Source organism: Maylandia zebra, linkage group LG1 (genome assembly GCF_041146795.1).
Source record: "Maylandia zebra isolate NMK-2024a linkage group LG1, Mzebra_GT3a, whole genome shotgun sequence".
NCBI classification, from domain to species: Eukaryota; Metazoa; Chordata; class Actinopteri; order Cichliformes; family Cichlidae; genus Maylandia; species Maylandia zebra.
Window position 1 is genome coordinate 7,625,195 of NC_135167.1, and position 64,375 is coordinate 7,689,569.

Here is a 64,375-nt window from a genome sequence, read left to right on the forward strand (position 1 = left end):
GTCTCTGAAGCTAATATTTAAATTTAATCTCGTACTGACTTTTGCGCAATTTGACCTATTTCTGCAGCCTGACAGCGTCTTCCTGCTTGGAGAAGAAGTTACCTGAGTCGTGTTGGCCAGCTGGATTCTTTGATGTTCTGTGAACGTCACTTTCTAACAACTAGATGAAATTTACTGTGCACCTCTGGCTGACCCCTCCGGTTCCAGCACTGTTTCACACCTAGGGTGTAAAATGTGCTCCGCTCACATGCCACCTCACCCACTGACACACACACACACACACACACACACACACACACACACACACACACACACACACACACACACACACACACACACACACACACACACACACACAGAATCTAACAAAATAGCTGTTATTGCCGCATGAATTTGGGACACATAGGACTAAAGTGATACTGCTTTTCACAACTTTGTTTTTTGCTATGTTTAACTGCCTCTGTCAACTCCATCAATGCCATTTGGATAATAATGAGACCTCTGAGTTAACCTGTGAGCTCTCTAAACCTATTATAACTAAAGCAGCTGTGGCTCTTGAAGAAAAAAACAGACTGACATTTTTTCGGCACATTAGAGTTCTTCATCCTCAGTCATCATCATCATTTTCTAGTCTCTTTGTAGGACTCATTTACTCCTTTGGCGCCCTTGCATTGCAGCTACATGGGTGTCCACACAGAACCATGAGTGCACCCTATAATGACAAAATGTACAGTATGTCATTCAGACCCAAGCAAACCCCCACATGCCCACAGTAGCAAAAAGTGTAAATCTAGGTTTATAATGCCTTGTGGATGTCCACATGGATAGTTGTAGACACCACAGATAAGTAGTTACTCTTATAATATTAATTTATAGTCCACTTGGGAGGACTGACTTGCAGTGTAGTGTAGACCATGATTGTGAAACATGCGGCCTGACACCCAGAACCTTCGCAATTGATCTGCAATTTAGCTAATGCAGTGATTCTTGGAATTTTTAAAAAAGGCTTTTAGCCTTGACCAAATTTAGCAAAATGTTTTTGTTCTGTCACCCAAGTGAATTGTGTGCACTGCCATTGCGATAGCTGATACTCATGTTTCTGCTTATAGAGCAACATCCATTGCATATTCTTGCAGACTGTTTCGAGGAAACCTATTTTAAACTGGAAACTGTAGCAGGCCCTGGGATTTGTTTTTAGGTTTGAACATGTCTAACATCTCTACAAACAAGAACGACAACAACAAAATTCCCCCCAAAACCAAACCTATCCTCTATCAGTCCAATGATATTGTGCAATTTAATCTTTCTTGAAGATATTTGGTGTTTCACAGTGAAGGAGAAATCACAGTAAGACTAACCTAACCCTGAAATTGTGTATCTGAGTATCAAGAGAACCTGAATTATCTAAAACCCTTGAGAGCCATAATAGTCGTGAACTACAGAGTTGTGCACAGTGATATATTTGCTATAAAGTTTTCTTTTACTGTTGCTCCTGAAATGAGTTTCACATCAATGAGATAAAAGTCAAAATAACGTAGTTATGCAAACTATTTTGCTATGCATGCATGTATAATATGTTTGATTTCTACTGTGTTCTACAGTGATTCATCAAATTTCATATCTCTTATCTTTTTTTAAAAAAATTTATTTGCTATGTCACTACCAGAATATCCAAAGAATGATGTTATAAATGATGTCAAACTAGCTTTTAGTCCAAGCAGAGGGAACACCCTGGAGGTCGTGGTGGGGTTGAGGGAGGCACAGACAGGTGGCAGGCAGCCCAGCCTCTGAGCCTTCTGTGGGTGGGCATCCACCCAGAGGTGCCAAACTCTCAGCCAGGCTCCCACAGCCTCACCTTGCTCAGAGTGACTGGCAGGGTCGATCAGCGGGTTCAAACCCAGTTCACTCTGCCCGCAGCCTGACATAGCACATACCTATCCATCACTTTCAGAGCTCAGGCCACAACAGTATCATATTATACACTTATGTCCTTTTATCTGTCATATTTAAGCCTTCTGGAGCTTCCAGCTCGTCAGTTTTCTAGTCAGAACAACTGAATGTGCTCCCAACTGGAGGACACTGTCTACAAACATGTATTTATTTAATTACCTGCTTTACAGCATGCCAGTTCTCCATCAAGGAGAATACACCATTGACACAAAGCCAACTGGAAAGAACAGAATTAACTGCTGTGTTGAACAGGGTTTGGATTTATGACAGCTTTGATGTTTAATAGATGATTTAATAAAGAGCAGACAGTCCAAAACAGACAGGAAAGACAAATTGCCTCCTAGCTCAGAAAAGGGGATGCATCCAACTGGAAAATGCTGTGAAAAAGCATAAATGCACAGACTCAGCATTCACAGACAATCAGTAAACATGTCATGTTGTTTTTTTTAGTGAAGTTGTACACTCGAATAAAGCCTGAATGTTTTATTATTTGGAATAGGTTTCAGATTTAAGATGCCATATTTTTTTAAGACACGAATGCAAAATTTAAAACTTTAGTTTTTCACTAAAATGGGAAATTTATCATCTCTGTTATGTTCTAAATCTACCCCATAAAAAGCCCTCAGTAGGGCAATCGTTTTTATTTAAGGGGACAGAAGGCACACCGGTCTCCCCTTTGGGAGATATGAACTGGGGAAATGTTTGCCTTCTCTTTGAATATATTGGAACTAAACTGTGCTCACCTGGCCTTGCTTAAAGTGTACAAACACATAAAAATAAATGTCTCTTTCCAAAAATCTTCCTTTAGTTAAACATCCACAAACTTACTGTGAGCCATTTAATGCAGGAATTATTTCTACCAGCCTTATCCTTGAAGAAAAAGCCATGTATCTGTATGTGTAGAGAGTTTGTGGGTCTCACCCATCTCTTGGTTGGTGATGTGTAGTGGAAAGACAATAGTTCGTACGAGAAACTGTTCACAGTATGTGTGTATTATTCTAAGTACATTAGCCAAAATTTACGGAAAGATAAATTCTGTTTAGTTTTTCAAATGTCTTAATTTGGTACTTTTAGCACCATAAATCAAGTATAATCTCTCAAAAACTTGACAACTCACATCAAAAATAATGGAAATTACAGACCAGAGGAAAAAATAGAACACTTAAAGGGAATTTTGGGGTGAACTGTTCCTTTAATACCGAGCCTTTTCCAGGGAAAACACAGAAAGACTGGGGACACAGAGAGGTTACCAGCGACTATATTTTCCAGCATTCCTGGTTCTCACTGCTGAGGTGTGAAGTGACGCCTTCAGACTCATCAGTTCCCATGAGTGTGAAATAATCACACCTCAGCTTTAACTGGATAACAGAGGTTCATTAGGCTCCATTAAACCTCATTATATTTGCATTTTAGCCATTCAGGACATAACTTTTCTTCCTTGAAGCACATAAAAACAAGAGCAGCGGTTTCAGTTCACCGATTGAGGTAAAGACAGAAGAGGATTGGCGCTCACGCCTGATTTGCTGTGACAATAAAATGATCACACAGGTGAGAAATGGTGGGATGTAAAATGAAGGAGATGAAGTGAAGAATAGAGGACGCTGTCAGGTTCAAGGCTAGAGAGAGGTGAGGAGAGGCAAAGACCTGTTGAAGCAGCACATCCACTGTTCAAATACATGCCACACATGATTAAAACAACACACAATCCCAGACTCTCGATTTAGCGTTTTCATTCTGCATGCCAGCTTTTAATATTTTACTTAATGTCATTCATTAGTGTTGTGTTTTAAGACATAAACAATATTTATACCCAATTCAAACCCTGCACAGACCAACCTGCTACATCTGACGTCAAAATGAATCAGATAAAATAATTTCCCCCAGGGATCAATAAAGTATTCTGATTCTGATTCTGATTCTGATAATAGGAGCAGTCTAATATCTGGGCTTGCCTCAATTGGTTTAAATCCATAAAACATGCATTTAGGCATAAACTGCACTTCATAGAAGAATTTAAGAGCTGATCGCACAGGGTGTCGGGGTTTACAGCCTCATGCAACATATTGCTTGGTTGCTGAAATACATGTTTAAGTGTTTGCATTATAAAAACCTGTTCTGAATGTAAATCTTGCATGTTACTGCCAAACTGTAACTAAAGAAGAACCCAACTTTGGAAACCCTAACCGAGAATTGAAAATGGAAATGGAAAGCTAAGTGGAAACTATAATATCAGTACTATAATAACTCTGATGTTGAATCAGATTTAGAAAATGTTATTGTTTTAATACTATCTATCTTTAGTACTATCTGTCATGCAGCTGTTGAAATTTAGCTCGTTGATAGATATTTGCTGATAATGGATCAGAATCCTGATTAAGTTCCACATACTTCTAATTTATAGTAAACGTTGACTTTTCTTGGTACTTTTGCAGATTAGTGTGAAGTACATATGCACATAACATCCATCTTCAGGAGCCAATGTAAAAAACTGTGGTTAAGTCAGCATACAGGCAGGTTTTTCTGTATCGTATATCATTGCTTTATTTCTGCAGTGTATGTCTTCTTCACACTCTTCTGTCATATTGTTGAGTGCGCTGACCTTTTCGCATGTTTGCTTGTGCGTGTGTGTGTTTGTTAGCAAGTGAATGTAAGAAAGAGAAATGAGATTATTCCAAACAAATCCCTTAAACATGTGCAAAATGCATCAGGCCTGCTGCAGGGACAAAAAGCCAAAAAACCAAAATCTGTTTATTGTTTTCAGAAGGAGTCAAAATTCACACGTCGACTGCTGTAGCTCTGGGCTTTCCCAGATTCAGAGAAGAGGGAGAACCAGAGGGAGAGGTACAGAGACAGGGTCCCACTCATGATGTGTGTGTGTGTGTGTGTTCAGGGGCAGTAGCCTCTGCTTAGACAGTGATTGTGAGAATCTGTGAAGGTGTCACTTCGCACCTCTGTGGCCTGGCCTGGGCTTATAAAGCACTGGAGCAGAGCTGAGGAGCACTTAAAGCTTTCCAGTCTCTCCGGTCACACTGTTGAGACCCTTAAACACAACATGGATACCTCCTCAGTTCCTCACCTTGACTACAGTCTGCAGTACCAGTGGTTCTCCGACTCGGACCTCTCCAGCATCTCCTCCCCAGAGACACTTTCTCCTGTCCACTCCATGGACTCCAGCCTCTCTCCTGGCTACCAGCAGCTCCCACAGTGTACTCCCAAGGGAGCCAAAACCGGTTATTCCCAAAGCCTCAAGTCCTCACCGTGCTCCTTGTCCAGACGTGGGCGCAGGACTGGGAGGCCCACTCGGATCCGGAGCAAGCAGAGGGAGAGCGCCAGCGAAAAGGAGAAATTAAGGATGAGGGATCTGACTAAGGCTCTACATCACCTCAGGTCCTACCTCCCACCTTCAGTGGCACCTGCCGGACAAAATCTGACGAAGATAGAAACCCTCCGACTCACCATCCGCTACATCTCCTACCTCTCATCCCAGCTGGGCCTCAGCGAAGAGGTGCTGTTTCAGAGGAGGGAACGAGCAGACACCTCAGTCAGTGACACGTCATCCACTGACATCCTCAGCTACTTCCAGAGTGCTTCCACAGGAGGACAAGTGACTCAGATGCAGAGCCAGAATCTGATCCAGAGCAGCCTGTACCCAAAACCATGTCATAGCCAGAATACTGTGCTGCATTCTGGGAATTGTAGTATTGGAGTGGATCAGCACCACAGACCATACAATGAAGCTCCCCAGAGAGATATGAGCATGGACGGTATCCTACAGTCGCCTCCAGTGCCACAGCCTTCCTGTCAGGTTTGTGAATATTAAATCAGTCACATAATTCACTGTTTGTACAACAATTTTTTTTGCATGTTTCTAATACTAATATATCTTCCACTTTCTTCAAAACAGATGTGTGGCAAAGACTTCTGCACCCCGCTGGTTCCAAGGGAGTATTGGGGTTGAACGCTCCAATCTCTGTGTGATCCTCAGCAGAAAAAGACAACAAACTTTACTGTGTTTACTGCCTCACTGTGAATCAAGTTATTTATTTGAAATAATCATTCTAATTCTATCTTTTATTTATTTTCTCCTCTGAAAAATTCCATGTAAATATTGATATGACTAACAGTTATTTTTCTATTTCTGTATACCACTATTTATAATAAACCATTTAAATATAAAATATCTTGTCCGGATTCGAAGCTTCTCTTGCACAATACGCCAGTCAGTTTCTTTCATTCACATTTCATGTGCATGGATGAGGTGTGCACATGTGAAAAAGGAAAGACTGCAATAACACACAGCTAAATAAAATATAAGTGAGTGCACTTTTGACAATAAAAAACAAACATGTATGTTTGTGGTTATATTTTGTGTTCATTCTTGTATAATTTAGTACTGAGAAACTATATTAAACATGTAAAGCAGCATGGAGCTCTGGGGATTTACCAGAGGGCGCCCTCTGCTGGTAACAAATACAGAGGAGAAGAGCCCATCTCCCACACTCATTTGTAGCTGTAATACTTTGAAAGGAACATATATATATATATATATATATATATATATATATATATATATATTGTATGTAACAAGAGCACTGGACCAGCTGGTAATAAAATATATAATATTTCACAGACCTTAAAAAATAATTTTAGATGGGAATTTTTATATTATATTATATTATCCATCCATCCATTTGCTTCCGCTTATCCTTTTGAGGGTCGCGGGGGGCGCTGGAGCCTATCCCAGCTGTCATAGGGCGAAAGGCGGGGTACATTATATTATATTATATTATATTATATTATATTATATTATATTATATTATATTATATTATATTATATTATATTATATTATAGCACTGGTTGAGCTTACATTCATTTGGGTTCAGGATTTGTTTGTTTCATTTCAGTTTTGTTTTGTTTTTTAATATTTAACAAGTTTTTATTATGGTTATGGTTAAGTTTTTATTACTTTTATTAAATGTTATCTGTAGGCTTTTTAGGTATTATAACATAGTAGATATTTGCCATTAGCAAATATAACTCATATATAGCATTATAGAAACATAGAAAGTCATGTACAGGTACTCCAGCTTCCCCCCATAGTCTAAAAACATGCATGTTTGTCTGTCTGTCTGCGTTGCCCCTGTGACAGACTGGCAACCTGCCCAGGTTTACCCTAAGCCACCTGGGAAGGCTCCAGCTGGCTGCAAAAATTAATTTAACTTATATTTTTATAGGGATAAGTATGTTACGTGAACTGTGCCACATTGAATGGCATTTATAGCCTTAACTAGTTTGCAAACACATACAGAAAAATATCAATAACATAAAAAGAAAATGATTTCCATAACAGCCCCTCACATCTTCCAGTAGATGACAATCCATAAATAATCATTACTTTTCATATGGATTTATTTCTCTTTTATTATTTTAGCCGTCATCTTCAAATTGAATCATGTTATCTTCATATCTTATTTACTTTTGCTCTTGTATCACTCTGTCATCATTTTTTAGGTTATGAACACCAGACTGTAGTGGTGTAAGTTTGAATTGTGCTGTTTTGATTTCATTTTTTAAACTTTGCTTTAATTTCCCCGCACAACGTCTGTGTGTACAAAAGTTCTTTCTATATGAAACTGCCTGGCCTTATATTTGAATAACAGTTGTTTTTGTTTATTTCACATAAATGAGAAAAATAAAAATTTCATTTGAATATTACAAGTTCAGTCATCTTTCTTTAGTGCAAACACACACATATACCCTGGAAACTAGCCTTTCCAGAAGCCTCTTAAAAATATCTCTGTTGGGAGGCTAAAGTACTTGAAGAATCTCCACAACATGTCAGAGATCAGTCTCTGTGACTGGTTATCTAGTTTTCTTTTAGTGTATCTTTGTTAATGGGGCACTGCAAACACAGAGAGGTTCCTGGCACCACTGAGTCTAGACTAGGATCCCTCCCTGCTCTTTCCCTTTTCTTTCACCTCATGCCCTAATTACCTGCTAAGCCCACCGAGAACACTTTAATATTCATAGAGAATAGTGGATCTGCATATCAGGCTGGAGAATTAGGCCCCAGTGTTTCATTTGCCACCTACATGTGCTTCATTTGATATGCGAGCAGTAAGCCTAACACAAAGCCTAATATTCTCACTGAGGTCTTTCATCGTGGTAGAGTTAATAAACTCTGGGCTAAAAGGGTTTGGGATGAAAGGGTTAGCACCGCTGTGCTGATTATTCACTCATTACATGTGAGTAAACAACATCAGAGCTAATGTGGATTAAGAGAAGGAAGATCCTCTTTATCACCGGCCTGGGAGGGAAGAAGACAGTTGACAGCCGGGGAAAATCTGCAGAAGTTCAAAATGAAAAAGAAATTAATGAATAAAATGTGAATACAGAGTTGAAGCAAGTTCTGTCAAAAGAAAAATTATATATATATATATATATATATATATATATATATATATAGCACCTTTGTGTGCTTGTGCTAAAAAAGTAATTTGTATGTAACAAGAGCACTGGACCAGCTGGTAGTTCATTCGATATGTAACAGAAACACATGAATGAATAATAAAACATATATAAATCCAAACATATATAAATGCAACGTTTCTCCCACTGAAAATGCTACGTCCAGATGAACAGAATCAACTTTTGGAGATTTACTTAACTGGATGACTGAGCATGCATCAAGACATAAATGCAATGTTGTTTTTAACGGTGACTCGTGGCACAGGGTCAAAGGTCACTGTAGTCTTTAGTTGCTTACACTATGTCCCTTGTCTTTTCCTCAATAACAAATAAAAATTCATGAGGACTTAGAGAAAAAAAGGTCAGCCCCAATCAACAGAAATTTAAAATGCTTAATGTAACGTGCTGTAATGAAATTGCACTGTTCTGAGGGTGAACTGTAAAAAGTACATCTAAAATTTAAGGTTGCAACTGTGCCAACATTATCTTCACATGTGCATTTGCCGGTATGTGTGTGTTTTTACAGACTCTGTATGCAATTTTACTTGTGCCAACCTGTAGTGCTTCCCCTCTTTTGAATGTTGTCATTATGAACGTTGTCCTGAAGTGTTTTTGTCTTGTCTTTGTTATTTGATTACTGAGTCACTGATTTCATCACCACCATGGCCACCACGTAGATTTTGTTTCAATGGAACTTTTCAAAAATTCAATGAAATCTTCTACACGAAATCCCAAGTATTGTGCTATATTCCACAACAATAAGGACAGGATAGGATTCATAACACAAAACTACAAACTGAAATTTAAAGATCATTGTTTTATCATGTTAATAACTGAACTGAACTGAACTGAACGGTCTGTCAGTATAGTTTTGCTACAACTAAAGTACAGTTGTACAATTGTTCTACAAAGAAAAGAAAACAGAAGGCATGTAAACATAATTTTGGCACTAATTTATTATGCACCTGTCTGTACTTATTGTGTTGGTGAATGAGGAAAAATATTATCCAGAGAAATCATAAATATATAACAGTGGTATAACCAGTTGTTACAGCGTCACGGAAGTCCTCTCCCGGACTTATTCCTTCTTCCAGCTGTGGACTTTAATGTCTCTCATTTCAGTATAGCTCAGAAACTTTATTTCTAAGCAGATATGATCACATTAATATAGCATTCATAGTTTACCCAGTTTTTGGGAGTTCGAAATATATCCACACTTCAGCGAATGATAAAATAAGATGGAAAACACAACAGTAATTTATGTGAAACACTACAACTCCTGCCAGTGATGTTGTGATGGTGTCTTGCTTTGGATTGTGGGATGGCATTATTCGCTTTCTTCTGGAATGAATAAATACCGACACTCTGTTCATCTAGATCAGATGTCCAACTCATATTGTGGCTGTCACTTTGATACTTTATTGTTCCCTCGTTAGGAACCTTCTTAAGCACAAAAGACTGCAATGTTTAAGTGAGCTGACTAGCTTAGTGTCTCCTAAAACCCTTTGAAGCTTAATTAATTTTAAAAAATCAAATCAAGTTTCAAAATAACCAAAGTTGACCAAGTTCTCAAACACATTATTCAATAGGCAACATCAGAAATATGTACAAAACAAAAAACATTCAAATGTAAATATAAAAAAAAGTGTTTTCTTTGAATTAAGGTGGCTGTTTTTCTTGGGGAAGTTTGTTGGTGGGTGCTGTGCGAAACGGGTTCGCACTTCCTAGACATAGGTTTCACCTCTGCTGCAGAAAAGGAGACAAATGTGACGCGCTGGTTTGTGGGAACACTGCTCAGGACTCAGATCCATGGTTCATGAGTGAAAACAAACCCACCAATGGGCAATTAGTGAAGGGATGTGATTGCGTGAATATTATATGTTTGTAGTTATAGGTGTTATTGAGCATAATTAAGATGAATTTCAGATATATACTGCACAGCAACATGAAAAAAAATATCCACAATAATATCATACCTGTTTTTATTGTCTTGGCATTACTTCTTGACGATCCACAGTTTTACCTTCCAGAAGCACTGAGTACTGCTGCTGTCCAAACAGCTCAAGGTGCAAAATCCTCACACCTCACAGCTGCCCAGACACACTTCTTCCAGCCTGACCTCTGTTACCACATGCCAGAACTAAAAACAGTTAGTAATACACACAACAGCTACATCATCAGCATTTTTTTAAAGTAGGATCATATTTTGAATGGTCATTCAGTGAGCATCCATGAAGCAGAAATGCTGCAAGTGAACATTTTTCTTTTGTGGAGAAATTGAGATGCGCTTTTGGTAACATACACATTTGCTGCTTCCAATCGGTGCCTTTGGGTTTTTTAATAAAATTCTAAGATTCAAAGAAGAACTTGTGACCCAGGTACAACCCCAGTCGTGCCAGGGTCATGTTCCCAGGCTGTGGGAGCATATAGTGTGAACCTGTAGAGTTTATAATGACCACGCAAGTTGCCAGGTTACACCTTGTGCTGAAGCATGCCAGATTCCCATGGGACCCCCTAGCCTAGGTGTCATCTGTGGTCCCAGAGTTTCTCAGGACCAGAGGTGGCTGTCAGAGGTGCAACCTCACACCTCCCACCACATATATGGAGCAGCCTCCATGTACCTCCTCAGTATCCTCTGCCTGCCTTACCAGCAACATACTAACAGCTGACTTCTCAAAGAAGAGCCTACAGCAGCCACAATGGAGGTATCCTACTTTTCTCCTCTCCCACTCCAGGAGAACTCTTTCCTCTTTGACTGCGAATCTCTGTTAGAAAAATCTCTGGCTTCTGATCCTGCCTCAGACGCTGGTTACAGCAGCACTGGCAACAGCCTGTCTCCTACTTCCTCTGTGGACTCCTTCTGCTTCTCCCCTACTTCCCTCCTAACATTTGGAAGTGAACAAGATCCCTTGGACTGCTTAATCTTTAATACCCCTGCAGCACCTCATCTCACTCACCAGACTCCACTCTGCTCCAAATCCTCTTCTGCAACAAAGAAGTCCAGATCCAGGTACCCGGGTAAAAAGCGCCAGACTGCCAGCGAGAGGGAGAAGCTGAGGATGAGGGATTTGACCAAGGCTCTGCATCACCTCAGATCATACCTCCCACATTCAGTGGCACCAGCCAGCCAGACTCTGACCAAGATTGAGATTCTGCGCCTCACCATTCGCTACATCTCTTTCCTGTCAGCCCAACTGGGCCTCAGCGAGGAAGTGCTGGAGCAGAAGAAATCCTCAAACTCAGTGGAGCATACCCAAACCTTCAACAATTTCCTGGGTCAGCCAGCAGCCAGTTACAGTCCCGAAGAGCCAAGCTGTAACACCATGAGCAAAGCCCAGCAGCCCTTTCTGCAGAATTCATATCAGGTATGTTAATATAATAAACATAACATATATTATTGAAAAAATATTTTCTATAAAGATTTGCAGCACAATTTTTGATTACATTCCAAAATGTTAAAGCTAAATGAGTTTCTAATAAAAAAAAAACTGTCTTCTGTTGTCAGGTTCCAGGTGGAGTTTGCTTGAATAGCGAGCAGTACTGGATGCTACAGCAACAAAACCAAAATGTCACCTTCTCTGGACTGTGTTGAGAGATGTGGTGATCAATCCACTGAACCCTTTTCATTGCAACAATGACAAGATTTATGCACAAAACCTCTGTTTTTCTTTTGTTAATTTTAACAAAATATGTATTCTAACGTTTTATTTTTGTATATAGATCTTTGTATTTATTGAACTTTCATATTGTGAGCAGAATAAACATTATTTATCAAATTAATCCTTGCTTCTTGGCTTATTGGTGCATTTACTTTTGGCATCATGAATGATGTAGACTTGTAGCTTGCCTGCCACTTCCTTCCTAAACAAACACTGCAGCTGCAGGACAATGAGGTGCTAAACAAGGAGCACATCCCCTCTAAAGTCTTTAAGGAAAGACCCCCACTGAGAGAAATGACAGCTGAACTAGAACCAGTCAGTCAGCACCCTTTAACATCCTGTGTAAACATTACTTGATGGCTGAGATCCTTTTTTAAAAAATTAATTAATTAATCAATGTTTGGGTCTGATATAATTTCAGACTTGACTGTTAAACAGACTGAGCGTGTCTCATTGGGATGCTTTATTTATACAATTTTGCCCCATCACACTTGTAAGTTGATGCTTCACAGTGTGATCTATGATGCTGAACAGATGTCTGGAGCAAAGAACAACCAAAACTTTTCAAACATTCATTTCCAGTGTGGCATTTTGCAGACAAACTGACTCTTTTATCTACCCTCAGAATTACAAAAAGTAACAAATTAAGACTTCAAAACATTTTTTCTATGTACTTACATCTGCCTAATATTTAAAAATGGGGACGACAAGCTAACCCTATAACATATTAAAAGTTAACGTGCCAACACACACAAAAACCAAGAGAATTAATCAAATCCTTTTTTATTCTTAAAAAGCCTTTTTTAATCAAAAATTTACAATTAAAAAAATCTCCAATACATTTAAAATATATATATTTCAAAAATACATTTGCTTTCAGCAAAGTTAAAGATTTGAACATTTTCGACATTTAAAAAGTGAAAACTGTGTTTCAGTTATCAAACTGTCCCTGAGATTTCATTGGTGAACCAGTCAAACACTAGTTTCTTATTCAGAGCCAACCAGTCCATGTTGGCCTTGGTTCTCTCAAGCGCCTGCTCAAGAGATGAGGCAGCTGAGCCAAGTTGGTTTATGTTGTCTTCTTTAAACTGCAGCAGCTATAGAGGAAGAATGTGAAAAAACGGACATTTAAAACTGACACTAATTTGCTGTAATTGTAGCAATGTTAGCAAGTATTTAATTTTATCTGAAAATATGGAGGTGAAAAGAAAATGTACCTGCTTATACTCAAACTCAGAGGAGAAACGTTTGGTCACTCCATTAATAAGTCTTCCAAAGGACATTGATCCTCCACCATAGCTGAAGAAAAGGCAAACATTAGAGGGCTTTTATCAGTATGCAAACAGCTACGTATGACAACAGCTCTTTGGCTGTGCACGTTCATCCCAATATGCCTCCAGAATCAAGGAAATATCCATTTTTAATTTGTATTGCCAAATATTGTGCGTATCACATGAAATGTCATATGCATTTGCACTACTAGAAACTAGTGCAACTACAATTAAAGCGCTTTAACATGGTCCTTTGTCAGGTAAGTCCTGGAAAAGTTCAGGGATGCAATGCATGTGGGAAACTGGCTATGCTATGTAAAGCAGGGATAGCTCAGTAGGCAAAGTGGTCGCCCCATTAATGGAAGGATGGGGGGTCAAATCTACAGAATGGCTACCCTGAGGTACCCCTGAGCAAGGTACCGTCCCTACACACTGCTCCCACTGCTTCACTGAGTGAATGGGTTAAATGCAGAGAGTAATTTCCTTACAGAGGATTACTAAAATATGCATAGTATTGTACATATTATTATTAAATAAGGAGAAAACTCACTTATTGAAAATGTGATCCCAGTTGGCTCTAATAAAGTCCCAAGCCAGGGGCTGTCCAATTGGATTACCGGCAATGTAATTGATGGTGAAGGTGGCATCCTGCTTACGGATCATCTCTGGGACCAGACAGTATTCCAGATACCTAAAAGATCATTTACATAATAATATGGATTAATAAAATATTCTGACTCTGATTCTGATTCTGATAAAACACAATTACAGTGAGGCTGAAAGACAAAATGCATCATCAAAGGTGTTGTAAAAGTCACTCAGACCAGTCTGTAAAATGTTATATTACCTAAGAAGTACCAAATGAAAGGGCAGAGCGTTACCCAGCTGCTATTGCAACTGACCTGTTCAGCAGCCAGGGCTGTTTGGTGCAGGACAGAGCATACAAAAGTTTTTCAGCCTCCGAGGCAATGGTAGCATTCCTATACATTCCCCAGGCAAAGTCCCACTCCACCACTCCTCCTTCAGCAATTGCACTGCAGTACACTGTGGTCCTCAAGTTGGGGCTAATCCTGGATGGTTTGAACAAGACAGGAAAAAAGGTGATGACAATCACTGCCCAAAACAGAATCATACATGTCAGATCAGAGCTAAAATGTTTGGGAAATGTATATCTAATAAAAGTTAAAGTATGGTAGTGAATACCTATAGTGTAGGCAAACATATGAAGTAAGAATATATGATTATACAAGAAGCAAAGGGGATGAATATAAGTAATAATTGTTGTTTAACGTACTTGTTATTATCAGGGTTGTCCATCCACTCTTTGAACCACGCTGTTGTCAGTTCCTTACAACCCTCCACTCCTGTGCTGCAGCCCCAGGAGAGTGCGTTCACCTGATTGTACCTGGATGTAAGCGAGTCAGGAGAATGCAAACATTAATGACGCTATCCATTAAGACGAGGCATAGCCAAAGACACATGGCTCAAAATGTATTTCACATTTCTGAATGCTAGAAGTGTGGAGCATGCAAAGTGTTTAACTGACTGCATTCAGGGCTCTGCGAGTACCCAAAAGTACTGTAGTACTCATAATGGAGTGTGGAGTGCTGCACATTTCACACTCTCAGTGGATGTTAACCTTGCTATGTGGCAAAAGAGAATTCAGGGACCACCAACCAGTGTCTAGACACCAGGAGGAGTAAAAGTTGTCAAGGTCATGCTAACCAGGTAGCTTTCAGCAGCAGAGACAATGTGAGTTTGTAGCCACACTAGCAGATATACTCTGCAGAAAAGCAGATAAGCTCTTTCTTCAGTCTCCTTTTTTCACTCACTATAAGTTTATACACCTCTCTGTATTTAATCATTTGTTATTATTAATCTCTTGCTCTCTTCCACAGCATGTCTTTTGTCCTGTCTTCCTTCCCTCACCCGGCCTGAGCCTTGTTCTATGGCAGGTTTCTTCCTTCCCACAGTTGCCAAAGCATTTCATCATGGTGGGGGGTTTACATGATTGCTGGGGTTTTTTCTGTTGTATTACTGTTGGGTCTACCTTACAATATAAAGTGCCTTGAGGAGACCGTTATTGTTGTGATTCGACGCTGTTTAAATAAAACTGAATCGAATTGAACTGAAGCTAAATGCTATCTGGCAGTGCTAATACGCAGAATGTCTTTAACACATTCACATCACATGGTTTATTATATCATCATGCTAATATGTGCTAATTAACAATATAAGTTCAGTATAGCTGATTTGATTTCCTTTTGGGTCACCAAGAAAAATGATCTGATAATGCTAAAAAGATCATTGCAGCACTAATAGCTCAAGTTAATGGAAATCATTGAGGACACACAAAGCGAACTTGATGATAACTGACCAGATTAGGTTAGCTTATAGAAATGCAGTGGTGGGAGAGAAAGGGAAGAATTATGTGCAGACTTGATCAATGATTGTTGTGAACACTTTCAAGAGATATGTGAAATACTGTGTCTTACATGACATTGACGGCACATTCTTTGCAAACTGCAGGCTTTTGCAACTGGGATAATAAGGTTTATCTAGCCTACAATGTAATTGTCATTCATGGCATTTATAACATGTTCAAAAGAGTAAAAAAGACAGGCAGCAGGTTAACATCCTTACTGGTCGGTGTGCTTTTCAGGGATCTTTGTCCAGTTGGCAGTGAGATCTTTGAAGTGTTTAAATAGAGGGGTGACCTTTTTATTTATGTAACCCTGAGGAATGAAGATGAAACAGTTTGTTTACTGTGCAGAAAAAATGATCTACGTTTGATTGCCACTGACTCTTCTACTTCTATGATTAACTTACACGATTAATCTCAAATCATCATTGTTCCAAAAACTTGTTTGGATTAATTTATTGATGATGTACTGATGGTGATGAGCCTTAAAGTTTTCCTACAAACCTGCATGGGTCCGTACACTTCGCTGCGGTCAAACATGAGGACAAAGTAGTCCAAGTTGCGAGTGGCCGTCTGCCAGGGCATGTACTCCAATTCCGCGTTGAGGAACCTCGTAGTGCTCAGAGCCAGAGTTGTGCTGACTATCTTCGCCCTAAAAATAACCCATACAGCTGTTCAGTTGTTTATTTCAGTATTTAGCAGTACTGCTAAAAATAAAATAAAATCAAAAAGCATGGCCTCACCTTGCCAGGTTAAATGCATCGTCAATAATCTGAGCGCGGTTGATCACTGGAATAGCCTAAAAGGCACATTAAAAAATTAGTTTGGAGGCAATCGTAGCTATTACGAGATGACGCAGAGGTATTCTAGGTGTTATACCTGATGTTGGGTGCTCAGCTTGGTGAGGATACGGTCCCAGTTTTCAGAATCATAATTTACTCTATAAAAGCCCTTCATGTCTATGTTGGCTATCAACCATTCACTAGCACCAATCGTCATGTCTGGGTTTGTTGCTGTTTGGGTGAAGATTAAAAACGAATTAATCGTTTTAATTTATCTTTGCCAAACTACAGTGACCCGAAACACAGTAAATCTTACCTTCTTTGGTAAGAAGCCAGTACTGATCTTTAGCTGCACCAGTCTTAATCCAGGTAATAGGGACAAACCACTCATAACTGGAGCCACATCAGCCAGACACACATGTAAGTAAATAAGGTGAGAGAAGAGAGCGGGTGATTTTAACATGACATGATCAGAACATGTTAAAAAATGTGCTCATGAAACATGAAAAAAAGGATCATACTTGAACTCTGAAGGTACGTCCACCACAGAATCTGGGTTCAACAGGAAGTGCTTCTGAGAGATTTTTCCAGTACTGGTGTCGATGGTGACCACTGGGAATCCCATCTGTAGGATCCACCGGTTCATAATCACTTCCACAGAGTGGGGCAGCTGTATGCCAGCATTATCCACTGCCTGATAACAAGAACAACCGAATTAATATAATAGTATAACAATCTGTGTGTCAGCTCCTTTTCACATTTCAGTATGGTCAGTAACAAAGAATATTTTTGATATTTTTTTCAAGTATAAGTCATCATCGTTTATTTATTTATTATCGTAAATGATGAAGTCATCGCACTTTTAAATTGCTCATCTCATACTCTGCAGTGATCTTTGTGTTGCAGTCACTAGTTCAGCATTATTTTAAGTACATTTAAACTGGGTGGAAAGCTATAATATAGTAGAAACATTAATGTTATTTATACAGAAATGGAAGGAGGCCATTCACGTTCTGAAACACGGTCTGAAACAATTTGTTTTCTCTCTCTTTTGGACCCATTATACTCGCAACGCACAAGCCTCATTTTGGAGTTTTTTTGGCTGTGCACCTCTCAGTTTTTGTAATCTGACTTCTTCTTCACTACCATCAGCTCCACACGAAACCTGTTATTCAGGCAAATACTGCAGCAGTACAGCCAGTTTGGCAGATTTTTGCCTTTCCCTCAAAACACTCCAAAGACATTTGTATCTTGTCCTCTTTTCAAACAAGGAACCTTTCCATAGGCAGATGTATAAACCACCACAGAGATGTGGCACCCTCAATGTTCATGCACAGCACGACTGATATGGTGGGTTAATGGACCCTTAAGGATACCCTGCCTTTGAACTCACTCTGTTCTGATGGGTTACCCCACACAATCCAAAGTTTTGATTAAGACATTGTTGGGTTGTCTGTACTCTGAGTGTGCCTGAAATAACCTCATTAACATTCAGAAGTAAGACAAGAAAAAACGGACTGAAGTGGAGCGTTTAAAGCAATCTGAAGCCAGAGCTTTCAGCTTAGTTGGATTAGTTGTTCATACATGGACCTCTTTCTTTAAAACGTGGCCATGTTTAAAATCAACATCCTCCTGTTTTAACAGAAATGTAAAAGAAAAAGCAGTATGCATGTTTGTTGCTGGAATAAAAAACCCTGCAAGAACCTACAAACTCTAGACAGAAGGTTTCTGACTGGGTTAGAACCGAGGACCCACTTGTGATGAGGCCACAGTGCTAACACTGAGCCATGCTCCCTATAGTCCCACTCACTACAATACCCATAGTTCTTGGCTCCATCACACAATTTGCTTCAGAGGATAATTGATCCAGTTATATTAGGACATATGAGGAAACATCTTGCTGTTGTTATTCTTTTAATAGTCTTAATATAAATTAATAATAAAATAAATATAATAAGACATTTTCCTTTTTAAATCATATTTTCATATTTAAATAATATTAATAATAAATAAATAAATAAATAAACCAACAAATGAATGAATACATTTTAAAAAATAAATTTTTTTAAGTGTTACAAACTTACCGTTTGCAGGTTCTTCCACAGGTCTTGGTAGACTGTGTTTTTATATTTGAACTCTTCTAAATACATCTGTAGACAAATTATGAATGACTTAGATTGATGCATGTCAATAAAATGCTGATATGAGCGCATTAACATTTATCCTGATTTGTGGACAGAACCTTATAAGTTGAATTAACAGTACTCACACTGAGTCCATTTGAAAAGACCTCCTCGGTGATGAAGCTGGAGAGCATCCTGAGAACTGCAGCTCCCTGTGAAGAAACATATCAGCTGTTAAAAGAACTACCAAAAAAGTCCAGTTATGCTCATTTTTAAACTCTTGGGAAAGAATCTGCCATTATACCCTTGATTGGAGTACTTTTTTGTACATTAACAATTTAAGTTGTGATCCTCTAGTGATAGCTATGTAGCTATTGATTATATGTCGATGCACATGGAAGTAGATTTGTATATGTAAGTAACAGTCAAATCAAATCAAATACGACTATAGTAGTCATCTTCAGGTCCAGTAATTGAACCCATATTTCTGAAAGTGAAGTTCCTAATGAAGTTGTCCTAACAACACACTGGGTCAGTAACTTGATTAGCGGAGCTTGAAGAATACAACACACTGGGTTACTGTAGTTTAGTTCTGTTGTAAATTACACTGCACCTTGCTGTATGTGATGGAGTCAAACAGTGCATTTATGTCCTCTGGTCTCATGACGTCCGCCTCTTTGGATGAGAGGGGATGGGAAGAGGCCAAAGCGTCCACAGCCATCACACCAATGATCTCGTTCAAAACTATTAAATCGCTCTGGAAAAGACATGGAGAAATATTTGTACTGTGTTCCAACCAGACGCATTATTCAATTTTAAATTGACCTCTGCGTAAAACTACAACAACAACAACAAAAAACTCACCATATTCCAGTCTGGCTCTGTGTAGTTGGCTCCAAGATAAGAAACGTAGGTGGCAAATCCCTCATTAAGCCACAAGTCATTCCACCACCTCGTGGTCACTAAGTTTCCAAACCACTGTGAGGACAAAGCTTCATGTCACTGTATTGGTTTGTAAACATATTTTAGTCTTACCATATTTACAGTTAAGGTTTGTTAGGTACCATATGAGCCAGCTCGTGGGAGATGACTGTTGCCACCCACTCTTTATCTCCGTTAGATGACACTGCAGGATTGTATAAGAGCGCAGTCTCTCTGTAGGTGATCAGACCCCAGTTCTCCATGGCTCCAGCACTGAAGTCAGGCAGAGCGATCTGGTCTGAAATTTATCAAAGATGTCATTTTTGGATTATATATGGTCCTTTTTGTTGTTGTTTTTCTAGGTATTTGTTGTTCTCACCTGACTTTTTAAGGGGGTAGGGAATTTTGTAGTACTTCTCAAAGAAAGACAGTATGGGTCCAGTCTTCTCCAGAGCATATGCACCCTGGCCCTCATCTATAGCCTTCCTGCGAGCCCAGATCCTGATCTGAAAAAGGGAAAACAGCTGTATTAACCAGACAGAAGGAAATGCATGTGGACCTGAGAGCTGAAGTGAGCTCTGAGTCCAGCAGAGGGCAGCAAACAATCACTGTGACCAGCAGAGAGGGCAAACAGCCGCTCTCGTGATGTAAAAAAAAAATCCATTACATTAAAGGCCAGGTTTAGGTGAAAATAACTGAGTATTGCTGTGATTATTTTCAGTTTAATACATTTCTTCCAAGAACTAATGCAGCAATTATTCTCTCTGAAAATAGCACCTATTATCTCTGATAGTTTACTTCAACATCCATGATTTATCCATTTCAGCCTATGCACCAGAATCCAGAGCAGAAATGAGCATTGCATATATTTTAAAATCTTTTAGATGAGGCCTCACTGCTCTAATTTTAATTCAAACTATCATGAGCACAGATCAACTTGAATTATCGGGCCTAACATAGACCAGAGTAGTTTATTTATTTATTTTAATCTATTTAAAAGGAACCAAAAATATTAAATAATATGTTGCCATTAGTTTCTGTGATTCTAACTGAAAGCTTTAGTAAATACTCACCAAAACCTCTGCACCTAGATCTGACTGAATGAATCCAAAGTCACACACAACAAAAGCCAGCAGGTAGGTTGACATAATCTCTGTGGGTCCAAAGCTTGTCTGGATTAAATTCAAACCATCCGGAGTGGTGATGTTTATAGGTTCTGTTTTGGGGTCAGAGACAGCTCCGTATTAATGATAAATGAGGAAAACAGAGGAAAATAGACAAAATGTAATTGAGATTAATTTAAAGTCGTCACACGGGGGCAGTTGATACGTTAAATGTTGCTCTGAACACTAAACAAGAATAGAACTTGCCATAGTTCATGGAGTTAGACAGAGCCACAGTCCCGTGAGGGTGAATGAGAGTCATGTGGAAGACGGCTTTCATAGCTGGTTCATCGAAGCAGGGGAAGGCTTTCCTCGCGTCCGTCGGCTGCATTTGAGTCGTGGCCAAAATTCTGATAATGGAAGAAGAGAGAACGTAATAATTACATCCACATAATCGAGTCAGGTGTTGAATTCTTTTTGACGTACTTGATTTTCTTTAAATGGAAAGTTTAAAACAAACTTGACCGTGACTTTCATTAAATCCTTATCAAGATGAGTGTTTTGTATTTTAAATCCTACACATATCAGCTTTAATTACAGAGGTCCAAAAGCAAAACTTGGTTTTGTATTGAATTCTTATTTGACTTCATTTCATAATATTAGTGGTTTTGTTAAAACTACATTGGTTGATGTCCATGAATCATAGCCTGGCTGTGAAGGTGCTTGCATTTAGGCTCCAAGTGATCATATACAATACATACGGTTTTGTTTTTTGTTTTTTTTTGTTTTTCACTTTAATAAATATATATTTAAATTACCATAAAGTGATTGTGATTACACAATTAAATCTTTACATTTTTAAAATGATTAAAAATGAAAACATACAGTGGTTTGATTTAAAGTAAAGTTATTCTAAATTTATTAATTCATGCATTTACTTTTAAACTAGTGCACATCTGATATTTCATTAATGGTGGGAGAACAGTTAAAATTAAGGAGTGGCTATTAGGTAATACTTAGATGCAACAGTCTTAAATTTGGGAATGAGGCAACTTGTTAGACATTACAAATTAATTTGTGAGCTTTTAGCTGTTTCCCCATGTTTACAATCTTAGTTTAACATTCTGTCATTTAAATTTTAGAAAGAGCAGAGGACTTGTCCAACTTGCAACACTTTGCTCATTTGAATCATGTCATGAACTTAAGCTTAATAAAAAAAGAAGTTCATACTTTCGCACGCCGTCTTCATAATATTCACTCCTGTAGAATCCTCCCAGGTCATCAGCCAGCTCTCCGACAAACTCTGTGAAGAGCTCATAAGTGCTGCCGGCCTGCATAGGGCTGCTAAGCTGGATCACCAGATACTGAGTAGGAACCTCCAGCCAACTCTTTTTCAGCTGGGGTGCAGAGGCTCCATCCATAGCTTTCAGCTGTGCGTGGTATCCGTCAAACATTGTGAAGTTCAGCTTGTTGGAGTGGATGAGAATGAGGTCAGTCTCGTTCACGCATGTGAACAGCACCGTGGAGTATCCGCTGAAGATGTAGAGGCCATCAGGGTTGGGAGTCAGCCGGGGCCACAGGGTCACATTGTATGAGATAGGAGACAATGAATCTGGAAGTCTGTAGTGCTGCCAGGGCTCTTTTGGGGTGGAGGGTGTGGTGGTCTGGGTGCCAGGTCCAGCAGTCGTTCCAGTCGTTGCAGTCGCCGGAGTCTCTTGATTCTTTGATTTCTCCTGAGCATAAACAACTGAGAGGGCTATGATGGTGGCCACAGCACTGATGGCTACAACCACGCAGACCACTGCCACCACTTTGCTGATGAAGAAGCCTTTACCCATGTCTTCACCAGAGAAGAAGAGAAAGACAGAAATTAGGGAATGATTGTAATTTATATCCTACCTTGCTGGATTCAAAGTTAATGATTCATTTCCTGGGCGGAGAAAATGTCCTGAAGTCAGAAATGTTGAGTTGTAAAAAGTTCCAGCGATAAGAGTAAGCTCTACTAATCTTTAAACTTTTTATCTGCATAAAGGCTCTGAACAAAGGCCCTCTGTAGAAACTGGCCTGTTTCGTCTCTGTGTGTTGTAAACTATGTGGTGGGAGATCTGCGGCAGAGCCTCCTATGTGTCTGTCTGCATATGCGTCTGTGCATAATTTTCAAACGTCAAGTCAAGAAGCCAAAATTACATAATGAAATAGGCTAAGTATGGGTTTACACAAGGCCATAAACTTTTATTTTTTCCCAAGATGCTGTGAAAAATCTAAATTTACTCCAGCTAAGTGACTGGAGATGTTAAAAAAGAGAGAAATTGTAGGGTTAGAAATGAAAACACATGCCTTTTAGATTAGTTCAACAGTATATTGTTGAATTTCTGGATTTAGGTCAACAAGGAGAAGGAGAAAAGCAAAAATGAGTGTCACTTAAACAGAAAGCATAGGTATACTGTTGGCAACGTCACTTCAGCGTAAGTGAGTCATGTATCTTTAAAAGTTTACTGTAATAATGAGATGTGGTTTATGAGTCAGTCAGTGCTGAGAAGCAGCTCAGCACCACCGTAGTTACTACATCACCCACGCCACACCCAGGATGCATTCATTCAGGTTGTTTTGCCACCAGCACAGGGTGATGCATTGCAAAGCAAAATAGTACTGTGATCACATTACATTTCTCTGTAATACATTAGCTATTATGATATCATATTACATCTACAAAAATCTTAGTAGTCACATCTGAGCTGCTTCAGATCCATGTGACTAATGTGTCACATGGGTCTGTTTCTAATGGCCTAACAACGCAGGAGTCAGAATAAAGGCTTACAGAAACGGTATTGGGGTAGCTGGTCCCCATCTGAAAATATTCACTATTCATTGAGGCACAACTTTATTTTTATTCCATGTTATTTGGCGGCTGTAGAGCAGGCATATGCCACACAGTTCTTTTCATAACTGCTGCATATTATACAGCATTTGTGTTTATTCCACAACGGTTTTGTAATGTTTTCCCGTATGTCCTCAAAAAGGCAAAACTCTGCATTCAAGGCTCCAGTAGCACTGCATGAGAAGTCCAGCTGCATGTTTATTTAACTTGAGCGATTTTCAATTTTTTCTTACTTATTATCACCAAATCCCATAAGTTTCACAACCAGAAAGTTGTTTCTGGAAAGTGAGAGTGTAATCATTTTTCTTCTCTGTCACTGTTTTTTAATAAACTGGTTCCCATATGTTCAAATATTATCCATTGTAACTGTGAATCAAGGGAGCTTAACATATTTATTGCAATTCATTGTTGGTTTTGGCCTTTTAGTGATATTTGTCAGCTGCAAAATGTTGTGGTTTTATCTGCAAAGGATGGCAACGTGCTGTCACCATCCAATGAGGCAGATCAAATTCACACAGTGGCCTCTGTTTAGGGTAGATTCATAATCATATTGTGGACATAATATACATTTATATTATCCAGCCCCCTCTGCACTGAGCAACACGAAGCAAAATAATCTTTTTTTCTTAAAAGATTCACTATTTTTAATCTGAAACACATAACAGGACCAAAATCTTACATGTATACAGGATTATATTTAGCAGCTACCCATGCATTCAAAACAATTCATGAGTTTTTCAGGCTATTTTCCCTAAATTAGTGTTTTTCTCACACCAGTCAAGGATCTCCAGTTTACATGCATGAACCTAAAGTTCCATCTTGTCTAAAATATGAAAGTTGTACATACAGTGGCTTGCAAAAGTATTCGGCCCCCTTGAACTTTTCCACATTTTGTCACATTACAGCCACAAACATGAATCAGTTTTATTGGAATTCCACGTGAAAGACCAACACAAACTGGTGTACACGTGAGAAGAGGAACGAAAATCATACATGATTCCAAACATTTTTTACAAATAAATAACTGAAAAGTGGGGTGTGCGTAATTATTCAGCCCCCTTGAGTCAATACTTTGTAGAACCACCTTTTGGTGCAATTACAGCTGCCAGACTTTTAGGGTATGTCTCTACCAGCTTTGCACATCTAGAGACTGAAATCCTTGCCCATTCTTCTTTGCAAAACAGCTCCAGCTCAGTCAGATTAGATGGACAGCGTTTGTGAACAGCAGTTTTCAGATCCTCGGACCTCTATTGGTCTTTCACGTGGAATTCCAATACAATTGATTTATCTTTGTGACTGTGACAAAATGTGGGAAAGTTCAAGGGGGCCGAATACTTTTGCAAGCCACTGTATCATTTAGAGCTGGATTTATATGAAATATGTTTCACTCACAAAAATATTTTCTGATTTATGTAGGAACAGAAAAAATGCTTTGACTCCAATATAACAGTAAACTGAAATGAGAGTTTTGTGCTTGTCTCTATACATTGCTTAAATAATTTTTCTGGAAAAGTATGCAAATCGTTGCAGTTAATGAGATAACTGTCCAATGTTTCTATGATGCAAAATAAATTGTTTAAATGTACATTTTATCTTTGATCTTTCTCCCTACCAAGTAGCAGACATATGTGGACATTGTTTTCCAGCCTCAGGCAGTGATAGACTTTAAAAAGAGGCCCTTTAACATTTAAAGTTTATTAAAAGTTGTCTTTTTGGGATTTTACAAAGACTTTAATTCAGTCCAGTTCAACTGATTATCAATCCTTTGGGCCTTGTTTACTCAGAGCGCAATTTTTTGTTGACTAGATGTGTGAAAAAAAATGTCAAGATAGTACAAACCCATCAAGACTAAAATGGGGTTAAATTTGGTTCAAAAACGTTCTGGTGGTCATCTAATGTGAAGTGTCCTTAAACTTTTAATATTTTAGACATGTTCTTCAAAGGTTTTTCATCTTTCACGTTTAAATATTTGGCAGCGTTCTCTTGATCATCTTATGAATGAGTTTTGCTGTGTGGGTGGTCTTAAGTGTGAGATCTAAAGTGATAACCCAAACACTACTCTCAACCCTCTCTTATGAAGAAAAGCGAAAAAGATCTTCTTTCTCTATCCTTCTTTTTCTATTTTAAAGTAGTTTTTGCACTAAAACAAAAACATTTTTTGATGCATATCACTTCGGATAGTCTTGCTTTTTTCATACTTCACGGTTGAAATGGTTAAACAAAGTGCACGCGCACACACACACACACACACACACACACACACACACACACACACACACACACATAAAAATGACTAAAAATACATTGTAACTCTAAACCTTCAGCTAGAAACACAAACAGTAGAACATTTTTCTTACCTTGAATTTACTTAGCATCAAGTCACTGGTTTCAGTTTCCTTTTCACCTGTGGATCCAACTATCTTGTTGTCCTCCAAACTTTGAGCAAAGCGGCTGCTTAACCAGAATAAATATGTCCTGTTATTTTGATGATAAAGGAAAATACTTACTGAATCAGCTGGGACTTTCTCAGATTTGAGCCGACAGTGACTGCGTACAAATAACATTGGAAGCTATTACACAAGCACTGATGTCATAAAGCCAGAACTGCAGATACTTCTGGACTTGTTGTGTCTTGTCTTGATAAGGTCAATGTTATGTTTACTGGCATTTCTCCAGCACACCTGTGTTCCAGGTATTTCATGATAGAGGTATTATTACTATTACAATTACGTTAATACTATAATGTTCTATCATATCGATTTTCCATCTGTATTCTTTATTGTGTGGATATTGTAGATATTGTGTAATGCACTACATTACAGATGCAGGAATACACCGCATAGGCCATGACGACCATGACTATGAGAAGAAGATAATGATTATCATCATTATAATTATTATCATTGTTGTTGTCATTATTTGCATACATTGTTTGTTCCGCTCTTATCCTAAATTGTCCTGTTCTTTTGTTTGTTTAGTAATTAAAATTAAGCCAAGTAAGAAATTTAATTAATTTAATTAAATTGAATATAAGCAGCTTCACCGTCATTACAGACAGACTCTATATGAGTTTAAAAAAATCAATAGAGTGTAAGAGGAAAGTGAATAATGTTTTATTAACCTTAGTGTTAATGTTAAACATATTGGTAAAAACTTTCATCAGCTCATCGTTTCACCTTAAAGTGTAACATCTGTTTCAAACGAGTAGAAACAAGAATGACTAATTTGACATCTTTATCCCGTATATCTTTTTTTTGACAGATGCTGAGGCTTCCAATAAGACTGTAATTACACAGACTGTAACTACCGGCAGATGATTCCTTTTAAAAATATATTGGAAAAGACTCCGTTTTCCATCTGATTACATTCCTGCGGCTAAAAGTACAAGCTTGTATTGTCAGGATTAGACCTGCAGTGAGATGCTCCTGACAGGGAAAGTTCATCCAAGCGCTCAGCTTAGAAAAACAACCCTTCTTATGACCTATTATGTTTCTAATGAGATATTTTATGGGAAAGTTTTTAACCTGTCACTGCTCAATGGGGAAAAACGACTCCATTCATCTATGTTAACTCTTTAGGGTTTGCAGGTCTTTTATTTTGATTTGGCAGGTGATTAAAAATGTAATAATTAAGTTTAAAAAAGCCAAAATGCGTAATGAAACATGTACTATTATTCTAAATGTAAACTCATCCACTTCAATTAAAAACTCAAAAGCTGCAGAAATTGTCAGTAAACAACGATGGGAAGAAAAGAGGAATCTATAGTTACTGCCCGTTTGCAATAAACACACCAAGAACAGGTACAAATGCAAGTTTATTCATGGGAAATCAGTTTGAAATGTGACATGAAGTTTGGATTAAAGGCAAGCTGTTTTCACACATGAACTTTGGAAAATATATACATATGTAAGCTCAGTGTGCTTAACACAGAAGATAAAAAAAAACATAAAAACACGCTTAGTTATTGAGTGCAGGCCTGTGTGAACAAAGAGATTTGGAGTTTGTTTTTGAACGTCAGCGCAGATATAACTGATCTTAGGTGAGCAGCCAGCTTGTTCCAAAGAACAGGAGCACAGTAATTGAGTGCGCCCTCATCATACACCTTTGTGAATCAAATCCAGGTAAGAGATCTTTGCCTGATTGCTAGACAGGTGTGACTGGCTTATGAATCAGGACAAATGATTCTTATTGATAAACACAAGTGTGGGGAATCATCTGGAGAATCAGAATGATTTTAAATGGAAGGGTTTGTGCTTGTTATCTGTATGTTGCCACCTCTCTTTGTAAGGAAGAAAATTGTTTATCTCAATGCCAGTCATGGAGGAGCCATGAAGGTGTTGTAAGGAAAGCAAAAAAAGCTGATGAATTTGACAACTAAGGAAAATAAAACAACAGTATGTGAGGAGGAAATCAGAAAACCCACACCTTTCCAAAATGTCTACTTGAGAATGATGATGGTTTAAAAAAAATTAAACTTTATTAGTAAAATGTTTATCCCTGAAACAGTTTGTAGCTGCCGGCATTTACTTTTGTGGTACTATCCGCCAGCCTAGAGCTATAAATAAAATACTGGGACTTTTTCCCCTCACTCTTTGTTTCTGGGGCAAACATAACCACTTCTTTGGACCTTCCTTCACATCCATTCAGATAGTTTTAGCAATCTCCCTGCAACAATTTGCTGAAGTTTGGGAGCCCTTACATTGGTGCTATCATCATTATTTCTTGTATTGACACAATGTTATTCTTTCGCTGATAAATTCAAAAAATTTCGTAAAAAAGTAGCCAGAAAGGCATGGGAGGAATCGCACTGAACTGGACAATCTCAATAGTTGTGAGCTGCATCAGCCTGATGTGTAGTTACATTTCTGGGAAGATGCACATCCAGTTATGACACAGGTTAGGCTATAGATTTTGATGGGTCTGTGGTTACAGTGTAGCTGCTGAAGCATAAACCCCCAGTCCCCTCCTCCAGCTCTTCAGGAGGGCTACCAAGGTGTTCGCAAGTCTCCTCCCTGAAACCCTTCACCTAAAAGGTCTCCATGGGTACTATTCTTTCTACGACCATTTCTTTTTGGTTGGTGTTGTAAAGTTAGAGAAGGAAGGCTGAGATGGTTTGGGCATGTACAGAGGAGAGACAGTGGATATATTGGACAAAGGATGTTAAATATGTAGAGCTGCCAAGCAGCAGGAGAAGAAGAAAAGCATAGAGGAGGTTTATGGATGCAGGGAAGGAGAAGGACAGTGTTGGTGTGACACATGATGTCACATGATGGAAGCAAACGATCACATGATGATGAGCAACATAAAATTAAAATTTTGTGAATGAGGTCATTTGTCTAAAGCTGTCCTTTTTCACAGGTGACAGGAAGTACACAACTTTAGATGTGCTCTTAATTCTGGAAATACTTTGTGTTTAGTGGTCACCACTTGCTGTAATTCAGTGACTTATTTTAAGTATAATTCTACCATGGCTTCAACTGCACATCATATGCACTTTGTACTAGGAAGTTGGCAGGATAGAGACTGTTTAATGTCTGATCCCACCACATCAGACATTTCTCCCATGCATCTCTGTCTGTCTAGGAAAGTTCAAGCACATGCATGAAAACAGCTGTCGTCAACAGATTTTAACCACTTGTAGAATTGCTGCCATTAATCTCTGCCTCTACTGCTCTACATTAAATTTACTGCCTTGGGTAATAGTATAAATCATGATAAGGATCAACTTATAATGTAAAATATGTAGAAAACAAACACGCTGTCTTGGTCTCTTCCCTTCCCTTGCACTAAAGCTGATGTTAAGTGGGCTATTGTGTGACAACAGTTAAACAGTCCTCCTGCATTTGTCAAGAGAAAAGGCTTTTGTTGTTTCCGTTGATTATAGTGATTTTCATTAATTACATATCACTGTCAGTACTGAAAAAAGGACTGTGGTGGCTTTTGGTGTTCTCACGTGGACTCCTGAGCAAACCACCGCTGCACTTCAGCTTTGTTTTCTGTCACCCACTTCATGTTAGCCGTTGTTTTCTCTATGGCCTGCTCTAGGGCCATGGTGGCAGAACCAAAGCCAACACTGAGGTTTTCTTCTTTGAATCTTTTAAGCTGGAGAGAAGAGCAAATACAAACAGACAAAATCAGAAATTTAGCAATCGTTGTATTTATTTTCTCCCAAATGCCCAAAGGGAAATTCTGTGTTTTTCTGTGTGGTTGAGGTTTTGTTGGCTCCATACCTCCTGTAACTCATACTCTGTAGAGAACCTCTGTGTGATTCCACTGACAAGATTAGAGAAGGAAAATGATCCTTTTCCATATCTAAAAAAAGAAAAGGGAAAAAAAAAAGCTGTAGTTCAGCAGAAGGAATTAGTAATAGGTAGGTAGTCATGCTTGAAAACTCAAACTGGGCAAGTAAGTGAAAAAAAAAGAAAAAACCCAGCAGGATCTGCACCTAAAGAAATGTGATTACTTCTTAAATCCTGCTGTTAAATTCAGCTTTTAAAATTCTTTTCTGTCTTTAACAATTAGCTTGTGAGTACTGACTATTTAGAAACAAAAGGATAGAGCTCTCACTGTTGGAAGATGTAACTCCATCTAGCATTGATGAAGTTCCATGCTAGCGGCATCCCCACAACATTTCGGGCAATATTCTGGATGGTAGAGGTGGCGTCTTGCTTACGGATCTTAGTTGGGTCTAGTGTGTACTCCAGATACCTGAGTCAACGATATACCCACATACAACGATTATTTCCGAGGGAAAATGGAAAATATCTGATATCATTCAAAGTTGTGACTGCACAATGCCTGCTATAGATATTGCTCAGTTTAGTGCTGCATAAATAAAACTGAATTAAACTATAAGGGAGGGAATCAACAACCAGAGACCAGGAGATAAAGTAGCATTAATGGTATATGGGAACTATTTTCTATTGTGACCACATTAATATTTAACAAAATTATAGCACATTTATAGGCAATAACACACAGCTTAATATCTTGGAGGTGTGGGGGGGCTGCTAAAGGCTTTCTTTAATTTGCATGGCCACCCTCATTATTTGGAAAGGGGTCCTTAGGGAGTGTAACCCACTCGCTTACTGATCGAACTGACAAACTGATTAAAAATGAATTACCGTGCATTTGTTGATGAGTTTATGGGACTGCATAAAAACAAACTCATCCCAGACAAGATAAAAACACCCTTGGTGGCCAGCATCCACAAGCAGGATTTATTTGTTTGTGAGGATATAATTAAAATAGTACTGTTTAGATAGCACCATGATGGGTGGTAAATAGAGTACAAGCCAATTGGGAAAGCTCAGTTCGACACACTTGTTTTTCTGCTATGATGTGAATCTCTTCACCACCAGTTCACAGTGTTACATTTACTGTTTTTAATGGTTCTATCATTAAGATGTAATTGCTATAATTGCTCTTATGCTGCAAAGCAGGTTCTCTTTCTCTGTGTTCAGTTGTGAGTTTTATTCTGAATAAACAATCAGTTTAGCTTCTTTGAAAAGCATTTACATTGCTAATACATTACTATACTTCCACAACACACCTGTTCAAAAGCCAAGGTATTTTGCTGCAGGCCAGTGCAGACCTGAGCCTGGACGCTTCAGATGCCAGAGTAGCATTCTTGAACATGTTCCAGGCAAAGTCCCACTCTGCCACACCACCAAAGGCTATGGCGTAGCAATAAACTGTGCTTTTCAAGTTGGGATGGATCCTGGTGAACATAAAGATTATGCAATGAATTTCAAATGAATCCTAGAACACTGGCTCTCTCCTCTCCCTCTCTCTGAATGCACACACACAGACATACTTGGCATATAGGTCACTAGCTGTTTAACAGTTTTGTAAACAGTTCAGCAGTCAAATTTAAGAGGTCTGAATTATGGCAGATTATAAGAAATATTCATTCTCACACTGTTCTAAATTCCTTACTGCTCTTGCAGTGGCCAGGGCAAGAGTCTTTGGACAATTGCAAATTGTCAGTGTCTGACAAAGTGTGGCATGTCTGAGGTCAGCATGGGAATGACATATCTACTTGCATGTCATGATCTGCTGGATTTGTAACTATGAAGATGCATTCATTTAAATTTATTTATTTATTTTATTTAGAAAGAGGGGCAATACATATTAATGAACATTTTAACAAATGTAAATATGCCAGATTATAGCCTTGGGCTAATTTCCATCTGCAGAACCTCTGGCAGGTTGGTGTTAAACACAAGTTAGTAAAAAACATACAGAGACAGTATTTACAGGTCATGTGACAAGGACAAAAACAGTGATCACATTATACTAGAACAAACAATGACAAGAAGAGTGGACACAGAGGACAATATAGATAATAATAACGGAAGCATAAATTTTATTGCACAAGACCCAGTATTGCACAGGCCCTTACTGTCCTGATATTGAACTGACCCATTACACTAATGGGTCAGTGCATTGACCCATTACACTAATTACAGGTCTTGTTTCTAAAATCTGTGGTGTCAATCTCAATTTCATGTTGCTGGTTATGAGCTGCATCATAACCGCCTAACCCTAAAAACACCTGCTACTGCCAAGATTTGCCAAGACTGAGTAGTAAAAGACAGATATAAAAGCCTTAAACGTGTATGAGAACTTTCATGGGCTCAAAAGAACAGATTGAAACTATTTTGTACTCACGGGTTGCGACTTGGATTTTTCATCCACTCTCTGTACCAGCTTTTTATAAGCTCCCTACAGCCTTCCACTCCCGCACTGCAGGCTATCCCAATAGCATTTATCTGATTATACCTGAGAAGATTTTTTTTACAGAGACAAACAATATATACAAAATCTTAGCTTTTTGATTTCATATCAAAAATCTGTGTTTAAAAGAGCCCTTACTGGTCGGTGTGTCCTGTAGGTACTCTTGTCCAGTTAGATGTAATTGTCTTGAAATGCTCAAATAGAGGTTGTATTTGTTTCTTAAGGTATGCCTAAAATAAGAGTTAGAGTTAGTTTTTTTTCCTGTCAGTTGACTCTTTTATTTTAAACACTCACAATAGGCAAGAATAATAATTAGCATGTAAACTAAAGTAGGGCTAACCTGCAAAACTCCGTAGACTTCATTGCGGTCAAACATGAGAATATAGTAGTTGAGGTTTCTCAAAGCTGACTCCCAGGGGATGTAGTCTCGCTCTTTTGACAGGTATTTGGTAGTCCTCAGAGCCAGTGTGGTGCTGATTATTTTGGCTCTGGGGGAAAAAGAAAAGGATGCTTTTTCACACATAACTGTTTAATACTTTAACTTAAGATTTTTCTTTTTCCTTTACCTTGCTAAATTGAATGCATCATCGATAATTTGTGCCCTGTTGATGATTGATACAGCCTGAAAGAAAGAAAAAAGTCACATGCAAAGTGTATAAGACAAAACAATTTAACATTTAAAATTATGAAATGTAATACACTGAAAATGCAATATGAAAAATGACATTGAACAAAGCCAACATATTTCTGTCTGTTAAAGCTCTGAAACCTTGGGCTTTATCAGATCAGCTGGAAGGACTCTCTGTTCTCATGTGTTTGTTTGTTTTGCACTCCAGCAGTTGAAAAGGCATTCACAAAGGTTGCCTGGTAGCCAAAAGTGAGATTGTTGACTTGACTGCTTGGTTTTTTAAATTCCTTTGCCACTGAAGGGTAGCCTGGATGACTTAGATTGTGACTGATTGTGATTTTACACGCTTGGGTACCGACCTAAAAAGTACTATGAACTCATTGTCATGTTAAAGAAATCAATTTCAGATGATCTCAGCTTTGTAAATTGGCGTCTTATACTGCTGAAAGCAGCCATGAGGAGATGGATGGACATTGTCAGCAGCAATACTCAGGTAAGCTGTGGCATTTAAATAACACTTGGTTGCTTCTAATGGGCCCAAAATGTGCCAAGAAAATATCCCTCACACCACCACCAGCTTATACCACCAGCACCAGTCTGAACTGTTAATCCAAAGCAGCATGATCCATGCTTTCATGCTGTTCATCACAAATTCTGACCCTACCATTTGAATACTGTAGCAGAAATTAAGACTCAGATCAAGAAACATTTTTGTCCAATTTTGGTGCAAATAGTAGCCTTGGTTTCCTGTTCATAATTGATGGTAGAGGTACCAAGTTTGGCCTTCTGCTTCTTTAGCCCATCTGCTTCAAGGTTCAATGTGTTTTGTGTGTATTCAGAAATGCTCTTCTGTTACTTTTCAATCTCAAAGCAGCCTGGACATCACCCTCTAGCATCAGCAAGGCATTTTCACCCAGAGAACTACTGCTCACTGAATGTTTTCTCTTTCTGACCATTCTCTGTAAATCATAGAGACAGATGTGTGGGAAAATCCCAGTAGATCACCAGTTTCTGAAACACTTAGACCAGCCCATCTGACACTAACAAGCATGCCTGTGGCGGGGGCGTGGTCTTTGGCCTGCTGCAGAGGAGGGGAGCTCACGGGACGGCGCTGAGGCGGGAAGGAGCAGGTGCCCGGAACTGACTTGATGAGGAGAGACTTTTCTTATGTCTTGCAGTGAGAAGGAGTGAGAGGGACAACGGGAGTGACGGAGTGGCTGCGTCCGGGGCAAGAGCCAGAAACCGCAGGGAAAATCACAACTGTAAATAAAGCACTGTTGAACTCTCAAACGCGGAAGTGCCCATCTGTGGGTCGTGTGTCACAATGACCTTCTCAAAATCCCTTAAATCACTGAGATTTAGATGCTCAGTTCTATTTCCACCATGCCTAAATGCAAAGAGTTGCTCCCATGTGGCTGTGGATCTGATAGTTGCATTAATGTGCAGAACGTGTGTACTCAACAAAGTGGTCAGTGAGTGTAGTCTCAGAGCTCAAATAACTGACAGAAAAAGCAGCAAATATCAACATTTGACAGCTAATACGTTTCTGAAATGTAACAAATTCAGCTCTTGTCTCGTCTTCCACAACAAACTTTGATCGGTGCACTCAAAGAAAAAAATTTAGTCAAAACCCAAGAGTTACACATACTGAAAGCAGTTCAAATTGTCTACAGCTCAGTGTGTAAATTTGGCAAAAATGCATAGATTGCACCAAATATCTTTTTTCTGCTAAGACTTTTAACTTTGAGTTTTTGTGCAGTTATTGTGTTTTTAAGATTCTTTGCCTAGTCTGGTGTTGTCTGCCTTAAGCCATTTAAACACATGAACCTCAGTCAAATTCATGAGACATGGTTTTAGATATTTTCCAAATTATCCTTTACATTCATACTACTGATAATACTGTGTTTGCTTCAGGCAAAGGAGTCTGGAGAGCCTTAACAGGAGGCAGCACACATGATTCTCACTTGATACTGTTAAATACACAATTGTTGTGCTATTTTCATATCAGTGCAATAAGATGGCACACAGAACAGAACAACAGGGGCAGGTTGAAGACCGGCTAATACTGGTTCAAGAGTACCCAGACCTTTATCAGGTGGTATCTGTAAAAGTTCAGGGCTGCAGTGCTATTGTCAGGAAAGTGTAAGATACAGCTAAAAGTATAATAACCAGTCACAGCACAAAGTCTTTGTCGCTGACCCAATCCAGCACAAACCGACCTTAAACATAGGCAACAGAAACTAGGGGAAATTCATAGATATAGTTGGAGTAAATTTAACTTTTTATCTTATTTTGTTTTATTATTTTAGTTTAGTTTTATTTTTATGCATCTATTCCATCCAGTTTTGGTTATTTGAATAGCCGTTGTACAGTCTTTAGTTGTCATACCATATAAATGTGGACATAAAGCACAAACAGGAAAACACTTGTGACTCACCTGGTGGTTGGTGTTGAGCACGGAAAGGAGACGGTCCCAGTTATCAGGATCGTAGTTCACCCTGAAGTATCCAGATACATTTGTGTTTGCGAGTACCCAGTCCTGTCCTGACACTCTCATCGGAATATGAGTGTCTAGTTAAACAAAAGAAAAGAATGACACACAGCAGATTTGATTAATTTAATGAGCTGTGGTTAAACCAACTAATCTAGTAGGAAATGTCTTGTTTTTTAGTCTGTGTGCAGAACTAATACAGCACCATGATATGAGTGTACCTGTTTTTTGAAGGAGCCAGTATTGTGGCTGCTGCACACCCATCTTCATCCATTTGATAGGGACATACCAGGTGTAACTAGACAGAAAAGACATAATGGGAAAAGAAGATAGATAATTTATTGTTTGTCATTTCCATATTACGATTTCACTGCTAGTGGGTACACTGGATTAATACAACAGATTCTTATTGGCTGCTGTCTGAAAAAAAAATCAGCTTAGGTAGAAGCAACACAAACAAATCAGAGTCACATCTCATGTCAGCAACACACGACATCAGCCCCTTCAATGTGAATGAGAACCAGGAGCCTAAAGCACATATGTGTAAGTGCAGCCCCTTCATTTCTCATCTGAGTGAAACTTGCAGCACAAGGTTAAACAGTTTCCTACTTGAACTGAGAGGGTCTGTCCACTGTAGAGTCTGGATCCAACAGGAAGTGTTTCTGTGTGACACTTCCTGTCCGGGTGTCAACACTGACGACTGGGTAGCCCATCTGGAGAGTCCAGCGGTTCATGATATTTTCCACAGAGTGTGGAATATGTATTCCTGGTGCATTTTCAACTGCCTGACAACACACACACACACACACACACACACACACACACACACACACACACACACACACACACACACACACACACACAGAAATTTAAGATAATTGCACACACACACACACACACACACCCAAAAAACACAATACCAGTGAAGTCATGCAGGTTAACCAACCTGTTGGAGATGATCCCACAGGTCTGTATATACAGTGTTACCAAAAGCGAATGTGTTCAGGTAAGACTGAAGACACAAAACGGAGATGAGGATCATATGATGCAATCACGAGGAAAGGAAAATAGTGTGAATTTACCAGGAAACATTTTTTGGCATAAATAACCACAGACACAGCATCATTAATTCCTAGTCTGCTGACAGTCGCACACACATTACGGCAGCAGAGATGAAGTGATAATATACTCACACTGAGTCCTCTAGCAAACACAGGCTCGGTGAGAAACTCTGACAGCATCCTTAGCACTGCTGCACCCTTGGAAAAACAAACCGCCAGAATTTGGTGAGCTTGAATTTCTCATAACGGAAAGGGATTTTCCACAAATCCCAAAGCAAACATTAAAACGAGTTGCCGTCCTGATGGTGTGATATGAATCACACGGACGCAGGAAGACTGAGTGAATTGGGAAAACTGAGCGTTTTACTGCAAATTAGCTAAATAAAAGTAATATAATTTAATAAACATGAGAGTTTAAAATCAAAAGGGCTTCAAATCTGGCTATATTGTCCGCAAATGTGGGTGAAATTGTAGAATATATACTTAATTTCTGTGAATCAACTTGCATAAAATGTTGTGTAAAATTATCGGAGGAGCAGACCTTGCTGTAAGAGATCGTGTTGAACATTTCACTGATCTGAGCGGGCTCATTGACTTCCTCTTCTCCACGTGACAGTGGGTGAGAGAAGGCCAAGGCATCCACAGCAAACACCTTCTGAACATCATAAAGGACGATGTGATCTTTCTGCAGCCAAGCAGAGAAAGAGAACCAGGGCAGGTTTTATAAGCCAACAACATCTGTGAAAAGTTACCAATCTGTGACACAAAAGTGTACATCTGTTAAGAACTGTATCGAACTTTGCTGTCTGTGGAGATGCAAGCATGTCTCTTACAATGTTCCAGGTGGGCTCGGCGTAGTCGACTCCGAGGTACTCAACATATGATGCAAACCCCTCGTTTAACCACAAGTCATTCCACCATCGCAGAGTTACCAGATTTCCAAACCACTAAATAAACACATGAGGAGTAAACAGATGAGCATTTCTGCCATGACCAGGGAATTAACGTTTCCATGAACCTAGACTTTGGCCAACATTAGCACTATCAGTCACATCCAAGCAACACAATAACCGAATCAGCAGGGGATTAAAACATTTCAAACCACAGGATTTCCCATCTGTTTTTATGTGTCGAGAGCAGGGTGAAATTACTCCACTGTCACGATTTGTCAGCTGCTCTTGCAAAAGGGAGTAACACAAGTAGATTTATTTTTACAGTACTTGATGAGTGAAGGAAGGAGACTTTGCTGCAATCACGTTCATTTCATAATATAATGTTGCTTTAGTTTGTGATGCCTAAAGCTTTGAGAAAAGAGACCGTCTGGGTTAAAAACCAATGCTATACCATGTGTGCGAGTTCGTGGGCAATCACAGTTGAGACCCTCTCTTTGTTTCCAGTGGAGGAAAGGATGGGGTCATAGAGCAGGGCCGTTTCCCTGTATGTGACCAGACCCCAGTTCTCCATTGCTCCAGCGTTGAAGTCGGGCAAAGCGATCTGATCTGTGGAGATGAAGGGTTAAAAAAACATGCTGTGCTCAGGGAGATCATTGAAATGAAATGATTTAGCAAAATGGTCTACCTGACTTTGAGAGAGGATATGATGTGTTGTAATAATGCTCATAAAACCTCAGGATGGGTCCTGTAACATTGAGAGCATAGCTCCCCTGACCATCATCTATTGCTTTTCTCCGAGCCCAGATTCGAATCTGCAAAGAGTAATTTAAATCTTTGAGTCCAAAAAAAATTGCTCCTTACCATTTCATGCTCGTTTTAACTTTCCAAGATCATATTTGGAAAAATATAAGCTGGGAAATGCTTTTTGGATCCCGGCCTCACTGGGGATTTAAGTGAATATGTAATCCAGGTTTCTTACCAACAAATCGTTTTGGTTTGACTCAATGGGAACAAAGTCGCTGACGATAAATGCCAGTAGATATGTTGACATTTTCCGCGTGGGCTCAAATGTTGTAATTTTGACAGCCACACTGTCAATGACAGCCTCTGAAGCTTCTGTGCAGGCAGAGAAAAATATTAAACACTCTGTTAGCATTAACAGTGTTTAGTTACTTATTTACTTTAATAACTTGGACAAGGTGTTTTTTTATTAGTTACAACCAATGACTGAAGAAACAGTCATTGGCTTTTCTACAGTCACTGGTTTATGAAGCAATCACATTACCTACTACTTACAACATGATATCTATTCTCATTTTGAGCTTGTTTTTCCATTTGCACTGAAAAAAAATAAAAAACTGAAATAGTTTTGTTTATCCAACGAACCCTTTTCCTTGCCATTGGACAGAGCCACAGTGTCTCGTGAGTGAATGATCGTGACAGTAAAGACTGCTTTCATGGCTGGTTCGTCAAAGCAAGGAAAGCTTTTCCTGGCATACGTTGCCTGCATTTGTGAGGTAGCAACAACTCTGCAAAACATTGGAAATAAAAAACATTAATGGAAAACATTCACCATCAATCCAAAAGCCTTCAAAAACTGACCGAGAGAAACATTAAGCAGATAATACTGCAGCTTTATCACGGACACTGGCATCTTAAAATTATGCACAATCTCATTTGGTGTTTGCATGTGATTCACTAAATATTAGACACAAATCATCACATATTAAATAAATCAGAACATCGATAACACAGTCATTCATCCAGCTAACAATCATAATTCACAAGTTACTGTATTGTGTGAAGTACAAAAAGAAAGTGATGTCTACATTTGATTGATTGGCTGTATGGCACAAAGTGATGAAAACTGCAATCTACTGAGAACGACAAATATGACTTTCACATACAGTTTGGGTAAAGACTCATTCTGCAGCTTTCACTCAAATCTGACCCGTCCACTGGAAGGAGTAGAAATTCTTGCGATAATGGAAATGTGCATGTTAAATGATAAATATAACCTTAATCTTGACCTTGAAATGTAGCTAGTGAGTAAAACCATAAGCAGAGAACAGGTTCAAAACATAAAGCTAACAGTGGTTACCTGTCTGACAGCTCTGTGATTGCAACCTCCTAACGCTGACATGTTTGCTCTCCAAAAAGAACCCAATATCTCACCAGCAGCATCTGACAGAACAGCAGTATTTGACACCGTGGAATAAGAATGTGTTGACAAGTCTTACTTCTTTACGCCATCCTCAACATATTCACTCCTGTAGAAGCCCTCCAGGTCATCCGTCAGCTCCCCGAGAAATTCTGTGTGAAGTGAATAGGATTTTCCCGCCGATAATCTGCTGCCTAGCTGAATAACCAAAAACTCAGTTTTCTTCACAAGCCAAGAATTCAGTATAGTGGGCACTGGGGCCTCACCCTGGCTGCTCAGTTTAGCGTGGTGCCCAAAGAAGGTAGTGAAGTTGAGTTTTTTGGAGTGGATGATGATGAGGTCTGTTTCTTTCACACATTTAAAAATTACTGTTGAACGTCCAGTGAAGATGTACAAGCCCTCTGCATTGGGCTTCAATCGTGGCCACAGGGTCAGATTGTAAGAGACGGGGATGAGGGAATCTGGAAGTCTGTAGTGGTCCCAGGGTTCCTTTGGAGTGTCAGGGGTGGTGCTGGGTGTAGTTGTACTGGTGCCATCTGATGCTCCATCTCCTACGTTACCTTGATTCTTGGACTTTTCCTTGTCGTAAGCAACAGAAAGAGCTATAATTGTAGCCAGTCCACAGACCGCGAGTACAAGCATCCCGAGGCCCACATTTTTACTTATGTAGTAGACTTTCCCCATGTCTGATCAGAAGGTCAATGCAGGAATCAGAGGGATCTCAGTCTGCTTATGTCAGCACGGCAGAACTCCTCCTTCTCAGTTAATGGGTGAGCTATTTACATGGCACCTGCCGAAAAAAAGAGGAAAAACAAGAAAACCTCAGCCATTTAATCTATAACTTGGCATCTCTATTTTTTGTAATAAACGTCAAGGATGCTTAACAAGCCATGTAGTTTCATAGTTACTGTTTTGAAAGAGTTATGTAACATTAATAAATCATTCCATTTCTGTGATGCATTATAAAACCAGACTTCCAAACTAGTACTACTTGAAAAACGTTTCATTATTCCTCATCCTGCAGGCAGCGGGTTTAACACTGAAAAAGACACCAAAGGGTTGAAGGTGTTGTTACTCAGACTTCTTGGCTTTGGTGTTTTGCGCTGGTCTCATGCAAAACAAAAAATGTTTCAGCATCACAAGTCGATCCGAAAAACAACTTTATGTATCACAATGAAAATGATCAGTGGTACTATAACGTTAAAAGAAAAAATCATCTGAGAAAAATTGGGGGTAAATATTGTCACAAAGGCAGCAAGCTGAATAATGAAGCATTAAGCCAGAGCTCATCTTTTGAGTGCCTTTAGCTTTTCTGTGGGTAAATTCAAACTATTCCTGTTCTATTTTCTGAGTCTTTTCCGTTTTCCCACACTATCAAAACATCAGTGCTATTCGATCATCAAGCTGAAGAAAACAGGACGGGAGGAAAAGGGAGGAACTGTCTGCTGTAATTGATGGTTGGGGTCAATCTCTGTCAACCGCTGAAGATAAAACAAATGAAGCCCGTGTGCAAGTGGAAAAAAAACTGCAGTTCTTGTGGGTATCACTTGAAGCTGAATAATTAAACTGGACCTTTTCACTCTGTTGTTAATGGATTACCTGACAGATATCATCATTTGCTGCAAGTTAAAGACCACCTAAGAAATTTTTGCTTCAGTTTGAATAAAATTCTAGTGTTTAATGAGCTCATAGTACTTATTAGACCAATATCTGTCTGTGTCACAGACCCGGTTCCGGGGACTCGGGGTCCGTGAACAGTGTGGACCATTATTATTGTTATTGTCGTTGTTGTTATTGTATTGGATGTATGTTTGCTGCCCTGCGCTCTTGTGTTCCATGCTGGTGTGTGTACGTGTGGGTGTCTGCGGGTGTGGCTGAAGAATGAAGGACAGCCACCTGCAGACCTGATGGGCTGGTCACGCCTAGGTTCCCACACACCTGCTTCTGATCAGGCTCGTCGGGGGAGCTACTTAACAGAGCGATGGAGCGTCCTCCGGCGCAGGATCGTTGAGTTAGATTCCATGTCAGTGTTTGAAGTGCTATTCAGTGTATGCCTGCTGGAGTTGGTGCCATAACGGCTGTGTCTATCGTTTTTCCCCAGGAGGACAGCGGAACACAGGACTGCAAGACACACGGGGTGTGTGAAGGCACAGGGCAGAGAGCACGAGATACCAGCACTTATTGGAGGACACGTCACGGGAGTCGAGGGAGCACTTTGGAGATTTGTGTGGTGTACTTTTACTTCACTGTAAATAAACCCACTGCTCATTCCACTAGTCCAGCGTTTGGGTCCTTTCTCCAACATTCCCCACGGTATGCCACCCAGACCGTGACAGTCTGTGCCTCATACCCATACAGTTTATAAATGCAGCTTGCTAAATTTATATGATAACACCACTCTTTCATCAATACAAGGTAAGTTCTGGCTACAAAACGTGGCAGTGGCCAAAAAGATAACAATACATGTTCAAAAAGCAAAAATTAGACCAGTGGGTAATATCACCATGGCTGCATCCAGCTTAACCTGTCTACTGTCTATGGTCAGAAAATGGAAAGCTAATCCAGTCAAGGACCAACCCTAGAAAAGCCCACAAATCCAACTTCTACCTGAATCCAGGTAGTACCCGATTGGGGTTCTTCTGTCGTTCCAAATTTCAGACATTACCCAAAATTGACCTTTTTGTTTTTGTAACCAAAATTGCAGTCATGTATTCCTAAAACTCTAACAGTGATTATTTTAAATGAGTCAGAGATAATGAGAAGAAGTTCTTGTTATTTTTAAAACTTCACCTACAGACAACGAGACGTGTAGCTCCTGTATTCCTTCTTGTTAACTCCTGTTTGGTTAGGAAGTAGCAGCATGCATCCAGCTTCAACTCTGAATTCTTTCTAATTTTACCAAAAGACGCTGCTGAAATCAAAAGTGTCATCCCAGTTCTTGTTACTCCTTTTGACACGACAAAGAACACTCATTAGCTGCCAATTCGGTTCAGCTTGTGCGTTAGATTACCTTCCAGCTACGTCTCTTCCTTGCCTCATCAGTATCATAAAGCACTCTGCATGCAGACCAGTGCATCCTATCTCCCTACATTATTTGCATCAAATGGTTCAACTCTTCACTCTGAATTCTCTGTATTTTTAGCAGGCAACCAGCAGGTTTTCCTGCACTACCTGCAAAAGTTACAGTCATTTAGCCTCTTTGTAAACAAGAATGCCTTTCCAATGAGTTGTTTTCACCATATGTCATTTATTCATATCATCCTGTCTTTCAGGCCTATAATCACACAAACCTACTCCTTCTCAACACCACCTTAACTTTAGCTCAGGAAGTTGCAGCTCACTGTCCACATTCTTGCTTTTCTTCACCACAAATCCACAGAATCCTGTCTCATCACCATGACCTTTTGTGACGTTTTTACTGAAAAAGGAATTTTTCTCTGTCACAACCTCTGTGAATATTATCATATGTTTCCAAAGACTGTAATCTTGCCTTATAGTCATCTAAATTCTAAAGCATTTTGGTAAATATGCTTGTTCACTTTCTTTTCAAGAGGTAAAGAAACTGACAGAATACTCATGTGTGTACAGTAAACATGAAATTGGGCCAGTGGCCAGTTAGCAAACAAGGAAACATTTTTTCACGGACAAGAGTCACAAGATGCTTTACAGAAAACAGTCTAAGACAATACAAAGAGGACAGAAGAGAAAAAGATAACGAACACAAACTGTACAGTGCAAAAAGTGACATTTACCCTTATATGAAGCAAGAACTGCACAATAATTAAAACAGGGTTAAAAGAAGACCCAAAATTATGCTACACAAAACCTCAGCTGGCACAAAATATGTTGCTAAAATGCTAAAGTAAGTAGATATATTGTCAGCTCTCAACAGGATCGTGCTAAGTGGCTTCAAAATCTCCGTTACCCCGCATCCTTATGTGGGTGCAGGGAACAAACCTATAGGTATGGCCTGTATTTATATAGCGCTTTACTAGTCCCTAAGGACCCCAAAGCGCTTTACATATCCAGTCATCCACCCATTCACACACACTGGTGATGGCAAGCTACATTGTAGCCACAGCCACCCTGGGGCGCACTGACAGAGGCGAGGCTGCCGGACACTGGCGCCACCGGGCCCTCTGACCACCACCAGTAGGCAACGGGTGAAGTGTCTTGCCCAAGGACACAACGACCGAGAGGTAGGTAGGCCAAGCTTAGCACAAAGAATGGAAGCACAGGAGGAAAAAAAAGAAAGAAACTGTCACGATCTGAGGAGACAGACCGTGCGGTGGTGCGTGTGGTGGACCCAGGTGCGAACACAAGAGAGTAGACCGGAGTAACTTAAACTGAAAGTGAGCCTTTATTATGGCTGAAGACAGGTCTCAAACAAAGCAGAAATACCATGACTGAACTAAACTAAACTGGGAAACAGATACTGATAAACTATGAAGACTCGGAAAACCATGACGAAGCCTGGCCATGAGGACATGGAGGGTGGGAAACACAGACTTCATGAAACACAGAGACTAAATACACATGAGGGATGATCAGGGGAAGTGGCCACACATGGGAGCACAGCTGACACACATGAACCTAAAGACAGGACAGGAGAAGTGAAACTAAATACACTGACATTGAATACAGGCTTTCAAAGTAAAACAGGAAACATGGAGATTAGACATGACATGAACTAAACATAACCACGCAGACATGACAGGTAGACGCACGAACCAGGGAGACTGAGTACAGGGGGAGATGACATAAACAACTAAGAAACAAAGGGCTAAACAGCACCCTAGAAATTAACTAGACGAACTAAGCTAAAGCATAAATGAATACAAAAGATACATAAAACTCAACACTGGATCACACGACCCAGGACCATGACAGAAACCATATTAACTGGTACTTGCTGTATATTAAAGAATGCCTCAGGTATTTATTTGAGGTCCTTTTTAATATTGGACTGTCCATTTTGGTTTTAAGCATTCAAATATATATTTCCATGTAGTAGCCTTTCCCACTTCACTTTGTCATTAACTCATTTCCATTTGTGTCATTAATATTTAACAGTAGGAGATCAAACAGCCTTCACCTCTACGCTGGTAGATATGCCGTGACATCATAAAAACACTCTAATGAACCTGTTATCAATAATTTCTCAATATTTACAGCTGATTCTTTCCATGGAAGACTTTGCATCCCGAGTTTTATGGAGTCTTGGCACAACAGTTCATAAAGTGTAACAGGGTAACGGTTATAAATGAAAGTGAATATAAGATTTTTCTATTAATTCTGTCTGCTTCACCCGGTTTTGACTTGAAAATGAAAGAGAGCAATGTAACAATAACACCTCTGTACTATTTAGACATCACAACTGGCAATAGAAGTAATAATACCTTGTTTACCAGTTAAAGAGTGAAGAGATATAGAAAGATACAGAAAAGAGACTATTTTCTTTCAGAATCTTCTCACATTATCGGTATTTTCAGTGAAATTGAGTCTAGTTATATCTGCTAGTGAACAAACAAACAGAATACAACCCGAAGTCAAAGCACTCTGTGTCACTTATGACTTGTACCAAACCAAAACCCTGAACATGTAGTTATTTATTTCATAATGAACGGTCTCACTTTTCCTTCCTGTCTGACAGCATGTCCATGTGACTGCTCATCAGAGTGTCCTGAAACACAGGATCATCATGATGTTGTCACAGCCCTGGGTCGTGTAACCTAGCACTTTGAGCTTTTTTGGTTTTTTTAAGTTCATTATTTATTTTTAGTCTTTTTGGTATTAGCACCCAGGTTCCTCAGCTGTACTTCTTCGTTCATTTAGAGTCCCTTGGGTATTCACCCCTGTGTTAAAGTTCCCCTTGTTGTTGAGTGTCTTGCCTGTCAAGTTTTATGTCTGCACGGTTAATGTTGTCATATTCATGTCATGTCTGCGTCTCGCCGTGTTCATTGTTCTGTGCGTCATTATGTTCATTCTAGTCATCTGTTTCCTCATGTGTCTCCACTTCCCCAAATCACCTCATTTGTGCGTATTTAAGTCCTTTTTCTATAACTGTTTGCTGTCAGGACGTCTGCCCATTTTCCTTCATGTTATCTACTCATAGTCACAGTTTTAGTCACAGTCAAAGTCATAGTTCATGTCATACGAACTTGTCTGTTTATCTTCGTGTAGACTTGGTCTTGTTTTTGGTTCAGTTCATGTGTTTGGCCAGAATTGGCCAGAAAGCTTCTTCTTTTGTTGAGAACGCAGCTCCTTCCTTCGGTGTCTGTTTTTGGGTCCGTGCAACAAAACACAGCAGCATACCCCGCCGTGACAGATGTGTTAAATATCTCATGATTTGTTCTGTGTTAAGAAGGCTTTTCATTCTCTATTTATAACAGAGTATTTTATATCTATATATGAGGTTGTTATATAGTTTTTTACATTTATTTATATTATATATATGCATATATTATATGCTTTCAATCGTATCTTTTTTAATAAAGGTAGTTGGTGATTAGCGTTGTCACCTGAGTTTGAATCCACCAGCCAGCTCGGGCCTTTTGTGTGGCATTTTCATGACTTCCCTGTACTTATATGTGTAAACTTTGGCTCCCTCCTGCAGTTCTCTATGTGTCAGCCCTGTGACAGCTGAGATAGGCTGTAGTACACTGCAACGCTAAATTGGATAAGTTTATAAAGAAACTTGATGGCTGAATTGTGTACAGAAAATACCTTGTCTTGGAATCTATCATAATTCTTCACAGGAGGTTTATATTTTAAGTTGAAGGTTAATAGTTTCATTTTTGTATTCGAAGAAATACATCAGTGTTGTGTGTGAAAGTTTTATTTATGACTTGGACTTTGACTTAAATTTGATACCCATTACAGGATGACATCCGAGCCAATTTTATCTGTTTACTTGTTAGAAAAGCTGACCTAGGCCATAATGACTAACTTTCCGATCAGTCATAAAAGCGAGTAAGTGATTGGAAATGAGTCATGGTGTTAAGTGTGTATTAAACCATCATTATTTAAGATGCTATTGTTCATTTTGAGCTAACACATTTTAGTCTGAACTTGCCACTCTTTCTGCTTGTGTTATTTAGCTTAGTTTAGTTTGGATGTGAAGTGTTAACAAAGATCAGTTGTATCTTCTTCCAGTTAAGTATACGCAGAGCTGTGTCTTCGGTTTGTTCACAAACATCTAATTAAGAACGACATAACTGATGGTTGATAATAGTCCATGGTCCATTGTAATGATAGCTTGTAACACTCATCAGAAGGTGAGTCCAAAGCCATGATAACATCCACATCATGATGATTCAGCTTCTTTAGAAATGAGATGCTAAAACAATAAAATGTGACAGCTTTTATGTTTATAGACCAAGAGAGGGGAAACAACGATAAACATTTACCCCGCTTACTTCATACATAAATTCATGTGTAGAATAAATTGATTTAAAAGATCAGTGGATTCCTTGAGTATGCAAAGACCCACTGCAGTCAGTGGTATGTGAACTCAACAACCTACAGGTGGAGAACATGAGGAACATACACTGGAATGCAATACTGCGGGCCAGGACAGAGAGTTATTCTTCGAGCTGGCTTAGAAAGCCTGCTCTCAAATGTCTGAGCTTTTCCCACGCAACAAAAATGAACTAAAAGCCTACAGTTTGAAAGATTGACTTATACTTGTAGACTACACACAAAAAATGAACAGAAGCTCAGGCTGGAAGACACAGCAGCATGTAGAAAGATTATAATTTGGTGATGATTTTTTTTTACAGAACAGTCATTGTCACATAACAATAATGCACTCAAATTATTATTGTCTATATCTCTTTCAAAGCTTATTTCTTGTGTTATTAATGGAATACCTTTTTAGTGGCAGAGAAATGGAGCAGTGCTTCTTAGGCACCAAAGAAAAGGTGCTGATGGAGAAACAGCAAGCCGCAAGAGCTGAATGTTTCGATGGAAATAACAAGAAGAATTCATAAAATATTATTGCGTCCCCATTACACAGTTTACAACTGTGGCTTTGGAAGACTTAGCGTTTTGTTGAATAAATATTCAATCGAGGGTTTGGGTAGGTCACAGAAATTGTTTTATCCAGCGTGTGGAATTTACAAAGCTTGTTTGGGAGCATGAGTGTGATTATTTACAGTCACTGGGATGTGTTTGTGTGACTATTCATATTTATATTGAGAGTGACATGTGGACTGTTGTGGAGCTGTGAGGATATCAGCACCTTGCTGTTATAAAACTGGATATGACAAAGGTGAATTTTCCAGGAAAAAACGATATGCTCGTACGGTAGCAACTTCTCAGTCCCAACATGTGCTGTTTAATAAGACTTGAAACCATAGATTGGAGTCATAAAAACAACATTCTCATAGACTTCTAGGTTATCTGATTTAATTTAGCAAACAGTGGAGTTGCCCCCTGCGGGGTATTAGAAAGAATATAGATTTAATGAAATAAAGCTTTTATACATTGTTTGTTTGTTTTTGTTTGTTGTTTTTTATTGGTATTGCTGTCATTACAGCATAAAGCTTCAAAATCGCACAATGTGTTACATTTTAATGACGGAAAAGTTTTATAGCATACAAGGCTCGGCTTCTTTGCTGGTGCTAACTTATAAACAATGTTGAAAAGAAATCTAATTTTCAAACAACAGGTTATAAAGTCTATTCTTTCCCATTTCCGCAGTGGAAGGTAAATCAACTGTCTGCGAAATCAATCAGGGAATGAATTTTAATCATCAGTCTTTCAAATAAATCCCCTTACAGTCACTTTAGACCAATTCAATAAGAAATATGATCCAAACAAATCACGAGAACGTTCCTCTTTGCCAACTGAGAGCCGGAGTGGGAATGTTTATCGTGGGGAGGGCAAAGTCACATATTTTCATGGAGTAATAAAATGACAGTGAAAAAGCAATGTGACAAGGCGCATTTCGCGGTGTGATTTTTAAAAGGCCTCCCGCTTACATTCTCTGTAAGTGCTGTGTATTCTTTTTGAAGAGCCACAGAAGAACGTCTTTTTTCTATCATGTGATTATCCGGAAGACCGAGAAATGCAGGACAGCGCACCTTCTTTTTTGTGTGCTTCATCCGTGTCCTATCACACTTTAACCTTCAACTTTTTTTAACAAGATTTATCATTATCCATCAATAACTTTCGACTTATCTCAGACATTTAAAGGTAAAAATACCTTTTAGCACTCATGCAATCATTCCACTTGTTCGTGAACCTGTGACCGACACAATCAACTCTGTGTTTACTCACTTCCACGCTGAACAGATAAGATACAGTCAGTTTATGGGGGCTGCAGAGTTTACATCCAGAACAGCCCATGCTGGATGTTAACAGATGACTAATAAATCCACATCACAGCCACTAAAGCCAAACACTGATTTATCTCACAGCTGCTGTACTAAAGTATTTACTTTGCACTCACTGCAAACTGAGTTGCCGTTGCATACTTTGGTTTTTGATATCAAGTAAGAGCAGCGTAACTCAAAGTATCATGGATTTTCTTAAACGGCATCACAAGACTGTACTTCACAGCGGAAAGTCTGCCTTTGATCCATTCAGAGACCATTTGTGAACAATTACACCAACTTCTTGCTGCACAGAAACTCTAAGGGAAAAAGCAGTGCAACAATTTACCAGATGGCTGTAAAACTTGCACAAAGGACAACTAATGTTACTTTTCTTAGAAAAAAAAAAGACTGGATCAACAAGACTGGTCTCTTTGGTCATATTTTTACTAAAGATATAGAAAACAGTACCTGCCAAACCTTGTGTAGCTGCATGTCCAGCGCTCGCCCGGAATTAAGTCCACAAAAGACGTTCAAGTTGAGCTGGAATGATCCCAGGCTTAAAGACTTGCAGTCGGCATCTGGGAGAACGGAGGTAGGAGGTGGCGAGAGTTATGACAGGTTTCTCTAGAGATGTAGGGAGGGAACAATCTTCTCTATCCCCCAAAATCCCTAAGTTTAGTGGGAAGGGGGGACTGAAAGAATGCGGCTGTATCAACACTGCATTGTGGTCAAGCAGAAAGAGCTCCGATCCTCAGAGGTACAGAGTGTCCTGATCATTCTGATTAAGGTTTCATATGACGCACATAAACCCCAGCCCCAGTGCCTCAGCTTACCTGCTAATATCCACGAAAAACTCAAGGTTTGTTATATGCAAACCGAATAAAGCACAGCCACAGGGATTTCAATTTTCATTCATTTAATTTACCTTCGCAAGAAAGGTCTTTGACACCAGGACACATTTCCTTCCTAAAAAGGATTTCATAATAAAAGTCTTAATTTGAACATACCTGACCACTAAATACAGCCAAAGAGACACAAATATACTTTATACAAACATTTCAATGAGCCAAAAATGGTTATAGTCATTGCACTCTGCTGTCTCTCCTAACAGATTTTGGCAAGATCTTGCAGTAGCACATTAAAAATTTGGGCATAATCAAACATCATTTGCATGTTCTGCACCCTGGAGAATGACACCATTAGTCACAAATCGCAAAGACATCAGGGGGAAAATATATAAAGGAGATGGAAAATAAAAACAAGAGAAATTGGATAAGTGGCAAGAACCAATAAGTTTGCCAGAAACAGAAGCCTAAGATCATATTTCAGTGAACTGAATGTAGTCCAGAAACTCAATCCAGAAAGGAGGGAATGCTTTGAAAACAGATTTGGGAGAGCTGTGTAGAAAAATACACATGGCTAAGACATCATTTATTTATCCTTTAGAAAAGGAAGGTAAATCGGGTGGCCCCAAAATCCCCACAAACAATAGTACCTATATAATAACAGCACGCGTAATGCTTTCTAGAATCAAACCTTATATCATTGTGCAAATCCTTCAAATAATCTGTAACATGGATACAACAGACATCAAATATCACTTACAGTTTACCTCCCATACATACAGGAATAAAGGTGAAAGTAAACTTATGTGGTTTTGTGGTACATTTATTAAAAATAAACAAAACAGTGTTCTCAGTTTTGACCAGAGAGCTGGGTGGAGAAGGACTATATCAGTAGTGCACCAGCCCCGCAGAGCTCAGCGGGAAAGCTGTTCAGAATGGGGAGAGGCTCGGCACTTTGATATTGATGTCTCCAATGTTGATGTTGCGGGGAATCTCGGGCAGGTTCATGTTCTTCACAGCAGAGACAGCACGAGCTGGAGCCGCTGACAGACCTCCCTGCCCAGAGAAACATGGCACAGAAAACACCTTTAAAGGCTTCGTGTGTGGAATCATCACGTTTCATCTTTAATACTGCTGTAATGGCACAAGTCTAAGCATCTGCGGGGGGAAATCCTGTAGTAAAACTGCAACAGTGTTAAGTTACACATGTTGTGTATATAGACTTTACTATGAAAGGATCATGTGACTGAATGAGAACCTCATTAACCTCATTCAGTCAGACTGACACTGTGTTCACGCTTTGATTCCCATAATTTCGTGTACATGTACAATGACAATAAAGGGCTATTCTTGACCATTTCAAAGTCTAACTGAACTGCTACGGTCCTGTTTTGGCTCGGTGAGACGATTTGCTCAATACCCAAGGAAATACAAATCGCTGCAAGTGTGCTGTGTAAAATCTCCTTTTGTTTACAGTAGTTTTATTTGTGGTGCACCTTTACATGAAGCATTTTTAAAGTAAGGTCATCTTAATCTGAAAAGCTAATCTTAAAGCAGACGTAATCTTACCTTGTATAGGAGTTATATTTCTGTCTACTTGTACATACCCGTGCCATCTGGTGTAGGATTTTAGCCAGCTGGTAGTGGGCTGTTAGCAATGCGATGATGTCATAACACATCAGGCAACATTCAGGTTTTTTAATATAAATTCGATTATTGTTATTGTCGTGAAATTAAAATTATTTATAAGGTGTTATAGGTGCAAAAACACTACAAATGAGTCATTTTAACCTAAAATTGGATGCAACATGATAAGATCATAATGTCTAATATAGATACTTCAGGGGCTTAAGATATGCACGTGTGCTAATTTTGGTTGCACAACTCCTGATCATGTAGGGTGAGTTTGCAGAAAAAGAGGTTTCGTATATTACAGTAAGACTAACTTCTTAGTATTATGAGTGGACGCTCAGTGCAAATAGTCTCTTTAGTCAAGTGAGTGCTCACAGTGCTCTTATTCTAAAAATTAGTTAAATAAACACACACATTTAGACGCCCTTGGTGCATCATTTTCCAACACATTGTGACAAGAGATATTGCAACTAAACCACAATTTCTGAATGGTGACCAAAACAGTACGCCAACTCTCACAACAATGCAACACCGCTACTTGCCTACTTACAAATTCCAGTATTATAAACATCAGTTTTGGTTCTAAAACAACCATTTAAATCATGTTTACATTAAACATTTACAAAGTTTCATAATCAGCAAGTGTAACTTTACAAGAACCATCAATTAATGTTTATAGAAGGTTTGCAAATCAATTACTTGTAATTCATTCTATGCTAACAGTAAATCATTATTACTTAAAGTTCAATTACCAAAGTTATTATGAAGGATTAATTTTAGGGGTTCACAAGAGTTTCTGTTTTCAAGCTAAAACATGCAATAACCCTCAAGTGCGCTCCTTTAACAGAACGGATCTGACCTCTGACTTCTCCATGCGGTTCTGCACCTCCACCTGAGCTACAATCTCATTCATGTTAGTCTCCAGCACCATCCCTCCCATCACCACCTCCTGCAAAATGTAATGGACCTGCAGAAAGAGCAAAGCACGGCAATTAAAACTAAGCAATGCTGAAATGCATGCAGTTTAGTTGGAAAGCAAAGCAGCTTTCCATCACAACCTTCAGATGTTTGAATTCCTGTGGGCACAAAATGCTTACAGCAGCATAAAACTGTCTTCTACTGCAAATCTGTCAGCCTCTTTTAAACCCCTGACAGTAAGTATCAATGACATTTTTACAATGCCATGTAGGTTAGTTGCGTCTATCCTCCAGAGATGTACAAGAACATGTTTTTCTTTCAAGAAGAAATACTTCCAGGTTTCACTTTGGGAAAATTCCTTAGGCCAAACCTAACAACACCACATGACATCCATTTCCTGCTGGGAAAATTCAATCAAGATGGCCGGGGATGTGTCTGATTAGTTTCCAGCAACACATCTAGCTAGGCTCAGAAGAAGAGAAAAACAGATTTAAATGTAGCCTGAAGCACATACACACATCTTCAATTCTAAAGAAGCCCTGCACACAGTTTTAAAAATCTTTATTATGTACTGTGATATATATTATTTGAAATGCAATCATTAATTTCTGAGGTGAAAAGGTTAAGTAAAGAGGCTGTTCCAAAAAAGCATCTGGCTGCACAGCTAAGACTAATAGACTGCACATTACCTGAGGGTCAGGCCTACAGTGCAGTCATAAACACAAAGTTCCCTTTTATCTCAACCTTTTCATTGAATGGGTAAAAAGAAAAAAGCTGTCCATGAATACAGCTCCTACACAATTATTCTGCTACAGCTTTACCGTCAATATCAAGACAGCGTTTATTCTGTAATGGCAGCATGTTAATGTCACATTCAAATATTTATGGACAGTTTCCCACAAGTTCGAAACACCAGTGTATGTTGCTCCGATATGGAAGCCTACTCTTACTCTGTGCTTTTAATACAAGACAGACCCACTAAGCTGTGCCTGACCAGTGCTTTTTTTAAACATTTTATATCACTGTCTTTAAAATTCTTGAAAATTGAGACGGCTCTTTTTGCCAAAAAACTGCCAGAAATCACATTCGCACATTTGGAAAGCTGAAAACATTTACTGACACATTTCGTTTTATTGAGCAATTATTCAACTAATACTTGCAGCTCTACAGAAATGCATCCCTATCCCCCACTTACCTTATCCATGTGGAATATGAGGTCTAGTTCACAGACATTTTCGAAGCATTTATCCAACGTTTCCACAAACACCTGCAGTGAAGAGAACAATGGGGTCAAAACGGGAAATATTTTCAATAACAGATTTGTATTACTGTCTGAGTGCTGATTAAGTACATACAGTTAAGATGGTCACAGGCCAAATGTAGAACAACTTCCAAATTTCCCAAAGGGACAATAAAGCTGTGAAGCCAGATGTCAGCCCGAATCAAAGTGAGTGCATCAGCACTTTGCGTAGTAATGTTGTTGAGAGGTCTGTACAGCCTGTATCTGAGATAACAGGCTTTCTTTTTAACAAGTTACTTCTTTAACACAACCACCAAAGGAAATTTAAGACATAAAAAAGTGAAAATTTACTGATGTCAGTTTAAAATACAGCAAAAGGAATTTGTTTTTAAATGGTTCAGTTTATAAACATTGTCCAAATTTGTTCATTAATCTTGGATGTAAACAAAATAACGCAATCATGTTAAGCCATTTATTGTTAAAGCAGCAGCATCTTAGAATACTGAGAACACAGAGAACAGTGAGTGTTGTACAGTGTGTTTTCACAGACGCATTCCCAAACTTCAACACTTTTCGGCTGAACGGAACAGTAATCTGAGTGATAAGATAAAATGTGGATACACCAGTTCTGATTGAAAAGTGGCATAATCCTAAACACCTCACTGCAAAAAAATGTTTCTCTGTTAGCTGCTGGAATGCATCCATGCTTGCAATAGATGCTGAAAGAATTTCCTCGAATCATTTCTGCTTGAATTCAGTTTGGATCAACACAGTGTTTGGATTCATCCATTAGCTGAGGTCATCCAAATAACTGTGCCTCTCACCTCTCACATCTGTTTCAACTCTGCTGATAGAGGTATAATAACAGAGGGATTTATTTGTAAGATTTCACTCAGTAGGCTCTTTCTTGTATCATACACCTTGTTGCCAAAAGTATTCATTTGTCTGCCTTCACATTCATATGAACTTGAGTGAAATCCCATTCTTAATCCATAGGGTTTAATTTTATGTCAGCCCATTCTTTGCAGCTACAACAGCTTCAACTCTTCTGGGAGGCTTTCCACAAGGTTAAGGAGTGTGTTTATGGGACTTTTTGACGATTTTTCCACATGTGCATTTGTGAGGTCAGACGCTGATGTTGGACAAGAAGGTCTGGCTCACAGTCTCCACTCTAATCTCGGAGGTGTTCTATTAGGTGCAGTCATGTTGGAACAGGAAGTGGCAATCCCCAAACTGTTCCCACAAAGTTAGGAGCATGGAATTGTCCAAAACATCTTGGTATGCCAAAGGATTAACAGTTTGTTTCACTGGAACTCAGAGGCCGTGCCCAACTCCTGAAAAACAACCCTGCACGATAAACACCCCCACCCACCCGTGTGTCTACCTTTACACTTGGCAAAGTGCAGTCAGACAAGGACCGTTCTCCTGGAAACCGCCAAACCCAGACTCATCTATCAGATTGCCAGACAGAGAAGCATGATTTGTCACAAAAGACAACACACCTCCACTGCTCTAGTCCAGTCTAGTCTAGTCTTTACACCACTCCATCCAATGCTTTGCATTGCACTTGGTGATGTAAGGCATATATGCACCTGCTCAGACACAGAAACCCATTCGTTGAAGCTCCCTGTGCACTGTTCTTGAGTTAATCTGAAGGCCACATTTAGTTTGGAGGTCTGCAGCGACAGACTCTGCAGAGAGTTGGCAACTTTTTTCACAAATTTTTTCACAAATGTTTGTAGAAGCAGACTGCATACCTAGGTGACTAATTTAACAGACCAGTGACAATGGACGCGATAAGAACACATTAAGATTTTAAATCAGTGTTCTCTTGGCTTTTTCTTTTTTGTTTGTTTGTTTAATTTTCTATTAAAGTGAGATCTGTTATTTGTGTAATTTTTACCCGTCCAAGCTGTTTTGTTACATTGCATTTATTTTATTGGCCTAAGTTGTTTTAGGTTTTGACTTTGTCATTTCGGTTTAAAAATCTTCAATATTATTCTTTCAGGCTTTTGACTGAGTTTTCACTGATTGACTCACCAAAGAAGCAAACTGGTTGAAACACAGTCGCAACTAATTTGTTTTCATCTTTCTTGCAGTCAGTATTTTCACAATAAAACACCAATTAGTCACATGTGTTGATAGTTTAAATGTGAAGAAAAGCGATATTTACTTCTTCCCATCCATTACTAGATTGTTTTACATAACACACTCACAGCTATCATTCATCATTTCACCTAAGCTGGAAATTGTCCGTGTGAAGATAAAATGATAATTCGTTAAATTTGGCACCTCTTATAAACCTGCCAGAACCCACCTCAAGTCTCATGGCACAGTATTCAACACTGATAACTCTTACCCTTATGACTGAAAACCAGAATTAATTTTTTAGAATATTTTAGAATATATATTATAGATAAGGAAAAGAACATATGTATTCTAAACAGAAACAGAAACTGACGAATGATCCCACCTGGTCATTTTTGTAACTAGAATAGTTTGAATGCTTGAGAGTTAATACTCCTAAGGCCTTTAATGGATATTTGTGTATTTAAGGACCAGTAGACACCCTGCAATTGTACTTTTTGCTCCAGGGTCAAGTGTCTGCTTTACAAGCCTGGTGTAGTGGTTGTGTGATTCCATGTCAAATATTTCCAAAGAGCCATTCAACAAAAGAGCAGCTGACCTGGATCAGGTCCAATATGCCGAGCTCGCTCTCCGATGAGTCGACACAAAAAACAAAGTATAGAGTGGCGTAGTGTCGGTAAATCAGCTTGTAGTCAGAGCCACCAATGAGACTGAAAGGAGATTAAAAAAAGAACAACTTCAAAAGGCATTCAGGAGTAGCTTCATTCTGAAATAGACTAAACTTGTTTTCTGTTAATTCACTTGAAAGATATGATGGAGACTTTTGAATATTTGTCTCCATCTAGTGGTTAAAGCTAGACCACTGCATCCACAGCTGCTGTAAAGTAATGTCAGAATGCCCAAACCTGGCTCAGGATTTACAACAGTTAGTATTTGTCGAATTAAAATGTTACAACACACAACTAGTCAAACAACAAGTGTGCCTCTCTGCCTCTGACAGAGATCCCAGGTGAGCATGTATCAAGACACTCTGACAGAGATCTATTAAACCAGCTTTTGTGACAGCTGTGCCTAGCTAAGCAGTAACAACCTTATCATTTATAGCTGTACTTAGAGTACACACATGCATATATAGAGGATTTGTTTTATTGTAACCTGTGATACAAACAGAATTGCATAAAAGAACACCTGACTTACCTTCCACCCTCCAAGAAGTTGCAGACGTTGTCATCTCTTTTAGATACCAAATGAAAAGTCTCCCGAATGATCTGCTGCTGCATGTCCTCCGCCTGCAAGCAAATACGTTACAAACTCCATTAACTCCATAATTGTCAAAATAAATAAATAGAAATTAATTTTAAAAAGTCTAAATATATTTGCCAATAACGCATTACTTAGACTTTTACTTATTTTTAACCACGTTAAGAAGTAAAACCTCTACAGTAGGACCTGAACAATATATCGGTTAGCCAATATTGCTCCATCACAGATTTGATATATTTGCTGTCCTATACAATAAGTTTTATCAATATAAAATAATGGAGAAAAAAAATGCACATGACTATTTAGAGATGCCATCAGTTGGTTTAAAGAGTGGAGCAGAGGCCTACACTTCATGGAAGGATTAGGGATTTAGCCAGGTAACTTCAGGTTTTAACCCCTGTGGGGTTAAAACCTGATAGGAAGGTGGCTCACTTTGTAATAACTCATGAACACACACAAAACTACCTCACACTGACTAATCAATTTTCTCTAAAATAATGTCATCACTCCAGGAAAAGCCTGTGAACCTCAGTAACCTGATAGCTCACTGAGGTTCATTCTCTTATGTACATCAGTAAGTAAATAGATCATGAGGAGTAACTTTATTCCTCGTGTTCCCTGCAGCTGTCAGCAACTTTGATGTCATTTAAATGTTAAAAGTGATCGCCCTCTTCCCAGTGTTGCCAAGCGCTTACTAATAGGAATTGTCTTAACGTTGGGGTCTTTACCTTGCAGTATGAAGTGTCTTGAGCTGCCTGATGCTGTAAATTGTCATTATATAGATACATTTTAATTGAATTATGAACCTTAAAATAGGAATATGAACCTAAGACAAATCACCTAAGCCTTGTGCTTGCTGACTTTATATAAAATTTGCATGCAAGCCTACTTAGAGTTAATTGGTTACTTTCTTTAAAACCACTTTGCATCCAAGAAACACTTGAATGGAATACAAACTGTAGATACGGAAAGATCCCTCTAAGTGTATAGCTTACATCCTACACACTGCTTACACACATATACACCTGTTGCCTTTAGTCTACATCGTGTGTTTAAGATATTATTTTTTGTGATATTAGCACATATTAGCAAAATGATGTTAGGGTAAATGACACCAGATAAATAAGCAATGACTTGTATACACTGGGCATAATAAAATCCTAATTCCTTTCCCATGACTAAAGTACACTCCATACTGTCATAATTTTTATATTTATAAATAAAAATATATAAGATGATATAAACCCACATCATATGTTTTAGAGGCAAGTCTACTTGATTTCTATTATACAGTAAACAAATTAAATAAACCTACTTACAGACAAATCTGCAGTCACTGAAGCACAGCCGCCATTTTTAAATGAGTTTTGATAACTATGATAAAAGAGTTCTCCTGGTAAAACCATTTATTTATGTTGTATGTTATGTAATTAAACAGACAAGGATGAAGCAAAGTCAGTGATTTCAGGACAGATAGTCCGGCTAATACATACATATGTACGATTTAAGTGGATTTATCTTCACAGATAGCTGCTCCTTCATTATATAACGCCTATATACTTTTATATAGAGAGAGGTCTAGTTTAATAGAAAGGAAGTAAAACTGAAGAGTGACTGAGCTCCAAGTTTGTTCCCTTTCTTGCTCACGTGATCCGCTAATAGTTTTACTTGGCTACAGGAAAATATCTCATAATATGTCAGGATCTCTGAAATATATGTGGTGCTGCTCATTACACGAAAGGTCACAAACGCTAATCAAATACAGATTGTAAGGTAAACAAATTGTTTCAGCAGTATTTGCTACAATACTCACAAAATACTGATAGAATCTGATCAGCCGCGGCTTCCCGTGGTTGTTAAAAATTAATATGGCTTTAATCATCTCTGTTCTTTGGCGTTATCAAAGTACAGCGTGGAAAATTCTCAAAATGTTACGATTTTGACTCTCTGCTCGACGTTAGCTTCCGAGCTCCCTGCAACCGGATCTCTCGTTCAGCTACATCCGGTTGCACCGCAGCGGTCAGCCAGACCCGCTCATGACAAAAGGTTCCGCATAGATTTTCGTTCTGGGTCTGTCTGCCATACAGGCTATCCAAGAAATAATTAACGTCAATAAACCAAAAACCTGAGCAAGTACGTTTGTTGTAGTGTTGCTGATTTATGGCTGAAAGCTAAACTAATATACAACAAAACCAGGTCTGAATGCACATCACATTAAACCTTAAAACAGCAGAAGACCACACTGGGTGCCATTCCAGTTGTGTAAGAACAGGAAACTGAGGCTATAACTGTCAGTGGCATACCAAAACTGGAAAACAGAAGATTTGAAACAAGTTCCCTGTTGTATCTCAGTTTCTGCCGTGACATTTAGATAATAGGGTCAGAATTTGGTGTAAGCAACATGAAAGCATGGCTCCATACTGGTTTGTATTAACAGTTCAGGCTGCTGATGGTGTAATGGTGTGGGAGATTTTCCTGGCACACTTTGGTAACAAATGAACAAATGGCAAAGCCTACCTGAGTATTGTTGCTGACCATTGTGCCCACAGTTTGCTCATCATCTGATAGTTACTTTCTGCAGAATAATGTGCCATATCACAAATCCTTAAATCCTGTTAAACTGGTTTCTTGAACATGATGAGATCTTAATTCAATAGAATACATTTGGGATGTGTTGGAACAAGAGATTCACATTATGTACGTGCAGCTGATAAATCTGGCATCATGTCATTATGGACCAAAATATCAGAGGATTGTTTTCAGCACATTGTTGAACCTATGCCATAAAGAATGAAGGCAGTTGTAAAGGCAAATGTATGTGCACCTAATGAAGTGGCCAGTGAGTGTATTTTGTAAAATCACTTTCATAACTTTAGTAAGCCTTAGCCAAAAGTGCTTAAAAACATAAACAAAAACCTCTAAAACCCACATAAAATCAGATATTAATTTCTTCTTGCTTAAATATGTCTGCAGTTTTTGGCTTCCTATCAGACAGCCAAAGGTTTCTTGGGATTCAAATTTTATTCCAGTAAGTATACCCAGTCCTCAGTCTTCACAGTGGTGGTCTATACTTTTCACTTTGTGAGGCTATCCACCTGACACATTATGTAATTTTCGGGTCTTCGTGACTAATGCACCATCAGCTGAGGCACCATGTTAATTATTGGAACCTTTGTACTTGGGTCAGCTGCTTCACACTGCCTTGGAAACTCTTTTTCCTTTGATCTACAGTGGGTGGTCAAAAAACCGGATCAAGACCCAAATTATGTAATATTGTAGCAAAAGTTCTCAACAATTAACACATGTGTGCCAAACAGGAAAATTTAATTGCCCAAATGGAAAAATGGTGAAAGATGGCATGTTAGCATGCTTTGAAGATGTTTTTTTGTCTTTTATTTTTTTCTGCCGAGAAAAAATAAGAAGTTGCTGAGTTTTTCTTTAGGGTATTTAAACATTTCTAGTACACTTGGAGGTTTTAATCATCTACTATAAAATATGTTTCCATAAAGAAAAGCTGTCATTGTAAGATGACATTAAGCTTATATCTCAAGTTGTATCTTCAAAAAAAGTGTTTCATTTTGCATATTTTGAATCCATTGTTTAGTTTTCATTTAGTTTGACAAGGATTACGTATTCAAATTAAATTAGTTTGGGTTAGATAACGAATTGTACTGCATGACTCCATGTAACAGATGCGGGTAGACCAGGCCTGAATTTTAAAGCCGTCAGCCTGCAATCTATATATTGCCCACCAGAGGGGAAACTCTGATTTCCAAAAAGAAGTCCAGCTGTACAGAGCCCTTTAAATGAGAGGTCTCAAACTTAAGTGAGCCGTGGGGCACTGCTGGCACTTTCATCTCATTGGGGGTCCACTTTAGTGTTCACGGAGTACAAAAAATAATGCCGCGTGTTTTGTTTTGGGGGGGGGTTGCTCTCGCTAAATATTTGTACTAATCCTGTTTTCTCTCTCTTCGCACTAGTGTTTTCACGGTTTCACCCTTTGTAATAAGTTATTGCCACGTACATTTCGCTTCCGTGTTGGATCTGTTCTGTGTGTAGTGTTTTGTTTTGGGGTTTGTTTTGTGATTTTTTAAATTTCAAATCTTGTATAACAAGACAAAACTGTAAACGTGAATGCAATTTTTTCCATTCACTCTCTTTCTGGTCAGACACGTGGCAGCACTTATGCTATAATTTTGTTCTTATTTAACAAAAAAATGCAGACATGTGTGTACACATTGGTTTTTGACTACTAGTGAAAATTGTTTTCTTTACAAATAACTCTCACTGAACTAACACGGCCAATCCCTCAACATGTTTGTACTGTGCTCATATTTTTGCTTTTTAAAGAACTTACTTCAGCATTGCACTCAGCATCGAACAAATCCTCCTTAAAAAGGTAACTTGAAGTGCCAAATTGCTATATATTTCTTCACGTCAATATACAGGCTGCAAGTTTGAGACCTCTGCTTTAAGTCCATTGATATATGATCTCAGAAAAAACTTTCCTGATAAATTTATGGACTCTAGCTAGTTTAAAATCTTACTGGATACAACATAATATTCATGTTAGGGAGGTAGGGTAAGCCTATATACATGTTGATACTACAAGTTCCTCAGGTGTGCGGTGTTCTTGATAAAAGTGAAACACAGACTGTGTTCATGACATCCAATTTTAAAGCACCAAGAGGTATATTTTCACAGAAGGATTTACAGAAGGTTTTGGGTGGCATCAAGGTGTCTATGTCCAATATACAATTTAAATACATCACATGCTCAATGTTAAAAAAAAACCCCTCTTTACTTTAGGTTTCTAAGGGCGACACTTTCAACATATCTAAGAATGACTAAACCAACATGCATTTTACGTGCTCATACAGCCACTAGAAGCTGGTTAATTTTAAAACAAACAGGTGCATGTGTTTGCAGTTTTATATAAAGACTTTTTTCTTGTAATATGCAGATTCTCCTTCTAGAGATATATTTAATACCTTTTTATGGTCTTTCCCTATATTAACAGTGGATAAATCTATAGTTTCCAGGAATGCATGCATATAGAAAATACCCCAAAAGGGCTCAAAATATTAATAGCCACCTTTTTTCTTCTTCTTTCAGCTTCTTCCAATAAGGGTTGCCGCAGCAGATCATCTGCCTCCATCTCACCCTATCCTTATGCACAATCCTCTAACACGGCAACTCATTGCACACTAGCTTTCACTCTATAATTTGACAGTGGGGAAAACCTAAAAGTCCTTACTTACTTATTTACCAGGAAATCACCTTAACATCCACAATCATGGACTTTGGGATTGGGCAGAATACTTACAGGTATCCTTTGCTTCATCACCTTTCCTCCAGAATGAAATGAGCTTAATATAAAATAAAATAATTCCTTTGTTATACTTTGTTAAAACATACAAACAAGACAAGAGATGAAGTGATCAGTTTGGGAGCAACCAAAAGGTATAAATAAAGATTTCTTATTTTAGTTTCAGGAAGAGACCAAATGCAATCAGTTGTGTTTTACATTGCTGCAACACATAAGAAAAACAGTCCCCATAAATGTTTCAATGAGAATAACAACAGATTTTCTTAATTCTAATATTACCAATGAGAGAGAAATCATAAACCAAGGTCAAAAACACTGATCGGAAAATCCCTTGAACTACAACCTGAAACTCCAAGGCTTGTGACTTTGTTTATGCACGAGGACACTGCTGATGATGAAATACCCCTGAGACATCCTTGCAGCTGCTTCCCTAGATACTGCTCCGTCACACAAAGGTGTCCAAGTGACAGTGCTGCTGCATAATGTTTCTATTCACGGGATGCTAAGCCACTTTCAAACTATCCATCTGCTCCAGCACAGATTTAACAGGTGAGGGTGACAGAGGAAAAAAGGATATCACAAGCTTTAACATCATAAGCAGGACACGAGTAAGCCAAGCTGTGAAAAAGGACACACAGAAGGAAATTATTCAGGACAGAAAGAAGACCAGGAGTGAGTGGACCAAAGTCCAAAAGGCAAATGACAAAACCTCTTCAGAACCCACCTGTCTTCACAGTTTTCTCTGAGTCAGCTTCAGTGGGTACCAGAACTTTAGGAGAGGCATAAGTGTTTCAAGTAAGTTCTGATTTTTTGCTGCATTGTCTTTGTATAATACTATATGCTTCTGGGACTAATGCCTGTGCACTTCTCATGCTCTGATCATCTCGAGTAGCATTCTTTAAACAAGTTGCATAAAAATCTAAACTCCTTCAAAAAACAAACAACGAAAGAGGGTTTTTTTTTTAACTTTTTGTTGTTGAAGTTTCAATGCAGAATGTATGAATGGGAAGTGAGGCATGTACCTCAAGGTAATCCCATTTCTTTGAGTACAGCTCAATAAACCTCCATGTTGTTTAGGGCGAGCAGGTGTCCTGGTTCAGGTGGGACTGCACAGTATTTGTCTTCCCATAACACAAACTGAGATAATATCCTACATTTTAATTAGCTGTAGTTTGCAAGCATTAACAGATAAATCTCACAATAAACATGTCGCTAATCTTTAGAAGTATCGCTACTGAAAACCAAAGATGAATACCAGAGAGACAGTCGGCTGAAATAGTAGTTTTATTACAACAGGTTGCTCTGTGTGTAATTCTTATTGATTGATTGCATAGAAATAATTGATTGCTTTGGCTCAGACCAAAGTAGTGGGAATTATTAGAGCCCAAATTTGACGAGATGAAAGCATGGGTGACTTTTTTTAAGGTCAAATGAAAAAAAAGATCTTTTGAAACATGTCTTAACTAAAGAAAGGATGACAATGTGGTAATTTGTAAGTAATAAACAAAGCTCAGTTAAAGATTACATGCAGGTGTTGAGTTTGAGTAGTAGAATGAGGAAAATATCACACATTGTGCAAGACAATGTCCCCACCTCTACAGTATACAGTGAAAAGTAGTTTCTGCCTTCCTGTTTTAAAATTAGACAAAGATGACTCAAGTAAATACAAAGTGCTGTTTTAAAATAACTATTTCAATAATTTAGGGGGGGAAAGCAATCCATACCTTCCTGGCCCTGTGTAAAAAAGTCACTGCCTCCTAAACCCAATCACTGGTTGTGCCACCCTGGGAAGCAAGAACTGCAGTCAGCATTTACGATAACTAAAAATCAGTCTTTCACATCGCCGTGGAGGACTTCTGTCCCACTCTTCTTTGCAGAATTGTTTTAATTCAGCCATATTGGTGAGTTTTCCGGATCATGTGCTCATGTGAAAGCCTCTCAACTCCAGACTTTTACTGGGCCACTCCAAAACCTTCATTTTGGGGTTTTTTAAAGCCTTCAGAGGTGGACTTGCTGGTGTCTTTCTGATCATTATCCTGCTTCTTAACCCAACCCCGCTTGAGCTTCAGGGCATGAACTGATGGCCGGACATTCTCATTTAGGATTTTCTGGCAGAGAGCAGAATTCCTGATTCCATCAATTATGGTAAGTCATCCAGGTCATGAAACAGCAAAGCAACCCCAGACCAT

The 64,375-nt window shown here is 38.8% G+C and overlaps 4 protein-coding genes across 5 annotated transcripts; 1 reads left to right on the forward strand and 3 right to left on the reverse strand.

The window, feature by feature from the left end:
- The first annotated feature begins 11,118 nt into the window (after window positions 1-11,118).
- Window positions 11,119-12,011, forward strand: mespaa (mesoderm posterior aa). Its single transcript, XM_004539882.2, has 2 exons — window positions 11,119-11,784; window positions 11,925-12,011. The coding sequence occupies exons 1-2, from the start codon at window positions 11,119-11,121 to the stop codon at window positions 12,009-12,011; spliced, it is 753 nt and encodes a 250-aa protein (XP_004539939.1).
- Window positions 12,012-12,779: 768 nt separating this feature from the next.
- LOC101470455 (aminopeptidase Ey) lies at window positions 12,780-26,269 on the reverse strand. The gene is made up of 21 exons (XM_004539752.3): window positions 25,936-26,269; window positions 21,931-22,540; window positions 20,968-21,110; window positions 20,671-20,813; window positions 19,977-20,103; window positions 19,741-19,895; window positions 19,541-19,654; window positions 19,290-19,433; window positions 18,823-18,888; window positions 18,638-18,703; window positions 17,075-17,247; window positions 16,870-16,946; window positions 16,651-16,784; window positions 16,515-16,570; window positions 16,276-16,423; window positions 15,993-16,084; window positions 14,644-14,754; window positions 14,252-14,419; window positions 13,900-14,040; window positions 13,296-13,377; window positions 12,780-13,175 (listed from the first exon to the last, which is right to left on the reverse strand). The coding sequence occupies exons 2-21, from the start codon at window positions 22,536-22,538 to the stop codon at window positions 13,017-13,019; spliced, it is 2,907 nt and encodes a 968-aa protein (XP_004539809.3). The 5' UTR covers window positions 22,539-22,540; window positions 25,936-26,269; the 3' UTR covers window positions 12,780-13,016.
- Window positions 26,270-27,374: 1,105 nt separating this feature from the next.
- anpepa (alanyl (membrane) aminopeptidase a) lies at window positions 27,375-49,567 on the reverse strand. Of its 2 annotated transcripts, none has more exons than XM_004539751.3 (21): window positions 49,349-49,567; window positions 39,631-40,341; window positions 38,777-38,919; window positions 38,370-38,506; window positions 38,076-38,202; window positions 37,842-37,996; window positions 37,331-37,444; window positions 37,039-37,182; window positions 36,630-36,695; window positions 36,383-36,448; window positions 36,046-36,221; window positions 35,658-35,734; window positions 35,383-35,516; window positions 32,884-32,939; window positions 32,658-32,805; window positions 32,456-32,547; window positions 32,252-32,362; window positions 31,131-31,298; window positions 30,146-30,286; window positions 29,809-29,890; window positions 27,375-29,680 (listed from the first exon to the last, which is right to left on the reverse strand). In XM_004539751.3, the coding sequence occupies exons 2-21, from the start codon at window positions 40,233-40,235 to the stop codon at window positions 29,528-29,530; spliced, it is 2,895 nt and encodes a 964-aa protein (XP_004539808.1). In that variant the 5' UTR covers window positions 40,236-40,341; window positions 49,349-49,567; the 3' UTR covers window positions 27,375-29,527. The 2 variants fall into 2 exon arrangements, with proteins under 2 accessions (XP_004539808.1, XP_004539807.1); XM_004539750.3 differs by having other exon boundaries at window positions 49,340-49,567.
- A 203-nt stretch (window positions 49,568-49,770) lies between these two features.
- On the reverse strand, window positions 49,771-58,864 carry ap3s2 (adaptor related protein complex 3 subunit sigma 2). Its single transcript, XM_004539749.4, has 6 exons — window positions 58,671-58,864; window positions 56,792-56,883; window positions 56,193-56,304; window positions 53,462-53,533; window positions 52,208-52,315; window positions 49,771-50,772 (listed from the first exon to the last, which is right to left on the reverse strand). Exons 1-6 carry the CDS (start codon window positions 58,737-58,739, stop codon window positions 50,647-50,649), a joined length of 579 nt encoding a protein of 192 aa, XP_004539806.1. The 5' UTR covers window positions 58,740-58,864; the 3' UTR covers window positions 49,771-50,646.
- Between the last annotated feature and the right edge of the window lie 5,511 nt (window positions 58,865-64,375).

Excerpts from the sequence above, each read along its gene's own strand:
- LOC101470455 (XM_004539752.3), bottom strand. The coding sequence starts at position 22,538 with ATGGGTAAAGGCTTCTTCATCAGCAAAGTGGTGGCAGTGGTCTGCGTG. Across the intron at positions 19,896-19,976 it reads CTACCCCCTTAAAAAGTCAG|ACCAGATCGCTCTGCCTGAC; the intron begins GTGAGAACAACA and ends GATAAATTTCAG. Across the intron at positions 19,655-19,740 it reads CCCACGAGCTGGCTCATATG|TGGTTTGGAAACTTAGTGAC; the intron begins GTACCTAACAAA and ends TTGTCCTCACAG.
- mespaa (XM_004539882.2), top strand. The coding sequence starts at position 11,119 with ATGGAGGTATCCTACTTTTCTCCTCTCCCACTCCAGGAGAACTCTTTC. Across the intron at positions 11,785-11,924 it reads TTCTGCAGAATTCATATCAG|GTTCCAGGTGGAGTTTGCTT; the intron begins GTATGTTAATAT and ends TTCTGTTGTCAG.
- anpepa (XM_004539751.3), bottom strand. The coding sequence starts at position 40,235 with ATGGGGAAAGTCTACTACATAAGTAAAAATGTGGGCCTCGGGATGCTT. Across the intron at positions 38,920-39,630 it reads GTTGAGGATGGCGTAAAGAA|AGTTGTTGCTACCTCACAAA; the intron begins GTAAGACTTGTC and ends AATGTTTTGCAG. Across the intron at positions 32,363-32,455 it reads CCTACAGGACACACCGACCA|GTATAATCAGATAAATGCTA; the intron begins GTAAGGGCTCTT and ends AAATCTTCTCAG.
- ap3s2 (XM_004539749.4), bottom strand. The coding sequence starts at position 58,739 with ATGATTAAAGCCATATTAATTTTTAACAACCACGGGAAGCCGCGGCTG. Across the intron at positions 52,316-53,461 it reads TCATATTCCACATGGATAAG|GTCCATTACATTTTGCAGGA; the intron begins GTAAGTGGGGGA and ends CTCTTTCTGCAG. Across the intron at positions 50,773-52,207 it reads ACCGCATGGAGAAGTCAGAG|GGAGGTCTGTCAGCGGCTCC; the intron begins GTCAGATCCGTT and ends TTCTCTGGGCAG.